The sequence below is a fragment of the Myotis myotis genome, unplaced genomic scaffold (assembly GCF_014108235.1).
Source record: "Myotis myotis isolate mMyoMyo1 unplaced genomic scaffold, mMyoMyo1.p scaffold_m19_p_3, whole genome shotgun sequence".
NCBI lineage: Eukaryota > Metazoa > Chordata > Mammalia > Chiroptera > Vespertilionidae > Myotis > Myotis myotis.
Window position 1 is genome coordinate 79,256,655 of NW_023416335.1, and position 72,089 is coordinate 79,328,743.

The 72,089-nt window shown below is 42.7% G+C and overlaps 1 protein-coding gene across 1 annotated transcript; it reads right to left on the reverse strand.

Annotated features, from left to right (window-relative positions):
* Nucleotides 1–22,713: 22,713 nt before the first annotated feature.
* OLFM4 (olfactomedin 4) lies at nucleotides 22,714–43,793 on the reverse strand. The gene is made up of 5 exons (XM_036302022.1): nucleotides 43,466–43,793; nucleotides 38,323–38,472; nucleotides 31,897–32,109; nucleotides 30,777–30,936; nucleotides 22,714–24,759 (listed from the first exon to the last, which is right to left on the reverse strand). The coding sequence occupies exons 1-5, from the start codon at nucleotides 43,730–43,732 to the stop codon at nucleotides 23,957–23,959; spliced, it is 1,593 nt and encodes a 530-aa protein (XP_036157915.1). The 5' UTR covers nucleotides 43,733–43,793; the 3' UTR covers nucleotides 22,714–23,956.
* Nucleotides 43,794–72,089: the final 28,296 nt, after the last annotated feature.

Here is a 72,089-nt window from a genome sequence, read left to right on the forward strand (position 1 = left end):
CTTACAGAACCGGACAGTGCTATTCATCAGGCATGGTGTCAGATTCCTCACATCGCCTTTCAACATCTGATGGAGTCAATGCCAAGAAGAATCACCACAGTATTGAAGGCAAAAGGTGGCCCAACGAAGTACTGATGGGGGTGGTTATAATAATCTGGCCACTCAGTGTAAAATATATCCCACGTTCAAAGGCTGTTAAATTGCGTTGTTTACCCATATCTTTTAGAAAAAATCACTTCTACTGTCATGGTAAATAACCTGATTCCCTATTTATAATGGTCTGGCCCTCTAGCAACTTCAGCACGAAATTATAGCTAATTTGCCTACAAACGTCAGGTGGTCATAATAATCTGGCCACTTGGTGCATATTAATCCAGTTAAGTCTCACAACCAACAAATGAGTTTGCTATTATTCAGTCCCCATTTTACAATAAGAAAATGAAGGCACAGAGAGGCTAAGAAACTTGCCAGGTCCACACAGCTAGTAAGTAGAAAAAGTGGGCTTTGAACCCAGGCGTTCTGACTCCACAATCCATGTTTCCAACCTCTGAACTAGTTTACCGTTCAATAACTTTTCACCACCAACAACCCTCATTTTTTAGGGAAGAATGGTGCAGAATGAGTGTGTAGTCTGGCCCCTTATGACTGCCTTCTGATCCTGCCTGCAGTCCAGTTGTGTCTGTTTATAACCAATGGATCACAGGCACCCAGAATTTGGGAAGAATTGAGGACAGAAGAGGGACAAGCTGGTCTTCAGACCTATAAAGGGGAACTAAATGCTGCTCGCTGGGGCTTTCAAACTGCTTTCCTCTACCCCAGGCTTCCATCGTGGGAGAGGGGGCAGGGTTCCAGGAGCCCCTGGCTTCCACCAGAGCATCTCCACCTTCAGCTGCCTCACACCCTCGGTGTCTGAGTAGAATTTTGGTTGAACAGAGATTCATGACTCAAAAAGGTTTGGAGACCCTCAGGGATGAAGCAATCACATAGGTGTCAGGTTCTTTAATAGCTAAGCCCTCCACATGGCTGATCTACACAGCTCTGTACTCCCTGGAGAGGAAGGCAGAGGGGTGTAGGCCAGGCCACATGCTGGAATCTGTCTGCCAGTGCCATCGCTGTAACTGCCAACTGTCCTCGCCTGGAGCAGGGAGAGCATTCCTGGGGGGCACGGACACATTAAAAAGGACCATGACTTTATTTTCTGCCCACGGCGGCAAGCCTAAACAAATGTTTAAGGGTAAATGGAAATAAGATGAATCTGTGAGAGCCCTCCAGCAAGTACAAGGTATTTGGAAATCCATTTCTTCCCTTGTCTTCCAAGTTCCTTAACTCAGTTATGCAGCGTCCACTTGTGCTCCTTATACTATTTCTCACCTGCCTGTCTAAGCCTCATGGAATACTTCAAAGGACCCACAAACAGGTGTGTGTGTGTGTGTGTGTGTTGAGTGAGTGAGTACGTACACACATGCATGTAGAGATTTAAGCCAGGCCTGCTCCAGGCACCCAGTTGGATGATCTACCCTGGGTTTATTTGTTGGCAGAGTTTCAGTAGATCAGAGAACAAATGTCCTATTCTCAATTTGCATCCCAACTCATAACATAAATCATATTCACACAGGCTTACAATTACAGACTCCAGGAAGGCCACAGAGCACAGTGGTCAATGGAAGCTGGAGCCAGATTGCCTGGACTCAGATCCCAGTTCTGTCACTTACAAGCTGTAGGTCTTCAAGGGACTTCCTAATCGAACCTCTCTGTCCCAGGTTAGCATCTGTGAAATGGGAATAACCATAGTGCCTGTTGGGAGAATTGCTCTTCTGGCATAAAGTACTTATAACAGTGCCTGGCACATGGCAAGATTTCAATAAGCATTAGCCATGTACAGCTCCAGAAGTGCCCACCAGCCCCCTAGGGCCCTACTATGTCAGCCCAGTCCAACTACCACTCTGGCTCCAGTAACAGCTCCTGGCTGCTGTCACTGCAGAATGCAGATGGCCACAGTTAAACAGGGAGGTTAGCAGTCAGCCTTGTTGGAGACAATCAGAAGTTACAAGGTTCCTGGGGGAAGATGACACTTCATTAGGCTTTCTTCCTGGCACAACTTAAAATTGAAAACGCTGCCTGAAGCATCTTGTGATCAGAACAAATACTCTTCACTCATTCACCACACATTTATTGAGCACATCTTAAGAATAACAGCCAACTGTGTATAAGTACTCCCTGTACCAATGCTGTGCTAAGAAGTGTGCTTTCCATCCATGCACAGCAATGCTATAAGGAAGGTACTATTACTTTTTCCATTTTCTCTATGAGGCTCAGAGAGGTACTGTGTGACCTGCCACAGGTCACAGAGTATATGGCAGAGCTAAACTTCCACCAGAGCCAGATCCCCATGTTTTACTACTCTGCCACTTCTCTCATGTCCTCAAGCCCATTCAGATAGGACAGGTGGCCTTGCTCTCTCATCTGTGAAATGGGAGATTGCAAATCTCAATTCCATTCTCACTAACTCAGAGGAAAATCCCCAGGCTTCTGTCTACATAGCACTCTGAAGCCCAAAGGAACAATGCTGGAATAAGCATTGCTACTTAGCCACACAAAATCTAGGCTTCAGTTTAAACTTTGCATGTAAAACCCTTCTAATCTCTCTGCCATCGCATTCAGACAGAAGGTGTGAAGATACACTTCCTTGTTTGCAAGCAATACAGATGTAACTGTGATAAAAATTGTCTTGGGTGTGCCTGTCACAGCCATAAAAAATAAAAAAATCTGAGTAGGTATTTTGGGCTGCTTCAAGCAAATAGAAACTATAGAATGTTTTTTCTAGAGAAATGAAACTCTTTGTTTACTGTAATTTTGTCAACTGAACAATAACACTAGCCCCAAAGTACAGATAATGTAATTACAGAGCATTCATAAGGTCTCTAAAAATATTCATAGTGACATCAATCAAATCATAACCACCACCCCCCACCTCACCCACTTCACGGCACACACACCACACACACACACACACACACACACACACACACATACCACCACCACCACCACCACCACACAGAATGCTAGGACACCTTGCTCCATGATTTAGCTACACAGACTCATTCAAACTCAGTGAAAGTCACATAGTTAACACCTCATGCAATGCCCTGAAATCTATAATAATAAAAGCATAATATGCAAGTTGACTAAATAACCGAACAGCAGAACAACCTTCCAAACAACCTTCTAGTCAACCACACTATGACAACTACTGGCGCCAGGCCAGCCAAGGCGGGTGCGATGCAATTGGTCAGGCCCAACCATTGCCCCACAATCTCCCTGCAGAGGGAGGCCCAGGCCACCAACTGATGGGCTGTGGAGGGTGGGCAGGGCTCCCTCTGCAGGGACGATTCATTGAGGAGCCCCAGCCTGGTGGGCAGGGCCTACCACTTCTTGGCAATCTATCATGGGGCTCCCAGACTGTGAGAGGGCACAGGCCAGGCTGAGGGATGCCCCCCTCCCTCCTCCAGTGCATGAAATTTGTGCACAGGACCTCTAGTTTTTATAATAAAAACCCATAGAGCAAATCATGTCAAGAGCATTTTTAGCACAGAGATATGGACAGGAGGCCCAGAGGGGTTCATCCCTTAAGCACAGTGCCTTTCCAGCTGGAGGTCTCCTGTGGAGTCTTGGCAGGGAGCTGCTGCCTTCCTTGGCTCAAGAGCACAGAGATCCCAGCCCTCTCCTGCCTGTTCAGAAGCCCAGCTGCTGCTGAGGTGGAGCTTTCTGGCTCCTCCGGGGGCTGCAGTTCCTGCCCTTGTTCAGCCTTCCTGGGGCCCACACTCCTTAGGTGGTTCCACCAGAAACACAAACCCTAAGACCCTCAGGAGAGGGAGCTTGGTGGGGCAAGAAGCATGCACAGTAGAAACTGGCACATCCGTTTGGGGCTGTGGCTCTGCCTTTGGTTGGGTTGGAGAGTGGGGCGTATTCCTGGACCTCTCAGAACCTCAGTTTCATCATCAATTACATGGTGACAGTAATGCTTACCCCAAAAGGTAATTGTGAGATAAGTGTTCTTGACACAAATAATAATAATAAACTAATAATACAAGGGATGAAAGAAAACTTCGGGAGGTGATGGCTAGTTGATGGTGATGGGTTCATAGATGTATATTTGTCTCTAAGCTCATTAAATGTGTACAGCTTTTTACTGTCCGTGTGCCTCAATAAAGTGGTTTTTTTAAAAACTTTATAAATATTCACTCAACTTAGGTCTTGATCATTGCCTTCCCCTTCTATGTAGTCTTTTCCTAATGAAATTACGAATTTGCTAGACACCATCTTGGCAAAAGTATCTAGCAAAATTCTGGAAAAGCTGAAACTAGAAAAATGAAATGCTGCCTACATAGAATTAGAATTCAGCTCACCTAGAGGGGAAATGCACACATAAGGAGGGCAGCCTGGGCCCTGAGGTGAGCCTGGGGGTCTTAGAGTGCTGTCCATCACCAGTCTCACTGTTCTCACCAGCCTGTACTTCTGTGTACACCAGCCCAGGCATGTGTCCTTCACCCTGTGACAAAGCAGAGACCCAGCCACACTTTGGAAGATTACACTAATGGCTAGGTCAGTGATGGCGAACCTTTTGAGCTCGGCATGTCAGCATTTTGAAAAACCCTAACTTAACTCTGGTGCCGTGTCACATATAGAAATTTTTTGATATTTGCAACCATAGTAAAACAAAGATTTATATTTTTGATATTTATTTTATGTATTTAAATGCCATTTAACAAAGAAAAATCAACCAAAAAAATGAGTTTGCCTGTCACCTCTAACACGCATGTCATAGGTTCGCCATCACTGGGCTAAGGGATCAAAAACAATGCTTTAAAAAATAGGCAACCAGATCATGTTTACACATGTAGTTTATCCATACTTAGCACATGACCCATATGGGGAAGCCTCACTGACTGGCTTTCCTGCTGCCTCCACTTGCTGGAGGTCACGTTTAGTCCCTGCCACCCTGGCAGGGTCTTGTGACTCTGCACCAAAGATGGCCAATTTGTAGCCTACGGGCTGCGTGGTTTCCCTGGGCTGCTCCTGGCAGATCACCAATCAACCACAGCACACTTCCTCATTGAGTGGAGACTTGGACTCAGTTCTCTAGGCAGCAACTACTGTCAAAGTTAAAACCACTCTTCGAAGTCCTTATCAAAGAGACCAGAGCCCTGAGAAAGCCAGAAAATTCCTTTCCCTGCCTGAATAAGGCCCACCTTCTGAATTTTGGTTTCCTGTCTGAAGATTACCTTGTCTCCAAGTTAATAATCTTCCAGGAATGACTTCACATCAGAGGAGCCCACACCTGCCTGCAGAGAGAGGTACCTTCTCAGTACCAGCTCAAAACCACACATTCATGTGAAAGTCAATAAGAGAAGGGTCTTCACAGGAGTTTCCTCTTATACTTTCCAGCTAGCCCCTGGGTTCAGAATCAAAACACCAGATGCCACGATATTGGCTGAAGATGGGCATCTTCATCATGTTGTCATTATTCACCCTGAGGTTATCCTTACTGGGGACAGAGAAAAGTAAGTGCAAGACACTCGCTGATTGAAAGGATTACTTTGCACCCCATATTTTACCTCCCTAGGTCTAATGTGACACGAAGGAGCAAGCGGTCTGCTCCATCTGCTGTTCAGAGTGGAGACCACTCTTGAGCTGGGCTTTGATGGTGGGCAGGACTTCCCCTGAGAGCAGGTGAGAGTAGTGCAGGGAGCATGTGCAAAGGCATCCAGAGAACAGAAAGTGGATCTAAATGGCTGGTTATGAAGAGTACAGAGGGGCACAGGTAGAAAATGAGGTTGGACAGGAAGGCTCGAGCATGGAGCATGGAACTTGCATGCCAGGCTAAGGAGTTTAAATGTGACCCTGTAGGAGAAGGGTTTTAAGCAGAGGCGTGACCTAACTGTGTATTTTAGAAAGATTATTCTGACAGCAGCCTGGAGGGTCGATTAAGAGGAAAGCACAGTAGGAACAGGGACTGCGGAGAGCGAGCTGTGGTAGTAATCCAGGCACGCAGGCTGCCCTAAAGTGTCAGAGAGAATTAGAGAAGAGGCATGGGCATTTAGAGAGCCACAAGTGCCTTCAGCCTAGGAGAGTAGAAAGTTCCAGGCTTGGGTGATGAATTGATGCCATTTTCCTAAACAGGGCACACAGGAGGAGGAGCAGGTTTAGGAAGAAATACACCAAGTTCTTTTTTGAACATGTGAGCCCACTCCTGCAGAAGCACATAAGGGCAGGATGTTGTAACCCTCCCTCTTATTTTCCGGTAGCAGAAGCTGGACTCTTCAACCAAGTCACTGTACTATCCACGCTTCATCTCCTCTCAGGAGGAGGAAAGCAAGTTATGATCGCCTCTTTCCTCATGGGGGTGTAGCGAGGCTTTGTTTAGCTATTTCAAGAGCTTGGCCACTTCCAGATGAAAGGAACTCTGTGAGTGAGGAGCATAAGGAGACCAAGCACAAAGAAATGTTTAAAAGGCTGCCTGAAGGGTAGGAGGCAGGCTGGCAGGGGTTCGTTCTGGCTTCATAATGAGATTTAAAAATCCAGGGATGAAAAACAAAAGATATGGCTGCAGGAGACATGGATTTGTTCTCTCTCTGGACGGATTAACGTTTGGATTTTTTTTTCCAGATGTAACTGGCCAGGATTAAAAACCCATGCTTCTTCCGCAAGCAGACAGGCAGGGAGGCAGTGGAGACCCGAGGGGCTCCTAAAGAGACAGCTGTAGCTCATCAGCTCACTATGGGGACCGCTCTCAGCAGAGGTTCAGAGACAGGGACCAGTCAGGCTTCAGGTGTGGATGCAGCCCTTCGCCAACCCAGGGAGCCATGGGTCCCTCCATACTCACAAAGCCCAAGGGGATAGCACACCAGACACCAGAGCCAGAAGCCTGGAGAAAATAAAAACAAGTTTGCTTGGTACTAGGCACCAGATGGCTTCCTTTCATATAAGATTTTTGAAGTGTCCATGGTGTCCTTTCTTCTCAGCTCACCCGAAAGGCAGCTCCCCGGACTGCACCTGCCTTCTACAAGCCACTCCTCCTCGGGGTCTCTGTGAAAATAGGTCAGACTTTGTGAGTTCTGGACAAACAACTTCTCTAGCTTACCGGTTTCTGGGAGAAGCAGCACCTTTTCTTGCCTGCATGGCTTGGCTCCTTCACACTCGCCCTTTCCCTCCACTGCCCTCACTGCCCCGGGTCTAGCACGTGAGCCGTAGCCATCCTTCAAGACTGTGACCATCACACTTCCCCCCAGAACCTTCCTGGATTCTCTCTCTCTCTCTCACCCTCTCTCTCTCTCTCTCTTTCCTCTCTCCTCTCTCCTCTGTCTCTTTGTTCTCCTGTTGCCCTTTATTTGCTCTAACCCTGAGTTAAGTCTACTTGCATTATAGTTTCTGGTTCTAAGCTTCTCTCACACTCTTGATGTTCAGCCACTGCAGAGCAGGGCTGTGCTGGGCTCTGTCTGCTAGCCTCCTGGGCCTGCCACATTGAAGCTGTTCAATCAATGTTTGTTGAATTCATTAAAATAGGTGAGTAAAAGCTGCATGTTATACTGCTGTAGTGTGGAGAGGCAGGTGTTTCCCAAATGAGTCTGTTTCTGCTAAAGCTGCCTGGATTTCATAACCTGGCATTATTGCAGCGGGATTTAGGGATGTCTGGCAAGAGCCATGGTTATAGGTCTGGGAGCATCCACGGGCCAGGCCTGCCAGCAGTTAGGAGGGGCAGCATCAAGCCCCTGGGAAGAATTCTGGCTCAACATAGTGGGTTGAATCCTGGTTTCTTCTACCAATTTTTATTCCTGGAATAACAGGAAAGTCTCTTTTTCTTCTATGATCTTCAATTTCCTACCCTTGCAGATAATTATAGAAAGATAATTGTAGATGCACAGTGCTTGCCACCAAATAGGTGTGCAATAAGTTCTCTAAATAATTCGTTCATTGATGGAGAATATTAACTAAGAGAAGGTGCAGCTTGGAAATGGGGAATCCATAGCTTGTGAACAAGAACGGTTCTTGTGATACAGGTTAGTGAAAATGTCCAGGTGTCAGTGCATCTATCATCTATCATCTGGGTTCCCTGAATTCTGAGACTTACCTGGATTCTGTCCTAGCAACTCTAGTACCCTCAGAAAATGCCAAATGACTTTTCTGAGCCTTGACTACACTGTCTCTGGTCTGTGGTTTCCATTATCTCTGTAGGGTTATCATAAGTAATAAACCACCAAAGGGCTGCTGAGCCTTTTATGAAATGCAAATATATTACATAGCCCTGCACCCAGCCCCTAGTAAGCAAGCCATAAAAAAGTTAGCTTTTATGATGATCTTTTTTCCCCTGTAGACTCTAAGCGCCATGAAGTCAGTAACTGTGTCTGTTTTGCTTTTCACTCTATACTCAGATCCTCAACACAGAACCTGACAGATAGAGGGGTCTCAATGCATATTTATAGAAAACATTCATTATGACCTGTCTGGCATTTAAAAAAAAAACAACAACTCTAAAGCATGGAGGCCATGATGATCCATAATGTTTATTTCATTCTACAACATTCAGTAGTCAGATGGGGGGATGAGTTTAAGTCAGGAAGTATTCTTGCTATTGAATCAGTGGTTGCATTGTATCATGAGTAAAAATCAAAATTTTTCTTCTCTTTTTCAATCTAGTTAGTATCTCAATTAGTGCAATAATTGGGAATTGGGAGAAATTATATGTTCTTCCTTTTAAATGTTGAACAACAAAATCGTGAATTTGAATATATGTTAATAATGACTATTGATTAATTTGATGTACAAGCTTGGACACAACTTTATGTTGGGAAATCTGAAAATTTTCTTGACCACAGCCATGGATAGCCAAAAAAAAATCTGAATCCATGACCACTGTGAACTTCTTATAAACCAAAGACCCACACTTCTGAGCCTGCCCAAACTTCTTCAGGAGTGGTAAGAAAGAGAAAATTTTCCATTTTTAATGTGCCAAGCCTTGTGCAAAGACTTTGGGTTTGTGTAGCAGTATTTTGTGCTGCCTACCAAATAAATATTTTCAGTTCTTCTTTTGAGCATACTTCCCTGCCCCCTCACAGTTGGGTTGAACCATGTGACTTGCTTTGGACAGTGCATGTGAGCAAAAGTGATGTATGTCACTTCTGGGATAGAGTTTTAAGAGCCAGCATGCTATTTTGCACACTCACTTTCCCTCTGCCATGGCAATGTGCCACATCATGAAACGTCCTTCACCCTAGGACCAAGAGTGAGGATAACTTAGAACAGAGTTCCCAGCCCATTCCCCATTAGTGAGTGACATTAGCAAGAATATTTCTTTGGAAGTTTAGGGCAAAGAAATTTGTTACTGAAGCATAACCTGAATTATCCTAACTGATACATTATGTTAGATCATTTAATCATTTTTTAAAAAGATCCACAAGGTTTTTGAGGGAGATAATTCTTCATGGGTCTCATGAATTCCTGCATGTCTTGCAAGCAAAGCAATAGCTCCCTTTGTTCCATAATATCTTCTCGAGGACATTAGCAAACAGCCTTCAAAGATAGAGATACATTTTTGCTGCCCTTTATAAATTTAGGACTCTAAGCCTGGGGTTCCTCTCCTATTACACAGCTGGCTGTGTGTATAGCCATCCATCTGAGCATTGCCGGGGGAACTTATACAAATATGATGTTCATGTTTTGCTGTTCCATGAGTAATAAAGTCTTGTATCTGACGCAAAAGTCCACATCCTCTCCCAGCAACTTTGAAACTGTGGCAGGCTAACAAGTAAGCTGGAAGTCAGGTAAAATTTAAGCTTTTCACAGTTCTTGACAATAGGTATTAGCATCACCATTTTACACATGGCAAAATTGAGCCTCAGAATAAGTTACCCAAAGTCATGCTGCTAATAATTGGAAGATACCATTTTTCCCATTGTTCCCTATTGCTTGCCATAAAAATAATATTCATTCATTCCTGTATTCCTGAATTCATTCATTCACTTATCTAATTAATGTCTAGTAAATAACTATTTTATTTCAAGCATTATGCTAGTATGCTGTTTTCTAGAGTTCTTTAAAAATTAGCATTGAATTATCCCAACATACCCAGTTTTGATGCCTAAAGTAAGACATTTGATGATGTTTTAATCTTGGTATATACTACACCATTTTCAACTGCCTTCCCCTGAGCAAGCAGATGACCAGGCGAGTGTAGCAAGGAGTCAGTTTTCCCATAATTCAATGTCAAAGAGTATATTTTGCCCCTGGATGCAGTGATAGATCTAGAAACTCTAGAGAGCTCTGGAAGAAGCCCGAGTATGTATACTGTCAAAGATCTCACCAAGGAGCAGCACACAGTAGATGCTTCACCTTTACCCTGTCCTCTCCGAGGCGCTGCCACAGGCTGGAGAGGAACCAGGGGCTTAGTATAATTAAGCTGCAATAGAATTATGCACTTCCCCCATTGAAAAACCTTAAGGTGTTAGATCTCAGGAAAAGTGAGCCAGAGGCTGATATCCAGCCCAGCCTTACATCATCCTTTTCTAGTGGGACATACTTACTGAAAACGATTTAGACCAGTAGATCTTGGTTCAATCCTTGCTCCAACTCTAATCTACTACTTAAGTGATTTGGGTATATTTTTAACCTCTCTGAGTTTCAATTTTCTCATTCATAAAGTAGGATAACAATATCTAATTTATCAGAAATGAGATTCCATATGAAAAGCACAGTGTCTAGCACATAGTAGGCTTTCAATAAGTAGCAGCAATTTTCATTACCATCATTATTTAGCTTTGACTGAGTGGACAGAACATCCCTTTAATCAAAAGAAAATTAAAGGGTAGGTATAGAACCACTGGCTGAAAGCCAAAGAGGGAAGATAAAGCATTATAATTGCCTCTCCTGGGAAAAGCAATAAATCCAGGCAGCTGTGCTGCTCCCATTCTGTGGCAGCATGAGAGGAGGGCTGTGTCTAAGAACATCTGTCTCAGAACGAGTGCCCACCATGTACAAAGCACACTCTGGGTGATGTAAGGGATACAGTGCTAGGAGGCAAGCACTGTCCTGCCTTCCAGGAGTTTATTATCTACTGAGATTGGGACAAAGGGAAGATGAAATAATAAGAGATTGATAATAAAGGTAGGTAATCTTTATTATCTACCAAGAATGTGGCAAAGGGAAGATTAGAAAATCATTGTTTTATGAGAGAAACTGAGGAAAGGGAACTAATGTGCCTTATTTTTATGGTGGGTGAGCTTTCATTCCAGTGAAGAGGCATTAAGACAAGCTTCATATATGGGTATTTAGGATTGGCACTGATAGATGAAATTTCAAAAGAGACGGGGGGCGGGGGGACAATTAAGGCAAAGGGAAACAATGACTGGCAAGGATTGGGTCCATTCAGGAAACAGCAAGTAATATGGTTTGGCTGGAAAGTGTCATGGGCCAATCAGGAGATAGTCTACACGATGGGTGGCCTTGAGAGTGTGCTTGAACTAGTCATTAGTGAAGAGTGGCAGCCCCAGAACTGTGTTTCAGGAGCGTTAATCTGGCACCTAGGACAGGTTGGAGGAGGAAGAGGTTGGCAACAAAGAGACCAATTAGATAAGTATGCAGCACTTGAGGCAGAAAGAACAGAAGCTCTGATCTTGGGGAGGGGGAAGGGGTGTGGCAGGGCAGTGAGACTAGAAAGGGTGATTCCAGAAAAGGTAAAGATTCTAGATCTAACAACATAGAGTAGCTTGAGAAGCTTAATATTTGTGCCATGTAGCAAACTTTTCCTGTGCTAAACCCAGAGAGGTACAGAGAGGGCACCCCTGTGACATGGTGGCCCACACAGTGGGGAGAGAAGACGTGCCCCTGGAGAACACTGCTTAACAAGACCAAATTGGCCAAGGATTTGGGGGGTAAACTCAAGCAGTAATTTCAAGCAAATGAGAGGCATTAGTACTACACTAAGCAAAGAACCCATGGGCCCAGCTGCTCTGAAAGCTTTTAAAGATGAGTATGATGGAAGATGCTATTTCACTGGTCAGAAGACTGAATTAGATTAGCTGAGGTCATGAGGTCAGCTCAGGTTTGGATAACTCTCCAAAAGGATCCTCAAATCAGGGACATTCCCAAGGCAATGTAGGAGTAGAAGGAGACGGAAATTGACTCTTGATTGAACAAGAACATAAGTTAACAATTTGTCTACCCTTTTCACACACAAACAAACAGAAACCCAGACTATTGGGAAATGTTGATGTGTGCAGCTTTGAAGAATGAGCTTTAAAAAGTAATCACTGCTTCTTTTTGCAAAGCAACTTGCCAGTCTGAATCAAGATTCTGACATGTTTATGTTTTGACCCAATAATTTTACTTCTAGAAATCTACCCTAAGAAAATGATGAAAAGTGCAAACAAAGATTGATATGTCAGGATGTTTAAAAAAAAAAAATGGGGAAAACAAAACTAACTTTCAACAATGGGTAAATAGGTAAATAAATTATGGTATGTCTACTTATGAAATATTTTGTAGACATTAAAAATCATGTGTTTGAAGAAGAAGGGAAGATGTTCACAAAAGAATGCTAAATGAATAAAAGCAGCCTGCTAAATTATATACCCATTATATTATGATGATTCCACAATGGGAAGAGTAGCAAATTCAGAGGAATGAAATTGAGGCAGCATTTCTTCTTCATACTTTTACGACCTTTCATATTTTTCCATAAGTATTTATAAACAATAGTAATAACAATTATCAAGGACTTACTGTACACCATATACATTATTTGGAACTTTGCATATATAGCAATCCCCTTAATCCTCATAACAACTCTACAAAATAGACACAGCCATCAAACCCATGTTGCAGCTGAGAAAACAGAGGTTTAGAGGCAGGTTCTTTGCTCAAAGGCCTTCTTCTAAGAAAGTGGGGAGGCAAGCCTTGAAGGCAGGCCCCCGAGGCTCCAGTCTCCCTACACTTACTACCAGATTAACTCCCCCCTGTGCTCAGTGAATATATAGGTGTGTGTAATGCTTTCAATTCCAAAATGTCCTTTTCCTTCTACATTTTACTTTATAAGGGAGTATAGGGTGTTTAGTAGAGAAAAGCATGACCTTCCGGAATTGGACTCTGGTTTTCTGCCAAGTAATTCACCTTTTATGCCAATGTCACCAAATCGCTGATGATTGGGACTTCTTTTCTGTGTGGGAGGAACGTGGACTATAAAAGGTCAAAGAAAACTACTTTTCATTGTTAGCAATTAGCTAGTTAAGTAAATCATGTTAAGTACTTAACACTAGAACTAGTCATTAGAGTTTACAAGTAGAGTAAGAATAAATAGGAGTGTGTTTTTCACTCTTGAATAAAATGAAATGGGGAAATATGCCCGTTTTCCCCCTTGGGAGCCCTAAGTCTGTTTCTTTGACAGGCAAAGCAATGAAGCAGAAGCACAGTCATACTCACCTGAGTGAGGACCTTGGGCGAGTCACTTGCCTTCTCTGGGTCTCAATGTCCTTATCTCTGGGATAAAAAAGTCATTTGGGGGATGTTTTGGTCCATTTCCTGCTCTGCTTGTCAATGCATCTATGACAAAATCATATAAAGTATAAACCTGTTTCTGAAAAGTCTGGTAGAACAGCAGGCACAGAAATCCAACATTTTATGTGACTTTTCTCCTTTAGAAACAGGAACCCTCCTCTTCTTTCCAGCCTGGCAGCCCCAAGGTTTAATCTAAGCTTTTCATGATAAAGCAGTCAAAGTAGGGGTGATACTAAGGAGAAAAAGGTGGGATCAGGGAGAGGGGACAACTCAGGGTGCCCTAAGGACTCTCAGATTGTGTTCCTACCCACGCTTGCTCTTTGGAGCTGCCAAGAGAGCTGCATTCTGATTCCTTTTTTGTTGTTGGTTTTGCTTGTTCCTTTTAAAGCACTATTTATGGGAATAAGAGATCATAATCCCAGGGATCCTGAGCTAATTTACAAATTGAGAAAAGGAAGTTATTTTCCGTGCATGTAGCATGACCCCCTGACAGTGCGCACACTGCGCTGGCAGGGCCTGGCTTGCTGCTTCCCCTCACCAATTGATATTCTGCTCACAGCACAGAACACAGGAGAGTCAAGGCCAAACACAGAGAATGCACAACAGAAACGGGCCAAGAGCAGGCCATTTTCCAGGGGACAGATCTTGTTACCCTCTTATCGTTTGGGGACAGCAGGGAACAGAAAGAGGAGCAGGCCCTCAGCAGTGTCTTTGAGAGACAAACTCCTATGATAAATCTCTACAGGATCTGCCTGCAGGAACCTCAAAGAACCAAAACATCATTCTGAGATCCATGGTCCCTAGCAAATGGAACACTCTCCCTGCTCCCGACCCAACTTCATCCCTTCATTCAGCAGCAGTAACAATGATTACACATATGCAAGCCAGAGGCCAGGCATAGGCTAGGCCCCTATGGCGTATATGAAGTGAGGTGAGTCAGGTCAGACCTGGATGATGCCAGTAAGGAATATAAAATCTGTAACTAAATAAAAGATTGACTGCAGGCATGCTCCCATGGCCAGAGAGTACATTCTTCTCTTCTGGGAGCCTCCCCCTGCTCAACTTAAAGGTTCTTAAAACTAGGGCTGAAGTAAGAATGAGGAAAAACTGATGACTGTCATTTATGGACTGATCATATGGGTCACACCTGAAGCTCAGGACTGGGAGATATTTTATCAATTCATCCTCACAATAACCATACTTCATAGTTGAGGAGGCTGAGACTCAGAAAGTTTAAGAAATGTGAGGGAACACAGCCAGTAAATCATGGAGCTTGGAGGATTTGAAACCAAGTTGGATTGCCCCCCAAACCAGATCTTTTTCCATTATGCCACACTAACACCTCCCATCTATATGCCATATGTCGAGTGCCTGCTATTTAGTAAATAGTATGGGTGAAAGAGTGTGTGTGTGCATGCGTGTGTGTGTGCATATGTGTGTGTGTGTGTGTGTGTGTGTGTGTGTGTGTGTGTGTGTGTGTATACAGATCTCTAAACACCCTAGGACTGGGACACAGATCAGTCCAGCAGAGCAAGCTTCCCAAGCCCCTGCTCAGCCCATCTTTCCTAATTCTAAGAACCCTTCTTCCCAGTGGAGGCAGCCAGGTTGAGTGCCAGCCTTTGCTTTATTGCTGGGGCTGGCAGCAGACGTGACTGTGACCTACCTCAGTGAGTACCTCTGTCACATGCTGCCCCCACCACATCGCCACATCATTAGCATATTGTACCCAAAAGAGTTCTGTTCACACCACTGGGTCATCAAGAGCCCAGCCCCACACGCCAGCTTCCCAAAGCTTCTCCCTGCGGCAGCTTTGGTGCTGAGCGGGGACTCCAGTGAGACTGGGACCTGAGGAGGAACCTGGGACCGATGTCCCACTGCAATCTGCATTTTTGTGCAGCTTGACTCCTTTTAGGCTTGCCTGGGTGTTTTTCCCAATCGACTCATGTTTCTCCTTGTCGCTAAATTATTGTGTGAACGTAGAAGCATGTGTCTCTTTGCTGCTCCCCCAAAACAAGAAAAAACTAAAGAGATTAAACAAGAGACAAAACAAATGGCATTTTTCTATGAGGTGCCTACAAATAGGGTGACTACATGATCGCAATTCAAAGGGGGGCCACTATGAATAATGACACCAGGACGGCAAGCATAACCCAGACTGGCCCCGGCAAACAAGATGTCACCGCTCTTTTTGGGGCAGCATGTAGCATATTAGGACTTGGTGGTAGGGGTGGTGGCTGTTTTTAATCATACCTAAGAAGAAGAAGAAGAATTAAAAAGCAAGAGCTTTTGCTAGGGGCAAGGGGTAGGGAGGGCCAGCAAAGGTAGGTAAAGTGTGTCTTCTTGCCATTGTTCCCCTTTTCCAGTCAGAGATGTCCCTCATCTACACTTAGCCCCACCTTTCTCAAATCTCTAAAATCTCGATTATTCTAACTTCTCGGGCAAGGTGAAAAAAAAACATTCTGGATACATATCTTGGCCAATGATATTTGCATTTTAACTATAAACAAATACCTAAGGCAACGGAGTGGCTCTCACCAGCCTGGCATTCTCGGGATCTTACAAGAGGTTGGCAAGGTTGACAGACTCAGCTCAGTTCTCTGGGCAGGTGAGGCCTCAGAAGGAAAAAGCACCTCCCCTTCTGCACTGTGCCAGAGGTTTGAAGGGAATAGCCTGGCACTCAAGAATATTGAATCACTAGGATTAACAGGCTCTAGGTTTTGCCGATTCAGGGTGAATGAGAGCCAGACACTAGAAATGCATGGCATGCCAGGCTGGCATTCTCGACCTCGCAGGAAAGGGCCAAGGTAAGTATCAGCTCTGAGATGCCCCATTGGTGTGGGGCCCACTTTAGAACCTCCTTTCTCCTGTTGAGAAAATGGACTTTCTCTCTCCCTCAGGCAATGATGACAGCCATGCAAATGTGAGCTCTGCTCCTGGCCAGATCTGCAGCCAAATGAGAGCAGAGCAGCACTGAGAGGGAGCTTCCAGGGTACTTCTTAATTGTGTGCACAGAATCCGGAGTCTAATGGCCACTTAAATACCAGCACCATTAGCTGCATCACTGTGCAACTGCCGACCAGATGTGTAACAACCATATTTACTGGTCTGTTTGCAGCTGGTTGTACCTTTTCTGGGCTCATGCCCCATTTGCTCAAATGACTGTTTCCCCATCTGCTTAAGTGAGAGAGCCTGCTACAGCCCCAGGACATGGTGTCCCACATGTGCCCACAGGATGCCAGGTACAAGATCAGGAGGGAGAGCAGTATAGAGGTCAAATGACTGCAATCATCTGATTTTTATTAAGCACAACATTTAAAAAGAACAATCATTCTATTGCCACCGGAGTATTTTATTTTTCTGCTGGGAGAAGAAAAGCTCTCTAAATGTTTTATTCAGCAGGAACTAGAACACTGTTATTATAAACTTTCTTTCCCAAACTAATTCCCTCAGCTGATGCTGCCAGAATTCCTCCTCTCTGGGGCAGTTCTATCTTCACTCAGTGACTTCTGAGATTTTGCTAGAAAACCTGTCACTTGGACTCCAGCAAGCAGCAGATGGTCTCCGTGGGGCCATGTGGAGCAGCCCTGCCCATGATAGCTCTGAGAGAACCAACACACTGGGTGGTATCATTGGGAAGAAAACCCAAGCTACCATTCTCACCCAGGTTTCCCTCAGAAGATCAGAGCCTGTTGAAGGCCCTGTGGTAGTCCCTCTCTGCACTATCACCTCTGGGGTTCTGGATAAAACATCACCTCCCAAACACAGCCTGTCGGCCAAAGGACCCTCTAAGAGTGCTGGGAGGGTGGGGGAGGGTGGAATATCAGCCACTATTTCAGGGATGATGAACAGAGGGAAAATGAGAGACATAGCATACTCCAAATTCTGGAAGTTTCTGGATCATTCCACAAATAGAAGAGATTTATATTCTATCCTCAGGAAGGAATTGAGGAGCCCAGGCCTGTCCTAGGACACTGGTGGGTTCCTGTGATGGATTCACTGTTGAGATATATTCCAACACCTCTGATGGAGTTGGCAGAGGAACTACAAAGCTGTAAAAGCCAGCTCCTCTGCAGAAGTTCATTCAGAGTGACTGTTAGAGGAAAAATTCTCCCACACTCTGGTGGCATCAGGCAATGCCACCAATGGGTGTAAGCATTAAAAAAAAAAAAAGTGACCAGTCACCAGGGGATGAAGGAGGTGCTGACAGAAGAGTCACCAGACACATAATGGAGCAGTAGTGATGGTGACAGCAGTGATCACCAAACGAGGCTGCTGCCAGATATTGTCTATTGGCACTGGCATTGATTTTCAACCTCTTTCCTTATATTACAGGGCAGGGAAGATTCCAACTACATTTCCCAGTCTCCTGGATAGATCCAGTTTTGGGCTAATTTTAGGTTTAGTCAATGAGAACCACTTGGCAGTATAACCCCTGAAAGGTGGGAGGCTTGCCAGGTGTGCTAGTGGGTAAGGGGAACCAGCAGAGGTGAGTGTTGGCTGCAGATGGACTCCATGTTCCAATGTCTGGTACCAGTTTGGAGGGTGTGGGGATGATACCAGTGGCAGATGCAGTTTCTTGATTTCTGGGTTGATGGCAGGGGCGTGACCTCAAAGACAAGTGTTAAATGGCAGCCTTTGGCTGCCATTCCTCCAGTCTTTCCAATGATTTGTAAGCAACTAATTCTCTGCATTAAATCCTTTCTCCTTACAACCCATTTCTTTCCTTCTGTGTACCCAGCTAGACTAAATGTTTCCCAGGTTCTTTTGCAGTTGGGTGTGGCCCTATCTTAGCGGATAGCAAGTGGGAGTGTTGGACACCCACTTCAGACCTGTACTAAACAATCTCCACCTAAGACCCTCCATGCTCTTCTCCTCTCTACTTGTCTGATGCAGACAAGCACAATGACCTTGGGAGCTATGGGTGGTAATAGTGGGGCCACAAGATGGAATGGAATGAGCCTGGGTACCTGAATAACCATTTGGAAGAGAGTCATCTTGGAAGACTAGCTCACTCCCATCATAGTGGCCCCAGACAAAACCACAGCTGGCATGTGAGGGGGAAGAAAGGTGTTGGGGATGAGGCAGATATTATAGAAGCAGCAACCAAGGGCAAAATGGTAAAAGCAGTGGTCACTGAAGTGAAGGGAAGAAACCTGCTATTTACTAAGTCACTGGCATAGTGATGTTTCTCTAATGTGGCAGCTAGCAGCAGCACCCCAGTTCAAAGCAGGTGTTTCTGTTCCTATATTGAACTCTGATGGATGACAGCCACACGTGAAAGAGTAAGTCACTGGCAATACTGACATAAGCACAATATAGAACACAACCAAAAGGAAAACATGAGCTGGTAGAATCTAACTAAAAAAGAGAGGAGATTGGAGAGCCTTGGGGTTCAGCAAAAATTTCCTGTGTGGCGGCTAAAGGACCAAATTCCTTTGATGTCATAAAAACCCTGGCCTCTGTTCATCATTCCATCCTCATCCTTCACATACACAAAACTCCAGAAAACCCACTTAGAAGTCCCCAAACACACCAAACGTTTTTGTTTGTTTGTTTTTAATATTCCCATGTCTAGTCTAGGAAACCAGGCTCACAGGTTCCAGGATGTCCAGGGGTGGCATCCAAGGAGAAGCCTCCCCTCTGGACAGGCTGAAAGCCATCTTTCTCCTCCACGGACCTTGATTCCAAGGGCTGTTCCCTTTGAATGGAATCCAGGAGCAGATGCAGATCTCAGAGACAAGTGGGCACATCCTGAGGTACAGATGTGAGGCCTGGCAACTAAACTGACAACTCAAATAGCATCTCTCATCGATGAGCCAGGCCAGCTGGTCTGTTCCCCTGGCTGGGAGCATGCCTGAGAAACGTGCCTGCCTTTTATATTTTGATGTGTCACGATTCACCCTATTGTTGTTCCAGAACATTCTGGAGCACAGGAGGCTAATCATCCTTAATGGTATGACATCTGTTTGAGATGACGGGGGCTCACACCCAGAACCTCCCTCCATCATCCTGAAGGCAGCCACGCAGTCACCCTCTCTCCAAGCATTGTCATTTCCCTTTCAGTGGCTCACAAATCAAGAAGAGAAGGAAAACACAGTCTTATGGCTGGCAGTGCAAACTAGCTTTAAAATATAAATATATGTTACTAAAAGTAGAGTACAGAAAACATACCTACGCCTGTTTAGAGAAGATTGATGTTCCATTGACCACAGCACGTAGGAGAGCACGTGCATGTGTGTAGTTCTGGGCTGAGGCTTAATGAGAGTTGGCCTTTGTTTAGGTTTTCAGTGGCTCAAAGGAAAGGTAAAGCACTTCAGTTTCTGCTGCTCATGTTGCTCTGTCCCTTGGAGTCACAACATGAAAAACATAAGCTCTGAGAATCAGTTGTGGAGTCAAAGACAGAGAGAGGGTGCTCCAGCCTTTGGAACTCTTTCATACCAGAAGGGCACCTGCTTAAAGACTCAGTAGTTGCAACAAGTCTTAAAGGGGGGAAAAATGTAAACTCTTATCCCAATTAGCTTGTATCTTGCCAGCCCAATTTAAACCTAAAGTTCAAATGAGAAAGAGGGATAATAACTCCTGTTCAGGACAGAGCATGTGCCAAAAACTGTGCTAAACACTTTATATACTGAACTAGGGGCCCAGTGCATGAATCCATGCATCTTGAAAGGAACTGTGGGCTGCGAGGCTTTGGTGGGTATTCTCCATGCCCCCTCCTAGCCCCTCTCACCGTGGCCCCCAGTCCCCTGTCTGATGGCCATGGAGTGATTGGGGCTGGTGCCAGCAGCAGGTATAAGCGGGGCCAGCACCGTCAGTCAGTGCAAGCTGTGGCTGCTGCCCAGATCGCCCCTCAGGAGCAGGGGGAGGTGAAGACGCCCTCAGGGGCGATCAGGGCTGGCAGTGGCCACTCTCACCTGCTGACAGCGCTGAGAGTTCAGGCTGGTGCTGGGCACCGGCAGGGGGGGCAAGCAGGGCCTGCGCTGGCAGCAGGTTCGAGCACTGGGCAGGACCAGGGCATGTGGGAGCAAAGAATTTTCAGTAACCACCAGAGGCTCACCCCAATGACAGTGACTGGTGCCCCATCTTGGTCTGGCGCCCCTGCTCACCTGCTCCACTATCCCACCATGTCCAACACCTGCCATGTTCCATGCTCTGCTGCCTGCTGCTGATGCCCACCATGTTTTACGTGTGCCCCCTGGTGGTCAGAGCACATCATAGCGACCAGTTGTTCAGTTGTTTGGTTATTCTGCCATTCAGTCTATTTGCATATTAGGGTTTTATATATATATAGATACTATTTAATTCACCCAATAGGACTCTGAGGTAGGTGGTTATATCCCATTATACAGAAAACAACACTGAGTACCAGAAAAATTAAAGAACCTGCCCAATACCATGTTGCTTGTAAACAGTTGAACCAAGAGTCAAATCCAGTTTGGCTTTACTCCAAATCCTACACTCTTAACCTCTGTGCATCATTAATTAGTATCAGGACTCACCTAGGCAGAGATGCTTGTGGTACTGGAGTAGAGATTGGACAAGAAACATTGAATAAAACCAGTGGCTGGGGAACTTTCAAGGTTTGGAAAGTCTCACCAGGTAGGCTTGACTGAAGCCCAGAGCTAGACAACTCCTTCCCTTGGTGATTCCAGTTCACTAGAGAACACTTATAGAGGCAAGTAGGTCACCACAGCTCTTCAAAATTCCCCAATGGCCCCCACAAATTATAAATATGTAGGAAACCCTCAGAGCCACTGGTAATGCTCAGTCACCCTCTGAGGTAATTTGAGCCCAGAGTTCCCTTTTTCAAGAGGAGACCTGAAGAAGCCAGGTTCAAAGGCTACATATTGTATGATTCCACAGAGATAGAAAATAGATCAGCGGTTGTTAGGGGCTAGGACATGAGATAGGAGTTGACCACAAAAAGGCGCAAGAAAAGTTTGGGGGGCAATAATGAAAATGTTTTATAGGCTAATTATGGTTGCCTTGAGACAACTGTATACATTTGTCAAACTCATTTGATCACACACTTAAAATTGGCAGATTTTACCACATCTCAATAAAGCTGATTTAAATATACATATATTTACATATATATACATAGTTGTTTTTTATTCCCAAAAGAAAGCTAGCTGATGAATTAGAGCTACATTTGTATTGTATAACTTTTTGTAGGAAACCGTGGAACCTGAATCCATTCAGTTGTTCAACCTTCCCAGCAGGGAGGTTTTCTGCAGGTAGCCCCTGCCGGCTGACCCACTGTGCCTAGTGGCAAGGTCCTGGAGGGAATTTTCAGGCAAATGCTTCTGTGGCAGTTTAAATAAGAGGCTGATTGCTAGAGTTACCTTGGCTTCCTGCCTCCTTTCCCGAATCTTCAGAGGTCATGCTGTGTATTCAGTAGAAACATTCATCTGGAAAATTGCCTGGGGCCAGATTAAATATAACGTCCCTGTTTTTAACTTATATCTCACATGACATACCTGTCTTTATCTTCATATCTTGCTGCATTTTGAAGGCCATGCCTGGTCTCTATGTTTAGCTTTGAATGACAGGGGAAAATCCTGCTAAAAATACTAAGTATTACAGCTACCACCTGCCTCAAAAGATTTGGCATGGATTAAAAATTAGCATTTCGGTAAGACTAACTACACCAGCCTTGTCGGTCTGTCCTTCCAGCTCTAGGTCACCCGTCCCTTCCACCTTCTCTTTGATAAAGGTACTCTCTCCCTAGTATGGCCAGTTTGTCCCTTTGCTTGCTGTGCAAGACCTCCTGTTTGAGAAAGATCTGGAGGTTCCTGACCCATGTTAATAGCTCATTTGGAAAAGGAACATAAGCCACACAAATATAGTCTAACATTGGAAATAATCAGATCAGTCATGCAAATTAATAAGTACATAAGGTCATATCCCAACAGAAAAGAGTGCAGTCTCATACAACAAAAGCTGCCAGAAAGAATGGATTTTCAAGGGAAATAAAAAGACCAGCCTGACTTTGGACTCCTTTAAAAGCTATTAATGTTATTTGCCGTCATGTATATGATCTCCCGGGCTTTGTTGTTTGGGAGGTAGCCATTCTCTGTACCTCACAGCAAAGTATGAGCTATCCTATTAAGATTTTTTTCTAATTAAATTAAAAGAGTAAATAAAAACAAAAGACAACAATTTTTTCAAAGCACTTGTTAATCATTTATTAAAAGAAGAAGTGTACAGCATTGAAGAAGCCAGTTCTAGAGAGCAGAACTCATGAACATTAGGGGAAAATATCCCAAGACCGGATGATAAAGCCTCCAAAAGCGCAGAAGCACATACACCCACAAGGTTTTCAAACTGCATTGATTGAAAAGGTACTTGCAACAAGTTCTCTATATTTCTTCCTCAAAAAAAAATTATTTTCTTACAAGTTTCAGTCTTAAACAAAGATAAAAATTGCATGAAACAACTTATATGACTTCATACAAGTCTCACATGTGCTCCAAGGGCTTTGTTATATAACCAGACATGCCGCCATTTTATCTCTGCCATCTGATTCTCTTACAGTCTTAGAGTCATGTCAGTAAACATTCATGATGAGGGGGGGAAAAGATAATTTTATCTCATATCTGTTCCATTAAAAAAAAACTGGTTAATTTTTATTTAAAAAAGAAGATGTAGGAAGATGGGAGGCAGTAATTGGTTGGCAAATCTGTTTCCAATCTTCCAAGCTATCGTTGGGTTCTACTTATTCATATAAGTAGACAATGGGGAGGGGGAGGGAATAATCCAGAGCCTCTTCTGCAGATCCATATGGGGTTGATTTTCAGTGTATGCTAAGATATACAAAAAGGCTTTTCTCCAGAAAACTCAGAGCATTTTACAGATAAAATATAAGCACGCTAAATTTACTTATCTGCTCCACACAAAACACTCTTTCAGGTTTGAGCAAGAAAAGAAAGTTAAAGATTTGGTTCTTCAAGGAGCTTCAGGTATTACTCTGCATAATTAGGCCCCAGGTTTTTGTCAGGTATGAAAGAATTATTTGGGCTACATGGAGGAGACTGGTCAGTGAGCCTCTCTGCTGTACAAAGACCCCCAGAAGCCATACAGAGTCCTCTTTAAGTTTCATCATTTCCAGATGTCACCTCACTGAAGGCTTCTTTGGGGTCCATAATGTTCCCAGACCCCTGACAACCCCACCCTGGAAGGGTCTTATTTCAGGAGGGAAATGCAAAATGCATCCAGGAGGCAGATGGCTTCCAAGAGAACTAATCAAATCAGGACAAATATCTTAAGTCTCTAGTGTGGTAGAACTATGCTCCCAAATATTAGTACTAAGCAAATATACTTTTGATCCCCTTGCAGGTATCTAAAAAAGTGGAGAATAGAATTTTTTCAACTAATATTTATTTCTCTCTTGCCCTAATACCTAAACAGTTTAGCGGGGTTCCTGGTCAAAGATAAGATCATAATTCAGAAGGTAACCATCATTATAGACAAAAAGTTTCTGTTCAAAAGGGTGATAATTAATGCTCTGCACGTTTTCCTGCATCTTCTGCATGACAATGTGTAGGTTGCCCTCTCTCCCTGTGTTTGTGTCATAGTAGTAGAAAATCTCCTCTGTTCTGGTGTTCAGAGTACGGGTGGCATACAGAACCCCACAAACCATGAAGGCGTTAGAAACAGATGGTTTATACTGCTTGGTATGCCAAGTTTCTAGCACCACAAGTGTGGTGTCATTGAGTTTACTAATCACTATGTTACCAGTGCTGGCTTCCGTTGAATAGATCACCCACAATCCATTCTCATCTACAGCCAAATCAATATCTTGCCAAGCAACGTTAGCATATGAAAAGCGGTTATTATAGGCAGCATCAGGGAGAGTTTGAGTCACAGCAACTGTGTTGGTAGTCAGGTTAACTTTGGCAATGTTGCGGGTGCTGTACCAGTTGATATACATGTTGTTTTTGTAAACTGCTGTACCACTACCTTGACCATACTGAATCCGGTACTCTCGGGCATTTGCATACAATAGCAGATCGTCCAGTGTGTTATAGAGTCTGTAATATTCCAAGTATCTACCATCTGTATTCAAAGGTGCCACCCAATACAGCCCTTTGTCTGGATTCTGGGGAGAATAATCCCGGCCCCAGGCACCATACTTGTAGGCAAACCCTCTCCAGTTGAGCTGAACTATAACAGGCCTGCTGATGTTCACCACACCACCGTGAGCACATGTTCCTATACAAACAAGAAAACAAAAGGGTATTCTTAGAGAAAATGAAAGACAAGATACAAACAGTTCAATATCCTAAGAACTAAAGGAAGGCATAAATAGTTGTCTTATTGAGATTCAATGACAACAGTGGTTCTAATGGAGAAGAGCCAAAACCTTCTGTTGGTTTCAGCCTCAGTGCAAACCTGCTATCAGCTCCACAGAGAACTTACCTTTCATTTCCATGAATTGGCTCTCAATCTGGAAAATGGGGATAATGAAACTGCCAAGGTTAGAGGGACGGCCCAAAGACAGAAACAGGGGATTGGGGGAATTTAATATATCTTCTTCTATCAGGGAGCATTTTGCAAATAGTATTTTATTTCCTTTTTCTTATAGAAAAATCAAGATAGCAGGATCATCCCATAATCTTACTCTTTCCCATAAAGTCAGAAGGTGCCAGGGTCAGGAAGTATGTGATGAAGGAGAAGATTGTCCCAGGCAGCTCTCCTTTCCCTTCACCTTTCTCCCTTTGCCTGGGACCCCAAGTGCATATCCACACCCAGTACCAAGGCTGCCCTAAGCTAATCTTAATCAAAGAAGTTTTAAATGTGATATTTTAAAGATACAGAAAGATGGTTCTATAATGGTGGGATTTCAGCCTTGAGAAGCCATGGGAGTTATTTTAGAGCAACACTGCCTGCTCTGTGCCCAAAGCATAGTCCATCACATAGATCACTTGGTGATTATCTTGCTGCAGAGTTATAAGGAAGGTCTTGCTATTTGTCACCTGTGTTCTACTACACCAGCGGACCACTGGTAGTCCATGAGGTCCAAAAGGTTGGCAACCACTGTACTACACCACAGAATGACAGGCAAGTGCCTCATCATTCCCATTATATACTGTCGTTGTCACAATGTATACAGTCAAATGGGACCAGACTCACTGTCCACTGAATTGATATCCCCTGTAACACTTGGGTGAATGACTCAAGCTGAGTCAATGGCCCTTCACCTTGCATTTCCTCTAAAATGCCTGTGAGCCCAAACTGTTTTTACAACCCTTACAACCGAACAACTGGAATGACTGGTCAACCGGTTGCTATGATACACACTGACCACCAGGGGGCAGACTCTCAATGCAGGAGCTGCCCCCTGGTGGTCAGTGCACTCCCACAGCGGGAGCACTGCTCAGCCGAGTGAGTGGCAGCAGCAGGAACTGTGCCCAGCCCTGGCTGGGGCTCCTCCCTGGCCGCCTGCTGCTTCATCACTGCTAAATCCCCTGATGGGGCCCCGATTGAGAGGGGGCACGGGCCAGGCTGAGGGACCCCACCTGAGCACGAATCCGTCCATATTTTTATAATAATATTCAAAGAGTGGAACACACATTTTTCTGGGCTCTTAATAAATACCCTTAAAAATGGGTGAGATTGTTTCTTGGATAACACAAAAAAATAATACAACTTCAAGTACGTTTTAGGACATTTTGCCTCATCCTGCTAACTGGAACAGAGCAGGTGAGAGAGGACGGAGCAGAGCCAGAATTGCTGGCTCTGGCTTTAAATGCTTGGAGAAAATCGGGGAGCTTTGGAGAGCATATGAAGTGAGCTGGAGCCAAAAGCAGAGCTCCAAAGAATTGCCTGAGGTTAGCATTGGGGGGGGGGGGGGATGCAAAACTTTGCCTCTGAGTCTCTGCTCCAGACCCATTCTCCTCCTTGCTAAATGTCTCTCCCTCTCCCCACCTCACTCAAGGACTGCTCAGAGGTGAAACCATTACTAGAAATCCTGCTTTTGTTTTTCCAATCTGCTGGTGTTTTTTGGTCCCAGAATTAAATACGTGCTCCTTAAATGCTCTCATAAATCTGCAGTTGGTGGGAAAGCCAGCCAACCATACAACAGGTAGAGAAATGAAACCACTCTTACCCAACCTCAAATAATTTTGCATATCATTAAGCAGAACACAGTCGTGGGTTTATTTTAATAATGCATGCCCCATTTCATAAATAAAAAAGCAACATGTGTTCAGCCAAGAGACTGCTCCCACTAAAGAAATAATAAATAAAATTATAAATTATTATTTCTTCTCCTAAAAGTGATCTCTCAGATGAATGCTTGTTTGCTTTTGTTTATGAAACAATGTATAAATTATTAAAATAAAGTTAGCGGTGTGTTCAGTTTAATGATAACAAAAAGTATTCGAGTTTTCATATGCTACAAACTGAATTTTCTAGTTAAAATATCTTTCTAAGAACTTATTTATTCAACTACCTTTCGCCCTGAGGAAATGAAAGAAAGTCACTTTTTTCTTGCAGGTTAGAAGACTTAGGAAAGGAACTGTTTGCTTAATTGAATCGTGCCTTCCTGGAAAGGAAATATCCCAAGCCAATAGCCACAAAATATTTAAAGAAAATTTATGATGCATATAATTAATTCAATCATCACCATGGGGTTAAAGATAATAAACTACTCTGTCCTAGATGTGGAAATCCTTATATATGAAGGAACCAAAATAATCTTTTCTTAAAAATCACTACCACTACTACTAGCACTAATAATAGTAATGGTTCATCACTTCACATGTTGGCCAGGAAATTGAAATTGTACCTGGTATAAATATTAAAACTGTATGAACTTAAATCTCTTTTCCTCACCTCCCAAGCATTCCTAAATAATCTCCTGTTTGTTATTTTTGTTTTGTTTTGTTTGTTATCTTTACTTTATCCTCTATCTCCTTTGAGCCATTTTTATGATGCTGGCTCTGGTAAACAGTGAATGCAGGGGAAAAACTAGTCATTGTTGCCAATACTACAGATGTGGCTATAGCCGTGCAAAGCTATGGCGGACTTCCCTGGGTCCTGGCAGCAAACATTCTTGGAAACAATGCTGAAACTGACAGCCAGTACCCACTGCTCATCCAGCCCAGCCAGAGTCCCCAACCCTGCCCCCACCTACTCACCTACCCTAAGCTTCTCCCCATCCCCCCTATACTGACCCTCCTCCGGGTCTCTTCCTTCATTTCAGGAGTATGTTTGAGATACTCCATTCCCTTCCTTACCCAACCACCCCAACTTTACCCTGCTACTGGCATAACAACCCACAGCCCAGCCGTGACACAAGAACTGTGAAAAAACAATGAATCATTTTGCATTTTCTGGTGGAAGAGAATACAGGATAGAACTGAGAGCAAAAGTGCCCCTTTAGCTCCTCCACAAGCAAGGAAGCGAAGGTAATTTGGTATTAATCTGGTTGGTGAGTAGCTGGAGCTTTCTTGTCATTCCAGGAGTCACAGGTCTCTCTCTATTCGAGCATCTATGGAAGGCAGCCTGGTACAATGAAAATATTACCAGGCAGATTCCAATTCAGTCCTGACTCCAATACTTACTAGTTGTGTATCCTTGAGCAAGTTACTTAACCTCTAAGAAAAATACTAATACCAACTCTGCAGGACTGTTCGGAGAAATAGAGAAAAGGTAGGTACATGTAACTCAATGAATGGTAACTATCATGTTACTACTGAAGGTCTATGTGACTGTCTCCCTTCCTGGATAGTGGTTTTATACCATCCTGGTAACCCCAGTACTCAGAACAGGGCCAGCCCTACAGTGTTTGCGGAATAAGGGAATAAATCACCAATCAAATCTCTCAAAACCAGTTTATCTACCCTTATTTATAAAATATCAGCCCTCTCCCCTGCTATATATCTGAATTTTTTGAAGACCCTGGTGTTCACTTCCTAGAACATCATACAAGGAACCTCTACACAATGGTAGCCTTTATTGGCAATATCTTCACCATGTAATTCATTAGCTATTGCCATGGCATTCTGAAAATATCCTGGGGAGCCACATGATGAAACTTTAAATTCTATAACTTGGCTTTTATAAAGTATCATGGTTAGCACTTTTCTTTAAAGCTCAAGATTATATACCTGCAGAGGAAATTTAATCTTAGATCTATCAATATGCTCTCTCACCTGGACAAAGTGAACTTTGAGCCAAAAGGAGAATATAATTGACTTGTAAAAAGTAGGCAATCAAAATGGTAATAATTATAAAATAATTAAAACTAAATTGACTCTGAATTATTGGATATATGCTAGCCAACACTCTGCTCTTCCCCTAGGCTTGTGATTTTGGCAGGTCACCCCAAATCTTTCACATCCTAGTCAGTCACCAACCATTACTGAGCACCTTCCTGTGTCAGCACAGAGCCTAGCATTTCTGAGCACAATGGTGATCAACCCCTGAACGTTTCCATCACATTTTGCCTATGCAGTCATTTAGATTCAGGAGGAAACAGAGCAACAGAGTCAGTTGTTTTCAGGAAAAAAGTTAATGAGCACAAGGCCAATTATTTTAGATTAGGAAGTTCTATGAAATGAAGCAGAAAAAGATGCCATTTGCAGCATAAAGCAAATGCAAAGTGCACTTTATTGAACCCTCACTGCATGTCCTGGTTCTAAGATCAAGCTGACCACGGGGATAGCAAGCCACAGCTGCAAGGGAGGGGCCAAGAGGGCACAGAATGACTTCAGAGCTGAGACTTGCATGCAAGTTCTTTTGTTCAGTGCAACTCTGCAGTCCAAACAGCAGAGAGGCCAGATTTTAAAGTCCCACAATAGCGAGGAACTTTAATTAAAGTCTCCACAGGCTCACAACTTGGTGGAGCCTGGGGATTTTTCAATTCTGCATTATCAACCAATCCAAACAGAAAGAGAGCAAGTGAAAGAAATTGATTTAAAAGCATGACAAAAAGTCAGTTTAATATAAACATCATAAATATAATATGAACAAAGCTGGAGGAGGGCCAAGTGGCTTGGCTGGGATCCAGGAACAGCCAAAGTTGTAGGAAAGTGAGAGGAAATCTGGGTCCAATTTGCTTAAACAACACAGCTGGGCTGGGATGGCTGACACAAGTCTAAGTGTGAGGACCTACGGGAAAGTTCTGGGAGAAAGTATTCTAACGAAAATAATCCAACAGACTCACTCATTTTCCTCCTTAGATACTAATCAGTGTTCTTTCTCCCGCATCACTGCCCTTGAGTTATTGATGCCTGACATTGTAGGTCCTGAGATGACCAGGAAGGGAAGGCCTTGCATTTCAGCCTCAGCTCTGTCACCACCTATGTGGCCTCGGGAAAAGCAGTGTCTTCACCATCTAAGTCCCCTCCTCTGAGAAATGATGGGCTTGGGGCTAGGTGACCTTGAATGTTCCTTGCTGCTCCACAATGTCCTCAATCTAAGGGATGCATAGGAAACTGTGCCAGAAAAATCTATTCCCTGAGCAAGATTTGCTGAGGTTAAAAAAAGAAAGAGAAGAAAAAAGGAAGAAAGTCTTCCTCAGGTATTATCAGAGGGTGTCATTGCTTCGACTCTTGCTCTCAAGGAGCCCTTGGTTGCCTAGCACAAGGAGCTCTCATTTACAATGTATGTTGACACCACTGATCCCAGACCCAATTGAGCCTCACTTTGTTACAGAGGCCAGAACATGGCCTTTGTCTTAAACCTCCTCTGAATGTCACACTGCTACAGATTCCCAACAGCAGAAGGAACAGGACCAAGAGGCTTAAAACTATGGCAGCATCTAATTAAAGCCTTAAAGAAGCCAGCCACACTGACAAGGATCCAGAAACTCAAACTCGGGGCCTAAAAGGAAACAGGTTTAACATCAGGAATTAATGAAAATGGCAAAAGCTGGCCATTTGATGAAAAGATACAGTCCTCATTCAGATGGAGATGCCCAGGGCCTGTAGCAATTGTTTCCTTGTGACAAGGTGTCTCTAAAGGACGGGCTGACTGCTGCAGCAGAGGCTGGCTTCTGTTCGCCAGAGGGAAGTGCTGAAGCGCACAAGGACCTGGCCCTGCCTTTGTTCGCAGCAAGGTTTTCATTTCGATGATCCTCGTTAGTAATAATAACAACTGCCGGAGTATCAGTGCCGATCATAGAGCTCTGAGCTCCTCAAGCGTTGTTTCATTAACCCTAACAGCAACCCTGCAAGGCCCCTGGGGGCCTGGCTCCAGTGGTAGAAATGCAACATGCTTACCTGGAGCGGGAGGAGGGGGTCCGACAGGGGTGTTTTCACCTTTAGAGGCTTCACATTCCTTTAGCTTGTTCTTCAGCACCACGATTTCTCGGCGAATGCTAAGGACATTGTTTTTGTCTAGTGTCTCGAGCTTCTCTACCAGGAGAGTCATATTCCTTATCTAAGAAAATAAAAATTCAGAGTGACTTTATATTACTGTGCAATTTCTTTCATAAACATTCTGAGGCTGAATTTGTCACTTAGTGAAACATCGCTAGAGAATACACCCGAGATTCTTCTGAATGGTTTCATTTGGAAGAATACATTTTATGGTTTTGCGTGAATGCCTGTCAGATCTCAGGCAGATGTGTGTGACGAGAAGAAAATGGCCAAGATTTTAACAGCTTCAATAATAGAGCACAGGCTCAGTCTTAAGCATCCACAAATGTCCATTAATGTTCATTTCTAATAACCTTCTTCTGTAAACGCGTGTTTACTCCTGTTGTATCATAATTAAGTTTTTAATGAGTGGTGAGAGCCAGAAAAAAACTTAAATTCTAAAATATGTGACTAGAATTCTCAATTATAGCCTATATCATGACTGTGCTAGTAAATTCTCGTTGATATAAATTACTCAACCATGGTCTTTATCCACAGAGTTTAAAAGGCTTCACTAAAACATGCTCAGAAGAACCTCCTTTAAAACGGGTTGCCAGTATTTAGAAAGAAATTCCAAGAGGGATCAAGGATTACATGATCATCCAAAAGGAGAAACAGATCTAGTGAGTCCAAAATCAGGTAAATTGTGGCTTTTAGTCCCATGAGGATAAATCCAGAACAGAGAAGACACTTGATCTATGTTGTCCACAAAGTTGTTTTATATCATCTCCTTTCTAGAGACATGTAAATGCCATTTGGCTCTGGGGCAGGACCCTGATCATTAGCTGGCACCTGCTCCTCAGTCAGTGTGTCCCCCTTGTCCTTAACTTACCATCTACAGCAGAACACTGGAATATGTCACATGATCACGAGAGAGTGCAGAATTAGAAGTCGGAAGAAAGAGATCTGTACATCCTCACCCTACCACTGATAACTGAGGACATTTATTATTAATACACTGAGAAGTGAATTCGCCCCTTACCTCTACTTCTAGCTGGTCAACAATTACTGAGCTTCCACCAAAAGTGTCCTTCAGCCGGATGATCAGCTTCTCCATCTCCTTCACTTCTATCTTGATCAGTTCAAAGTCCAATTCCGTGTAAGAAATAGAATCCTTTTCCATGATCTCTACTCGGACAGTTAGGTTTGAGAGTCTCTTTTCATAGACACTGATTAACTGGACATACTCTTTGACCTAAAATGGAATAAAAAAAACCTCAAGTCAGTTCTCAGAGTGGGATCATACAGTCTTCCTCCACTACCACACCCTTGGAGGCAATTTGATTGCTGTTAAGCATTAAAGAAATGGATCAAAAATATATTTCACAATATATGTTTTTATCTAGCCAAATAAAAAAAAAATTACTACAATTGGGGAGGTTTATTTTGCACTTATATAGACTAAAAATAATTTTGTTTCAGAATCATCTTTTGCCAGTACATTTTTATCTCTGAATTAGTATTTGAAGATATAAGCTCTCCAAACTAAACTGTTTGAATCAACTCTCCCTTCAAAGCACATGCTCTAAATCAGGGTTTCCTAACCTCAGCACTATTGACATTTGGGGCTAGATCATTCTTTCTTGTGGAAGGCTTTCTTGTGTATTACAGGATGTTTAGCAGCATCCCTGGTCTCCAAATGTCAAAGGCACCCACCCATCCCCCAGGTGTGACAACCAAAAATGTCTCAGAGATGGCTAAGTGTTCCCTGGGGGCAAATTCACCTTCATCGCCACTACCACCACCCTCTCTCCATTTAGAACCACTGCTCTAGAAGGAGAAATACACTAAGTACAATTCTTTTCTTGGTCACCATATGCAATGAGTTTTAAGCCCCTCTGCCTTTTAGAAAATGACATAAAGACTCAACTTACTACATAGTATGTAAGTGTATGTGCACCTGCACTGGTAAAGTGCACATTTCATTAAATGTACCCATATTTATTCCAAGAATGATAATTGCAATCAGACCTTAAAATTACACATTTGTTGCATATATTTAAATGTCTGATCATTAAAATACTTCCAAAAATTCCCTTGGTATTTTAATGTATAATTGGAATCGCCAAATGGATATTTCAATAAACACAGTTGGTTCTTTCTGTGTCTGATCTCTAAAAGAAATGCCATGGCTTCGGGTTTTTTTAAGGATCTGCTCATTATAAGTTGCTGGTTTTACATTCTTTTTAGAAATTTGAACATAAGTGATACTTTTCCCCAAACCATGCTAATGTCAAGTAGCTGATCCACCGTGCCTGGATGAATTCAGGGCCAGATGTTGGCCTCTAATCCTTCTAATACTAAAGGCAGCCCTAACTTCTGTCATTTTAGCCCTTCCACTTAACCTCACTGTGCAAATTAGTATGGACTCATAGGGCGCAGACCTAAAGAGCCAGGGCTTCGGGCAAAGAGGATTTTAATGAAAGTTGAAAATGCAGCCCTTGGCGCTGCTCATGTATCTCCTCGGGCAACTGATGCTCATGGCCATCAGATGTGCCATCACCCAGAGGATGATCAGGCTGGTGATATTTTGGCAGATAAGAAGGTTAAATATATACACATATATATGTATGAAACCTAATAAGCGACCCTCCAAAGTACAAACACAGATATAACGTAACCAGGTTTCAATTTCTAAAATAAAAAAATTCTGCATAAAACCTTGCCTATGGTAAAATAATAATAATAAAGTGCCAATCCATTGCAGAAATAAAAGTTTGTGAAATGAGTATTCCCGTTGGCATTTGGCCTTGCCAGCTCTTAGAACAAATGAAACACCCTCTGCTTTCCTGGAACATTTTGGTGGCACGTCGCAGCTGTTGTTCTACAAAAATGAGTGACTCAACTGTCATCTGTGCTAAATGAAATGCGGCTCTCTCTGAAAACCAAGGCATAACTTGGAGTTTGTTTCCTATGAGAATGTGTGGTGTGCCGGCACTAGTTCGGCTACTAAATGAAAGGTCTCTGAAGATCTGTCTGGGGAAGGTTTAGGTTCTTTTAGCTGAGAGTGAAGGGAAAGCTCAGTGGTGTTCAGGAAAACTGGAATCATCCATGGAGCTCTGGAAGACAGGGGAGAATTTGAGGATAAACCAGAAAAACTTCACCGTCTGAACTTTACTAATCAAGTGGATTGTTAGTATAAACCTTTCACATGTACAAATCTTTAATGCTGAGATGGCATGGAAAATTCTGAGAACATCCCAGCTCTCTGGAAGCTGCAGTCTTAGCTGAGGCAGCCCAACTTGCCCTAGGATGTGTGGCAAGAATGCAGGTCTAGCCTTAAGGAGATATATCCCTGTGTCAATATCTCTACCCTAGACTCCTCCTCATCACTACAAGTTTGAGCTTTAGAAGATTCATCTATGCTGGCCTTCAATTCACAGCCTAACATTCAGAGCATCCATGCTTATATTTGTTGTATACATATTATGTCATCGATGGGTTCTAAGAATCAAAGTTTGTTTAGGGATTTGTTCTGGAATGTTTGTTGTTGTTCTGTACAATAAATGAGGTCCTGCAATAAATAAGGATGCAATACAGCAGGCTATTAAACTAAAGAATTAGTCTGGCTCGTGTTTCTACCAGTTCTTCAAAATCTGTGACCATAACTATGGCCAGGTTATTTGAAATAAGTAAATGTACTTTGCAGCATACTCTTATTTTAATACGGGGGGGGGGGGGGGGGTCCTCAGCCCAGCCTGCACCCTCTCGCAGTCCGGGATCCCTTGGGGATGTCCTTAGCACTGCCACAGAGGCGGTAGAGGCTCCTGCCACCGCAGCTGCTCTCACCAGCCATGAGCCCGGCTTCTGGCTGAGTGGCACTCCTCCCTATGGGAGCGCATTGACCACTGGGAGGCAGCTCCTGCATTGAGCATCTGCCCCCCTGGTGGTCAGTGCATGTCATAGCAACCGGTCGTTTTGCCATTTGGTTGATTTGCATATTAGGGTTTTATTATATACTAGAGGCCCAGTGCACAAAATTTGTGCATGGGTGGGGTCCTGGCCAGCGATCAGGGCCAATCAGGTTCCCTGCCTCCCTGCCTCCCTGCCTCCCTGCCTCCCTGCCTCCCCCCCTCCTCCTTCCCTCGCTGCCTGCGTCTGCTGCCACCCACCCCGATTCCCTGTCCCAGCCCAGGGCTCAGCCTCAATGGGGTGATCAGGACCTGCCAGCCAGGGGGAGGGACCAGGAGGTTGGCCGACAGGCCCCATCGGCAATTGGGGCCTAAGGGCTGGAGGCAGCTCTTGTGTTGAGCATCTGCCCCCTGGTGATCAGTGCACGTCATAGCGACTGGTCATTCCAGTCATTCCAGTTGTTTAGGCATATATATATATATATATATATATATATATATATATATATATATATATATATAAAATATCTTTCAAAATAATGCAATGAGATTAAATGAGCTTGAATTGACCACCACAACATATGAAGCACCTCAGAGTTACACCCACATGAACTCTAATCTGACCAAATCACTTAATTTGTCTAAGCTTTAGTTTCTTCCTATAAATTGGGGATAAAGGTATCAAGATATAAGATTATTGTGAAGACTAGAGATAATATGTATTAAGTGTCTGACATAACGGATGCCCAATAAATTATAGCAATTATTAGAGAAACAGTGATTTTGGTTTTTTTCAATCTGACCTTTAAATTTATTATATTTCACTATACAAAACATTGCTCAATCAATGTTGCTTGTTTATGAGTTGCCTAAATGTCTTGCAGGCTGCCTCAACCTTCTCATGCATGAAGAGCTATTAGCAAATGCTTGGTATTAAATAACTTGACCCAAAAAACATAACCTTCCAGAGAAATAAAATCCAGAGCTGCCTTTTGTGTCGTCCCCTTCCTTAGTCACAAGAGGACATATCATAAACAACAGAAAAGTATAAAACGCTTTCAGCATCTTAGACAGAGACATAAGTCTTCTCTGTGTACTGGCAGATAATGAATCAATGAAAGGCAGTGAAAACCCTTTTCTACTGGCCTGCCCAAATGGGCACTCCCCCAGGCCTCAAGATAAATGGTGATTTCCAAGGCAACCTAGGGACAGCTATAATAATTCACCTGGAAATTCAAAAGCCCTCAGCTGAAGAGATAACTTTGGGTTTGAAGGCATTAGTGACCCTCTCTTCTTGGGTCTGCACTGGAGGATGGTAGCAGTATGGCTGAGAGGAAAGAGAACTGGGATTAACCAGCCCAGAGAGCAATGACCTTTACTCTTATGTCTCTTTACCTTTATGAATCTCAGATTTTCCTCCCTAAAATGGGAAGGAAAACATGGGCCTATCTGTCTTGAGAGTAGAATAGAAAAAGCATTTAGAAAAGCACAAACATAACATGTTAACATTATTTTTATTATCAACTGTCACACCTATCTAATATGCAAATCTCAACAGGCAGGACTATTTCTTTCTTAGGCCTTAATCACAAATATTTTTAGGTCAAGTTACTGACATTTTCAGAACTAAAAGTTTTCCCATCTACTCCGAACTCCCTCCCTGCCAATTATTAGCAAGGCAGATGCCACCTGCCCCTCTCACAGAATTGGAATTAAATGCCCCATATTCACAAACTGGCAAGTTACATGCTCTCTGGAGCAGCATGGGGCTTCACACTGCCTTCACACTCCTGCCAGCAGAGGAGACATACAAATCAGGAGCTTGCACCATTTCAAAGCAAATGACTCTGACTGAAGAGATCTTTACCTAGGATTTTCCTCCACTTGTTATGTTTTTATGCATAACTTCTTATCTGCACTTGATTATGCTGGAATAAGGCTATGAATATTAATGGTTGGAATTTATAATTTAGTGCTATGCCTTTTCTGCTGATTAATTCAAGGACATTTTATTTCTTAAAAAGCTAGGTTCCTGGAGTTGTCAAACACATTTTCCTGGACACTCATTTAAATTTAGAATATTTATCTACCAATTCAGGCTGAAAGCAGGATGTCAGATTCACCATAATTTTTGTCTTAAAGGATAACTATGTTGGATATTGTGGTAGCTAAACTTAAATGTCTCAGGAAAACTTATTTTGAATCTTGCAGGTAGGCCAGAGCTCCTTGTAAATTAATGGATTTGTAATTAATAATGCATAATGTGATAATAGCCTAGCGTGAACTTCTCCTGTGCAGAAAATGGGAGCCTTTCTAATTGATTTTTTAAGTTGGCTAAAAAGGTAGAAAGGGTCAAAACTGGAATGCCAAGTCCCATTGCTCCAGCCAGTTCAGAGGAAGGCAGGCCCTGCAGGACAACCTCCTCCCCTAGAGGAAAGGGCTAATCAGGGGGTGGGGTCAAGGTCTCTACCGAGGCCGAGTGACCTTTTAGTCTTGATTCAGATTCCCAGGGAAGCCTTAATTTTCAGTCTAATGCTGGACATGTCTAATGTACTGTTCCCACTGAGACAATAAATGATAACCACAAAAAGGAGGAGAGAGGAAAAAAAGTAAATTGAAAAGAGGAAATAAGAAGATAAAGAAAAAGATTAAGAAAGGAAGGAGTATAAGAGGCAGTTGATTTGGGGGAGTGGAGGAGGAGAAGGAAGAGGAACAAGAAGAGAAAGAGAAGGGTCTTCCAAAAAGTAAGAGAAAACCAAAAAGAGATTTAAAAAAATTAAAGAAAGGGAAAGAAAGATTAGGGGGAATGGACAAGAGAAAGGACTGAGGCAGAGAGAGAATTTTTTTTTTTTTAAAGGGAAGGAGTAAAGGAATAGGAAGAAAAAGTGAAAGAAAGGAAGATAAAATAAAACATAAAGAGGATAGAGGAGAGGAAATAAAAGAAAGCAAAGTTGGAGGGAAGACCAAGAAGAAGACCAAAAGGAATTAAACGCAATGAAACAAAAACAATTGTAGGCTTGGGGTTTGCAGGGAGAGCTCCAGGCCTCTTTCCAGTGGCATGAGCACCGCAATATGGACGTTAGTGTATCCATGGCGTGAAGAATCCCCATCCCATGTCTTCCTTGCCCTCATTTCTCCTGCCGTAAAGAACTCCACAGGTGTGCTGTAAATGAACGCTAAAGCCTCCAGAGATGCAAACATGCTGTCTGTGATACCGTGAAGAACAGCTGCTTAGAAAGTCCTGAATAAAAGTGTTTTGAGAACTAACAACAAAAGCAAACTCAGAGATACAGACAACAGAATGGTGGTTCCAGAAGAGAAAGGGGGTGGGTGGAGGTTGAAGTGGGTAAAGGGGGTCAAATATACGGCAGTGGAAGGAAACCAGGCTTCAGGTAGTGAACATGCCATAGAGTACACAGATGTTGAATTATAATGTACACCTGAAAATTACATAAGGGTGCTAACCAATGTTACCCCAATAAATTTAATTTTTAAAGTTTTCTGTTTTGTTTGTTTGTTCTTATTAAGATATTGTTAGGAGAGGGGAAAATGCTTACTTTAGAAAGCTCCTTCTCGAACTTCTGGGAGAGGATGCGTGCTGTGATTTCCAAGTGTTCCATTCTTTCCACGGGAAATGTGGTGTCTGGCAGGGCAACAGAGCACAGGCAGTTCCCGCGGTCATCCTTGGAGCCGGTGAAATTGGAAAACTATAAATAAAAATAAGTTCAACATCAGTAATAAGCTGAGAAATTAGCTTTTTGGCAACTGGAGTGACAGAAATTGGCTTGTCAAAAGAGTGCTTAGAGCAGTGGTTCTCAACTTTGGCTGCACATTACAATTACCTGGGAATCTTTTTAAAATCCTGACTTCTGGGCCTCATCCTCTGAGTATTTTAAAAAGATCCCCAGGTGATTCTAATGTGCAGCCAAGGTTGAGAACCACTGGCTTAGAGGCAAGCAAGTGGCGTCCAATACATAAATGAATAGAATCATAGAAACAAGCTACAACTGCCATGAGTCACGGGCAGTAACTACTCTTAGCATTTTAGCCACATTCCCCACCTGTTGGGCTAAACCACTGTGTTAGCCACCTTCATCTAAAAGAAGATTCTCCTTTTTTGAGGAGCCTTAAAGAAAACTATTACTGTCTCTATGTAAGGAAAGGGAAATAAAGAATGAATGAGAGTCCTAAATTTAAATTCCAATTCTACCACTTATCTGACAGACTATGGGACAACATAATCCTTAATGGTCATTGTAAGCTTCCCTACACAGGAGAACAAGAGACCAGGAAAAAAGCTTGCTGGACACCAGGAGTCAGACCAGACAAGGCATGGACACTGTCCTGAAGGCACCTGAAGGCATCTGCACTCCATCTGCATTCCAATCCCGCCCCCCATCCAGCCCCCAAACCCACAGACGACAGAAGTTTCCCACCAATGACTGCATATAAGGATGAAACTCCAGCTCCTGGGTGCTGCCACCATTGACCCAATGTCCCCTTGGCTCGGTGCTGTGCAGCCCTTGCCTTGGATATCCCATTCCTCACCCCCTTTCCCTAAATAAATTCAGTTTTTCTTTAGTCACCACCTGAGATGGCTATTTAGCCTACCGCACCTGTCACTTCCCTCTTTAAGTCTCGGTTTCCTTATCTGCAAATAGAGATGACCTACTTCCCAGGTTGCTCTTCAAATTAACTGTGTGATGTAAACCAATTCCAGGGCACAGGGTAGGCGATCAGTACATGTTACTTTCCTTTTCCTTCTACTTACTCATTTTCTTTTCCTCACCTTCACCCAAACCCCAACCCAATCCCCACCCCCCCAACCATAGGAATGAGGAAAACATCAAGGATATGTGTTACAGTGAAAATACACAATGCAAATTCATATCCTCTCTTCACCTGGGAAATGATATAATTAGCATCCTTCAAAGTGAAAACAAACCAGCCATTTGTTAAAAAAATTGAACAATGTATGAGTTTGAAGGTTTTGTGCAAATTTTTAAAGTTTTCCAACTTACCACTTTCAGAAAAGCCATTTTAAAATATCTGATGTTTCTTTAAAATATTCAGGCTCACACTTCCTCGCCACTGCATATTTTAAAATGACAGGTTTGAAAGATATGGTTTTTCCTTTGTCCCCTTTGAACTTCCCCAATGGGATCCTGCCACAATTAACATTTTTTATTACTGCTATTGCTTTGCAGAGTAACTCTTGGCAGCCACCTGGCTATTCCTTTCACTGATCACATCTGCCCGCCAGCCCAAAGCTCACCTGTGGACCTCAACCCAAAGTATCTGTTTCTGAAACTATCAAGAGGAGAGCAATGGTTTGCAGAGTGTGAAATAAATCCAGGCTACTCCTCTCAAAGTTTAGGAGGTCAGCTGGCTGAAGCTAAGATTCTGAGTTCTGTGCATTAATGTCCACCAACCTCCATGATTCCAAAGCAAGCTGTACCTAGATGCTTTTATTCCATCAGTGACCTCTGGCTTTTGCAAATATATATATAAATGTGTACCCCAAACTGCTACACCAAGTCAATCCTGACAATCTCTCAATTTATTTTTCCCAATCACACCCAGGCCTACAAAAGCTGCAGAATAAGGAGGAGGGACAAGCAGGTTTATGCTGAACACCAGGGCTAGGAGAGGGGGAGTTGAAGGTCTTTGCCAGGATGAATAAGGACTGGACAAGCCACACTGGGAACCTGTCACAGAGGCCAGCTTCCCTTGGAACCAGCTTTATAATTCCCTCTGAAGAAAGACTCCAGCTCAAGCATGCCAAGCCTTTTACAGAAGGACCAATATATCATGGGCTTTTGAAGAAATAGCTTATTATAATAACTGTGCAAAAAAAAAAAAAGTCTTACATTGCATTTTGACAAGGGAAGGTTAATTAGCTGCACAAGGCAGGGTTGGACCATTCTTCGAGTTCTGTGAAAAGCTCTGTCAACTCAAAAAACACTGCCGGTCATCAAGCAGTCTCAAACAATCAACTAGAAACCTCTAGCTAACAACTTTTAATCCTGAAGTTCACCTGAAAGGCAGGCAAATAATTATGAGCCCTGCTGACAGTCATTCCACCGGCTTCTATTGAACATCTCTGTCCCAGTGCTGCGGACTCCCCAGCTGCCATCCTGCTTATCATCAGCCCAGCGTGCTCAGCTGACATCAAAATGGTCCATAAGTTTGATCAGTGTCTCCCATTAGAGATATTTTTGCTCCTCGCATTCAAAGACAATGAAGCTAATGGTGATGGGTCTCTCTCTGTGGTGAATGCTTAAACTCTATGTGTGTGTAATGTGGGGAATGGATGACTAAGGCAAGTGCTTGTCCTTTAGTTATTGGGAAGGTATGTGATGCCCCTTGTGGAGGGCAAATAGGACCCTGAATGCCCCACAAGACACCTTCTACTGGTAGATCCTAACTCAGCATGTGTTCAGTTAACATTTACTGGTGTCTACAATGTGCCAGGCTCTGTGTTAGAGAGATAGACAAGTGAATTAGGCTCATGTTCATGGTGAAAGCCTCCGTTTTTTCAACAGCCCCTTAGCCTGATGGCAAAAGTACATTTCTCACTCCAGTTCCGACTCTGCCAGTTACTGTGTGGAGCAAAGCATGGAGCCTTTTCTCATCTGTGAAATGAGGACCCTGATGGCGGCCCCTTCATTGGAGGGTGGCACCTGAGGCATGTAGAGTCCTCTGAGCACTACAGCAGAAGGTGCGCCTCACATTTGTGATTTGAGGTTGCAATCGGCTCTAATTAGCAGCTAAGTCTAAGTGCCTGTGAAGATTCAAGGCATAAAATAACGGCACTCAACATTTTCAAAGTACTGAAAATGATACATTTGGAATTTGCTCAATGACAGTTATGAAGGGGTTTTCCACCATTTTCCAAAGAGCTCATCAAGCTGACAGCCAGCCCTAGAAAACTGGGTTTACAGTGGAAGTAACACCTTGCTATCTGCTGTAAAAAAGAAGTTGGTGTTATAATACTGACTCACCAGAGGAAGATAAGCAAACTAGGAAAGAAATTAAAACCTCTAACCACAATTTAACTACCATTTCTTATCTACTTTTAGATATTCATCTCCTTATCAGATAATAGGTATTTTGGATTTCTCTGTTTCTTGACCTATATTTTATTTTCTGTTATTTTAGCTAATCACCTTACTCAAATATTGGTTTCTGATTGGTGGTGAAGTTTCAAAATAAATTATTATTATTGTCTCATTTAAAAAATGTTAAATTATAATTATCTCCATGAAAATCATTTAGTTAAATGAAATAAAATGATGCATCTGATTTCTGGCTACAAAGAATCTTTGTGCATAATCCTGATTCCCAAAGCATCTGCCTCTTAAAAATAAGTAGTTTTCATCTATATGCCTTGAAAATACAGAAAGCCACATAGAGAGAGATGGTGAGGAGCATGGGCATTTGAGCTACAGAACTTGCTTGCTTAGTGACCTTAGCCAATGGTTTCACCTCTATAAGCTTCGTTTTCACATCTCTACAATGGGAACATTAATTTTATATACCTCTTGGGGTTAAATAAGATAATATATAATATGTACTTAACATAGTTCTGGCATTTATTAGGCACCCAATGAACACCATTCCTGCCATTTCTATCTGGGTCCTATCCAAACAATTTTTTAATCAATAAATTTGTATTGCTTATATTAGCCCAGGTGGTAAAACAAAAACAACAAACAAAAGTCTTTTCCTCCCCTTTCCCATTGGCCCTTCCATTCAGACATAATCACATAAGACCTGACCTGTGAGTAAAGATCATAGAAATGCAGAATGGGCTTTGGGGGGGTTAAGGCTCTTCCACCCCAATTCACACCTGAGCATGGAAAGCCTAGGTTTTGCAGAGCAAAGCTCCTACTGAAAGGCTCAGAGATGAGAGGAATTGCTTCTTGCCCTCTCATCTCTCACCCCACCATGCCTCTTTCTATTTCTTTAAAGGAGGTCCATAGGCCTCATTCCCCAAAGAACTGGGCTCACTGTGCGTTCTGGTGATGTAGCCTCCAGCTGGACCAGTTTCTTTCTAGTACATGGTTTGCCTTGTTGCTACTTCCGTTGTTTTGAACTAAAAATGGCTCTAAAAATTCCCTATAAGGAAGAGAACTATTACTCCTCTGGGAAAATATCTATGTGTAATAATAACACTTTCCTAGAGGCCAATGTCTCCTCCCCCTACTTCTGTTGCCCATCTCCTTTACAAACCAGGCTCCAATGAGAGCACTGTGGCTCACACTCCCCCCAGGGCTCTCCTTCACCCTCTGCAGGGGCCCTGCTGGGCGGTAAATTAATTGGACAACTTTTCTGGAGCTAGCCCAGGCGGGGCCCCTTCCCTAGCAGTTCTCACAGAGGATAGAGCCTGGGCATCTCTGCTTTTGGAGCGCCCCTCCCCCCTCCTCCCACTCTAAAGTGCAGCCAGGTTAGAGACCCTCTTTAAAGCTTAGATTGTTTCCTGAAAGTCTGCTGGAGAACCCAGATGACATCTCTCTTGCTAACAATTTAATTATTTCACCCAGGTTTTAATTCATTTCCATGGCGCCTACAGTTAACAAAGGGAGTCGTAAATCTTTTAGAGTGCTCAGGTCTAGCCATCCATGAAATTATATCCAGGTCCCCAAAAAGCGAGAGGAAGGGAATGAATGCAGCTCTCAGACTCTGGAGCCTACTCACCCGGGACACAGAGCCAGAGCCAGAGCTGAAGCCTCTGCCGGAACTGTAGCTACCGCCGGAACTGTAGCTACCGCCGGAGCTACCCCTGGACCTACCCCTGGAGCTGGAGGCACCAAAGCTGCTGCTGGAGCCGGAGCCAGAAATAACGTTAGAGGTGAAGTCAGTGAGGGGCAAGGAGCTGGGGCTGGGGCCAGGGGTCCACAAATCCCCTGCAGCTGGGCCGAGGAGGAACAGAAGTGCTTCTAGGAAGGGGAGGCCGGGCTTCATCTTGTGCTGTTGGCTGGAGCAGCTGGCTTCTGCACCAAGTCCAGGACCTTCTTATAGTGCCCAGTGGGGATTTCCCCAGGGCCAGTTTGTGGGGAAAGAGGAAGCCACCAGCAAGCACGTGACAGCCCTGAGAGGGTCAGGACACCCAGGAACCTGAGTCACCTCCACACCTGTCTCTGAGCCCAGCTCTGTCAGCCGCCCCTTGATCTGGTTATCTCCTTCCCAATATTAATTCAAATGTGCTTTTTCAAGCCTAATATCTCATTCCAACATGCCACTTCCTTGAAAGAGGCCGTATCAAAGTAGTCTTTGTGGATGAGACAGAGCTGGAAGGTCCCAGGAGGGAAAGGCAACCCTCAGTCCTTTGCCCAGAAGCCACTTCAGTGGCCCATTTCACTGAATGATGCTCTCCAGAGACAGGGTGGCAGGGGGGAACTCGGTGAGAAACTGTGACTCTCCCCAGGATGTGATTCCCTCTTCAGTTGCTGCTGCCCGGGTTCTCTGACTTCTCCTTTGCAGTGTCTGCTTCTAGCCCAAGTTCTCTCAACAACCCACACTGAGGCAGGGACCAGCAATGTTCCGCTCCCTGGAAACTCAGCTGGGGCTCTGCACATGAAGCACTCACCACTGTGGCTCCATTCAGGAGAAAGAACCCCAAGAGGAGGCTGCCCCAGACCCAGGCAAGGAAGCTCGCATTGAGCAGTTACTCTCTCTCGAGGACTCTGTCTGAGCTCTGTTGTCCCAGACCCTCCTGTGAGCTGGCCAGGTGGTCAAGGGCTCAGTGCTTACTCATCATGAAACTGAGAGACAGGAATGGTCTGTAGGATCCATTTGTACCTCTCCAACATTTCACACATCTCTGTGTCCTCTGCCTTCCTCCCTGCAGAGAAAGGTGCTGGCCTGAATATTAAAAACTAGCTCTGTCACTCAGTGGCCTTTGCAAGTCCTTTAGCCCCTCTAGTGTTGTAACAATTTTAAATTGTTAGAATTAAAGAAAATATTATATGGGGAGTTGCTCATAAGCTTTGAAGTGTTATACAAATGTCAGATTTTTGTGCTCCTTTGTTATTGTTTTGTTCTTAATTTTCTAAAGCCTGGTTCAGTATGTGAGATTGTTGGGTTCAAAACAGAGAAAGAAAGTCCCTGCCCACTTCATCTTCGCCCTCCCCAGGAACATTTGGAAGACCTGGTTTGAAGGGTTCTTTCTCTTCATGGGCTCTACAAGCTCTCACAATAAACACTGCTAATGTGAGAAACAGTCTTAAATCCTTGGTAAACTTTTCAGATACTAAAGGAAGGGAACAAGCAGGAAAATAAGAATGATGAAAGGGTGAGAAGAAGAGATAGAGAGGAAAGGGGTGGGAAGGACAAGTCTCTCCTTTGGGTGTACCCAAGGTGCATTTGGGCTGCATCTCTCTTTATGTGCCCCACTCTTCCCCCTGACCCACCTTAATCATTCTCCCCAACCTTTTTTAAAGTATATATTTTATTGATTTTTTACAGAGAGGAAGGGAGAGGGAGAGAGTGTTAGAAACATCAATGACAGAGAAACATAAATCAGCTGCCTCCTACACACCTCCTACTGGGGATGTACCAGCAAACAAGGTACATGCCCTTGACCAGAATCGAACTTGGGACCTTTCAGTCCGCGGGCTGACACTCTATCCACTGAGCCAAACCGGTCAGGGCAATTCTCCCCCACTTTAAGGTCCACACTTTCCCAACCATCGAGGCTGTTATTGCTGCCTCGACATTAAAACATACCTCCAAACCCCACGGGATATCTTCTCATACCAGTCTTACACCCATTTTCAGGTGGGTGTGGTCATTAGAGGTGGTAAGAGTAAACCCAAGAAAGACAGGAGCACTCTTCCAGAAGCTTTCTGGAAACAACAGGGTCTACCTACATGTCCGCTCCAAAGTTAATCTGTGGTGAAGACTGAGGTCAAGGACAGGTAATGCATGGACAGCTCTTATAAGGCAGGAGGAGTATTTTGAGGCCCATCTCTCATATTCTGCCCTAAGTAGGGTTACCAGATTTAGCAAATGAAAATACAGGACAACCAGTCCAATTTGAATTTCAGATAAATTACAAATCATCTTTTTAGTATATGTCCCATGCAATATTTGTAACATATGTGCTATACTTGGGCAGAGCCTCCTGGGGCAGGATGTGAGCCGTGAAATTCATTGTTCCCTATGGGAACAGATTCAGCCTTGGCCTCTGTGGTTGAATGTTCTAGCCACTTAGACGGTCAGTCCAAGACAGGAAACGCATGCGTGAGAATGAAATATGGGTATACTGCATCTGCCATCCTGCAATTGATTGCTATGAATATGGATACGGGGAGGAGAGCGCTTCTCTCCCTCCCATCACAGTTCCCCTTCTTCCTCTTGATTCTCAGCAAAGCAAAGCAAACGGCAAAACCTCATCTCATTTGTTAGTAGCCTCTGTCTGTGCTATAATGAATTTTCCTTGTCCATTTTTTCCAGGAGCATGTCAGTGCCCTTATCAGAAAAAAAATCTCATTAACAATGGTAGCCCACAGTTACCTTTAGGAGACCCCTGAAGGGGCTGCATTCCTGCAGAATGAGGCAGCAGTTCTCCCAAACACAAGTGTGCCCCAGCCAGGAAAGAACCAGTCTCCCACCCCTTGCTCATAAGCTTCTTTGTTCCTGTATGCCTCCATCATTTTCAGAATAAAATTTAAATCTATTTGGTAGCCTCAAATGCACAAAAGCACTGGTGATGCCTCAGTAATGAGATTAATAATAATAATAATAGTTTGATTAGTTTCTCTGCAAATACCTTTGTCCTAAGAAACAATAAGCTTCCTGGTTATTTGACAGCCTCAAAGACAGGAGGAAATTATCAGCATGGCAAAGCAAACAGTATATTATCTATAAAAATTTGTTCCCACACTAGGCTCCCTCTAGAGTAAGGGGGTCACTGAAATTCACTTGAGTAACAGCATTTCACTGACAGTTTGAAGGAAAGTTACTGTTTATGCACTTCATTAGGGGAATTCCCTAATGCTGTACTTCTTGAACAGTTGCAACACAGAGAAAAGATACCCAGATAGATGGAGCCTTCATTTAACGCTGCTGTCGTTAGAAACCAATGCCAAACATACTGTGATACTTTGAGAAGGAAGTGTCTTAAGGTATCTGATGAATAAATGGACAATAGAGGCTGTGTTTAGTTTATAGATGACTTAAAGAGGTTGTGTTGGTGACCCTTTTCATGTCTGTTGAGCCTGTCTCCCAAACCCTTCCAATGCCTATTCACAATACCAGTAACCATGTGTAAAAAATAATTATCAATTGACAACATTCACACACCCTGGAAAGAAGGAACATTAGTTAAGTGTTATTGGGCCCCATTCTCTGCAAAATATCAGGATCTACAAAGAGTTATACTAGTAAAGAGAGAAAGAAGAAAGCATATTATTTACTAATAAAAATGTCTAGTCACTCAGGGGTGGCAGGCCACTTCAGAGAATATACTAGGAATGAAAACAACAAATTGAATACAAACCAATTACATGAATATTAAAGAATGACTGGACAGACTATGCTGGCCCAATCCGGGTGGGTTGATGTGAGAATTCTCTAAGTAATGAGCTTCTTGGGGATGGAGATGAAGGCCTTACTGGTTTTGAATCTCCAGCACCTAGCTCAGTGTTTGGCACTTGGTACCCAATAAACATTTGCATGCTGAAGAAATATATTTAATAAATGTATAAGTGAATGAATGAGTTGATTAGATAAGAATTGTTAAGAAAATTCTTAAACAAGTATTGGAGAAAATACTAACTTTTTAAATTAGCATTGCATGAAAAGAAGTAAGTTCCAAGCAAGAGAAATTACATGAGTAAAAGCCCTCAATCAACCTGAATTCTCTCCAGGGTCATGATGATGCCCATGCTCCTACAATGTCATGTAGCCAACACTAGCAACTCATCCTTGGATCACAGTTCCTAAGGTTATTCCTCAGCCTGACCCAACCCTAAATCAACATTCCAATTCCCTAGGCATATTCTATATCCAGAGCTACCTAGACTTAGCCATCCCATTATGGTCTAGCAGATTCAAACCCTAAAACACAGAATTTTCTACCAAATACTTCTGTTTTTTAACCTTCAGCAAATAATCAACACTGTCAAGATGCAGAACCAAGCTAATGAAGAGCACAAAACCAGTGAAAAGTTCTGAGCAAATGCTGAAAAACACAATGACAAAAAAGTGTTGCATGGTAACATATACTGATTTTTTAGAAAAAAAATAGAAAAAGCTTTACCTATTCTAAGGTAAAATTTGGACTAATGAAACACAAAGAGCTCAGAAATATTTCCTCATGGCTTTCAGTGTGGAATCAGGAGACACCGCCACCACTAGAGGGACTCGGGAGACACCAGACTGCAGGCTTATCTCTGGACCCCACCAGAGAGAGTCTCTGCCAAGAGACCTAACAACACAGGCTGCCCCTAAATTTCTCTTGCTCTCTCCTGACCACTACATTGAGGCACACCCTCACTGCATCCCCACCACACACTTAAGTTTTCCACATCTACTGGATTTTGTAAATCACCCAGTCCTCCCTCAAAGCCCAGTTGAGTTGGCTTCTGCAACCAAAGGTGAAGATGCTTCTTCTTCATTCTTACCTGCCCCGTTGCAGAAGCTCTGCTTGCCTCCCATTCACACCAGTTGTCAGTGTTCTTGGCTGGGCCTGTTTTCCCCTAGTTACTTGTACATGTCCAGCCTCATACATCTCTCACTGTGAAAAAGAGGCAAACTTTTTCTGTATCTGTGAGAAGTTGTCACCTGAAAATTCTAAATATGATCACTGTAACTATTGTAGCATTTTCAGATTTAGTTGCATCTTCTATCTTTCTGTTTCCATTACTTCTCAGCATGAATCTTCTCAAACCTTGCAAATGCCAAGTTCAAGCTAGGGACAAGTCAATGTAGTGAGAAGGGCAAAGAGGCCAAAATACTGAGAAAAACTATTGAATCTACCAAATTCCTGTGTAACATTAGGTATGTAAGCACAGCAGAACATATCAAACCTGAGTTTTCCAATATGGTAGCTACTAGCCATGTGTGCCTATTGAGCAGTTGGAATGTGACTTTGACTTCTTCACACCAAAATGTGGTATAAGTATAAAATACATAACAGATTTCAAAGACTTAGTATGAAAGAAAAGAATGTATTAGTAATTTTTATATTGACCATTTGTTTGAATGGTAATATTTTAGTCTTATTGAAATAAAATATTTTATTAGAATTAATTTCACCTATCTTTTTTATTGATTTTTTTTTGAGAGAGAGAGAAAGAGAAACATCAATGTGAAAGTGAAATGTTGATCAGCTGCCTCTTGCATGCCCCCTACTGGGGATTGAGCCCAGAATTTGGGCATGCACCACCAGGAATCTAACCAATGATCTCTATGTGCGTGGGATGCCACTCAACTAATTGATCCAAAGCTGTCTTTTCTTTTTAATGGAGCTTCTAGAAAAATTTTAATTACATGTGTGGCTTACATTATATTTCTATTTTACAATGCTATAGTGAAGCATGCAACATTATTAGCTATGAAGCAGAATATTCTTGAGTTTACTGGCACAGGAAATTGTACAAAATTGTTCTTCCCACTGACAGGAGATTAGCTAACCAGGTGGGTTGCTGTCAATGGATTTCAAATTTAACATTTCTTCATAAATGTTAATGTTAAATGTTACAGAAATTCTCTTTATGAAATTATAGATAATTTTTTCTTTATCTTGAAAAGCTTATCATATAAGAGAAAGGAAAACTATTTCAGAGCTATATGGAACAAAGTGAAGGGATCATAGTAAAAATTACCTCTACAAGAGGGATCATACGGTGTTTTATTTGAGCCTACATTTTTAAAAATCAAGAGATTTCACAAAAATTTCTGTTTGGAATTTCTTTGGAGACAAAAAAAAAAAAAAAATCTGGTAACAACAGACCTACATTCCCATATCAATGAGCTAGACCTGGGAAGCAGCTGCCCTTTTAAACCACATACCTACTCCCTAGTCAGCCTCATCCTTATCATTCATACCTAGTCTCTTTTCTTTATGTATTTGACCTGTCTAGTTTTTATAGGCCTTTTGGATGTACAATTACTGTTCTAACGATTTAAAATTCGAAAAGCCAGCTTTTCAGAGGCAAGAAAAGTTTGCTAAAAAAAAAAAAAAAGAATATAGCAATTTGGATATTGCATTTCCCCTATTGTGTTTCACCTATTTCATCAGACGAACAGTATAGTGTTAACACTTATTACCAAGGATTGCATAACATACCACTAAACTTACACTTATGAGTTTTGGAAAACAATCAGAACACAATGAAACAAATTTTAAAACTGCTATTTAAATTTTTAACAAAACAAAATTTTGTTAAAACAAAATTTACTTATTTTTAAAATTTTAAATCTTTATTGTTGAAAGTATTACATATGCCCCCTTTCCTTCCCCTCACCCCATTGACCCCTTCAAGCTTGCCCCTGCGCATCTCCCTAGGCCTTCACTACCCTGTGACCATGGGTTATGCATATATGCATATAAGTTCTTTGGTGAATCATAAAATGAAGCAATAGCTAAACATGTGCAGGAAACTTATGCAAATATGATCAAAAAAGTGTCAAATAACTCAACCTTATCTATGATCATCCTATCTAATAAAGAGGGAATATGCTAATTGACCCTCACACCATCGCAAAGATGGTGGCGCCCACAGCCAACAAGGAGGGAATCTGCTAATTGACTGACCCGCCCTCAAAGATGGTGGCACCCACAGCCACAAGATGGCAGAGCCCAGTCCCCTCAGCCCCACTGGGGCGGCAGGCGTGCGGCATGCCTGAAGGAGTCACCCAATCCCTTCAGGCCCCCAGCCGCCCAGAGCCAGCCCCAGGCACAGGCAAGCCTCAGATGGTGGCTGTCCAGCTACCCAGGGCCACCCAAGGCTCAGGTAACAAGGCCAGCTGAGGCTTTTGCTGCCAGCAGTGGCAGCAGCAGAGGTGTGATGGGGTGTTGTCTTCCCCTGATTGCCGGGTCACCTCCCACCCCTGAGAGCTCCTGGACTGTGAAAGGGAGCAGACCAGGCTGAGGGACCCCCCTCCAGTGCATGAGTTTTTATTCACCGGGCCTCTAGTTTAAATATAATTGAAGTTGGGTTGGGATTCAAGATAGCAGCAGAGTAGGTGGGTATTACACTCACCTCCTCATTTTTTGAAATTACAACTAAAATATAGAGTAAGCAACCTGAATAACCAACAGATCACTAGCTGAACAGAAGTCTTATAACCAAGAATTTACAGAAGCAGCCACATTGAAACTGGTAGGAGGGGCAGAGACAGAAAAAGGACTGGTCCCTCTTCCAAGACAGGTGGCAACTGAGACTCCAGAGGGATATCTCAGCTGCAAAGGTTCCCTTTGAAACGTGGGGGTCTCAATCTCATGTCAGGCTCCCCAGCCTAGAGCACCAGAGCTGGGAAGAGGAGCACATATAACATCTGGCTGTGAAAATCAGCAGGGATTCTGTCTGCCAGATAGAGACACAAATCTTCTAGATTCACAGGCATCCTCTTAAAGGTGTAACTCACAAAATCTCACTCACAGACACTCACCTAGGCTCTGGCCAGGGAGGGCAGAATGGACTAGTGTTACATGAGGAAAAACTGGAGTTTGTGGCTCTGGAGAGAGAGAGAGATGAAAGGATAGCCATGAGTATCCCTGTGCTGAGTCACATTCCCACACTGAGATGTCATCTTTCCTAGGTGGAGCACTCCCCTATATATGGCATCAGCCTGGGGGAAAGCAATAGCCCCACCCTCTGGATTGCTTCTCATACCACCCTGCAGAGCTTTCTCCCTGCTGAGGAGTTACTACCTGTACCCGGGTGTAGAGATCTGGGCAGGCTCAGGGGGTATCAGTGACTGAGTTGTATGGCTTTGAGGAAGGGCCATTTCCTTCACTTTCCCTCATGGGAGACCTAGTAGCTCCACTCTCCAAGCTTCCATGGCCTCACCTTCCTGACTCCTGATGGGTCCACTCTGCCAAGATCTGGGAAGATTCTGGAACAGACTGAGTTGTGTGGCTCTGGGGCAGGGGCCACTCCCCTCACCTTCTCCCAAGCCTGACTGGAAGCTCCCCTTCATGAAAGATCCACTAGCCCCATCCTTATCACTCCCAGCAGCCCTGCTCTGCTGAGATCAGGCTCCTGGCAAAATCTGGGACACATTGAAATGTGTGTCTTTAGGACATATTTTCCTCACACACTTGACCAGTGCAAAACACCTTCCTTCACACAGCCAAATCTTGATCTGTTTAAGCCTAATAACCTCTGCTGACCTTACTCTGACAACTCCCTGAGATCCGACACCACCACAAAGCACCCACCAGTGGCAGCTATACTTGGTATACCCTGGACATTTGTTGAGTGGCCTCAGACACAGATTGGTACCAAGTTTGAAACTATATCAATCTGTGGAACACTACTCACCCCCAACTGCTGACTCACTGAGAGCCTACCTCATGCAACTCAGAAAACCCTAAAAACTCTACCAGAAAACTGCTAGACTTAATAAATGAATTTGGCAAGGCAGCAGGATACAACATTAACATCCAGGAATTGATGCAATTTTTATACACTAATAATGAACTCTCAGAAAGAGAAACTTAAAAAATAATCCCATTTACCATTGTAACAACAAAAAATAAAATACCTAGGAATAAACTTAATTAAGGGGGTAAAAGACATGTACTTAGAAAACTATAGGACATTAAAAAAAAGTAGAAGATACAAACAAATGGAAGAATATACCATGTTCATGGATTAGAAGAATTAACATCATTAAAAGGTCCATACTACCCAAAGCAATCTACAGATTAAATGCAATCCGTATTAAAATACCAACAGCATACTTCACAGAACTTGAACATATATTCCAAAAATGTATATGGAACCATAAAAGACCCCAAATAGCTGCAGCAATCCTGAGAAAAAAGAACAAAGTTGGAGGGATCATAATACTAGATATCAAACTATACTACAAAGCCACTATAATCATAACAGCCTGGCACTGGCACAAGAACAGACACATAGATCAATGGAACAGAACAGAGACCCCAGAGATCGACCCAAACATTACACTCAATTAATATTTGACAAAAGAGGCAAGAACATACAATGGAGTATAAACAGTCTCTTTAACAAATGGTGTTGGGAAAACTGGACAGACAAGTAAAAAGATGAAACTAGATCACCAATTTACAAGATAAACAAGAAAAAAAAAACTCAAAATGGATAAAAGACTTAAATGTAAGCCATGAAACCACAAAAATCCTAGAAGAAAACATAGGCAGTAAAATCTCAGACATCTCACGTAGTAGAATGTTTGCCAATACACCTCCTACAGCAAGAGAAACAAAGGAAAAAAAAATCAACAAATAGGACTACATCAAAATAAAAAACTTCTGCACAGCAAAAGAAACCACAATCACAATGAAAAGGGAACCCACTATATGGGAGAACATATTTGCAAATGATACATCTGATAAGGGGTTAATCTCCAAAAATATATAAAGTACTCATACAACTCCACAAAAAGAAAACCACCAATCCAATTTAAAAATGGGCAGAGGACCTAAATAGACAAGTCTCCAAAGAGGACATACCAATGGCCAAGAGACATAAAAAAATGCTATAAGTCACTGATCATCAGAGAGATGCAAATGAAAATGACAATGTGGTATCATCTCAGATCTGTCAGAATGACTACCATCAACAAATGACAAGTGCTGTTGAGGATGTGGAGAAAAGGGAACACTAGTTCACTGATGGTGGGAATGCAGATTGGTGCAGCCACTATGGAAAAGAGTATAGAGTTCCCTCAATGTGGGGATAAGGACACATATGTAATAACTTAATCAATAAAGAAATAAAAAAAAAATTAAAAATGTAACTGACATTTTAAGTAGTGATCCCATTTCTGGGAATATATCCTAGAAATCCTGAAACACCAATCAGAAAGAATATATGCACCCCTAATGTTCATAGTAGTATTATTTACAATAGCTAAGATTTGGAAAGAGCACAAGTGCCCATCAGTAGATGAGTGGATAAAAAACCTGTGAGACATTTACACACTGGAATACTATGCAGCTGTAAAAAAGAAAGATTTCTTACCCTTTGGGACAGCATTTATGGACCTGGAGACTATTATGCTAAGTGAAATAAGCCAATCTGAGAAAGACAAATATCACATGATCTCACTTATTTGTGGAATCTAATGAGGAAAACAAATTGACCAACAAGACTCAAAGCATGGAGGCATGGAACAGACTCATACCTTCATGTGGGGGTGGGGGTAACGAGGAGAGATAAACCAAAGAACTTATATGCATAGCCCATGGACATGAACAGTAGAGTGGTGAAGACCTAGGGTGATTGGCAGGGGCTAGCTAGGTGGAGGGGGGTAAAGAGAGTGGCTGGGAGACATCTGTAATATGATCAACAACAAAAAATTTTAATGTACCAAATAAATACAAAGACCAAATGAGATACTGTGTCTGGCCGGCTTTGAAAATTATGAAAGCATTATGTAAATGAGAACCTAAATCTGTTGTGGTCTAAGAAAATGGCTTTCAAAATGTCAGCCAGGCTCAAGAATTTCTGTGCCCAACTAATGCTTTTGTATCTTAGGAGACTGTGTCCTCACTACACTGATATCTGTTCCAAGCAAAGAGTAAATCTTCAAAAAATTAAAGTTCAAAGACTAATCAGTGATAAGCATGGGCTATTAAACTACACTTCCTAACTTGGTTTTACAATCAGTCCACAAATTACAGGATGAGGAGAAAAGCCGAAGTTCTACACACAAAGAAAAGCTAGTTACTCTTTTAAAAATGGGTTCTTTGTTCTTCAGGGTTACAGAGCCTTGGAAAATTCCCAAGTCAATCAATATGTCTTGCTTGTTTACAGTATCAAGATACAGTAAAATGAGAAATTTCCAGTAAAAGTGCTTTCAGCAACTGTTACTGAGAATGAATGCCCCAATGGTATCAAAGAGTGTTACAGTTATTCAAAATGAGTGTCTGTCCTGTTCCCAATTCAGGATGTCAAGTTAATATTTTCTTCCTAGAATGTGCACAATGTGCTGCAGGACTGGGTCCATGGGCTTAAGGCAGGGTCCTCCAACCCAAATGGCTCTATCCCTTGAGGACTCAGGCCCACAGACCACTGAGAGCACGGCTACCCAGCACAGCATGAAAGGGCCATGGGTCACACCTGGAGCAAGGCTGGCACCTAAAGCAACATTAGCTGAGGCTGAGGTGGGAAACCAGTCCACTCCCTAAACTACACATCTATCTACCAGTTCATTTGTTCAATAGATGTGCCAGGCAGTACACTGTTGGCCAGCACACTCCAACAAAGATATGATGTGAGCCACACTGCTTTAATTTTCTAGTTACCACATTAAAAAGAGTAAAAAGAAATAGGTGAAATTAATATCATTGATATATTTTGTTTATCCAAATATAAGACTAAAACTTATCATTCCAACACTTATCATTCCAACAAGTAATCAATATAAAAAACTATTAATGAGAATATAAAATGAGTTTGCATTTTTTTTTGTTTTAAGTCCTTGAAATCCAATGTGTAATTGACACTTCCAGCACATCTCAATTCAGAGTAGCCACATTTCAAGGACTCAGTTGCCACCTATGGCTAGTGGCTACCATAGGTCAGTACAGCTCTGGACACTGAAGATTCCACAGTGAACAAATCACATGTTTCCTTTAAAATGTCTATAGACTATTAGGGATAGACTGGACTCAGACAAGTAGGAGGCTCTTAGATTCATGCCAAAATAGAGATAAAAGCAGTGTGATAGTGGCCTGTAAGAAAGGAGCAACTAACCAGATCTGAGGGGTCAGGGTCAGAAAGATTACTTCAGGAAGGGAAGTTTTAGCTGAGTCCCCAAAGTAAGAATCAAGGAGAGAGAGGGGTAGGAAAGGACACAGGAAATACGGTGAAGACTGAGGAGCATCATCTGCCAAGTCCTGAGAATAAGAGAGAATATGGCATGTCCTTGGAGCTGCCAGTCACTCATTATTGCCAAGTCTGAGGAGGAGAGTGAGGACAAAGCCCGCAGGGTAAAGAACCAGATGATGAAAGGCTTTGTGAGCCACAGTGAGGAGGGTGGGCTTCCTCCTGAGGGTGACAGGAGTCCTTAAAACCTTCTCAGCAGGGATTCTAGGTGGCCCCAATTTCTAAGTCCATCTACTTTAAACCCCTCTTTTTAATTCAGGAATGAATAGCCCATAGAGGTGAGGAAAGCTGCTTAGAGTTCCCAGATGGTTGGTAGCAGAGCTGAGACCAGAACCCTGATTGTGACCCAACCCCACTCCCACTGCTCAGATGTGTCTGAGCAGAAGGGTAAATGTCATTGCTTCACACAACAGACAGGTAACACTGCTGATCACACCAGAGGTGGGGGGGGGGGGGGGGCAAGAAGGCCAGGAACTAACCCCAGGGGAAGAAGAGGGAGCTGGGTGATTTCCAGGAAGGGAAGTGGTGACCAGCTCCAGTTCTGCTCACTTGCCTGAGCCCGGGGTCTGGGTAAAGGAAGAAGTCCCATCTGATGAGAAGGGAAAGTGCAAATGAGAGCAAGGCCAGCAGCCTTGGAACCTGCTATCTGTAACTCCACGACACTCAAGTAACAGGGGTGAGAGCTGACCCGGCCCAGAAATTCAGCAAGTGAGACAGTGAGTCTGGAATGTGCCCATTTGGTTTTAATATAGAAACAGCATTGTAAAGGGACACTGAGTAGCTGAGCTAACCAGGACCTAGACTTGGGAATCCTTACCCTCAGTGTGGCACACTGTGGGGTTAATGTAGCACATCTTCCAGTTGTGTTTATTTTAAATATTATTTTTATATAAAACAAAAATACATTCTTTTCTGGCTTCTAAAGGCTACCGGCATTGCTTGGCTTGTGGCCACTTGCTCCATCTTTAAAGCCAACAATGTGTCATCAAGTCTTTCCCACTTCACAGCATTCAGACACTGACTCTTTTCTTGCCACCTTCTTCCAGTTTTAATGACCTTTGTGATTATATTGGGTCCATGTGGATAATCCAAGATCATCTCTTCATCTAAGGTGAGCTAATTAGCAAGCTCAATTCCTCTTCACATGTAACATAAAAAATTCATAGGTTCCAGGGGATTAGGACATGGACATCCTTGGAGGGGAGAGGGGCATTATTCTGTCAACCACATGGAGGTTAAACATTCAGATATGAAATTAATTCTAACACAAGACAAGAGCCACACAGATCATAAGTTCAGGAAGGGAAAGATCACTTTCCACTGGGATCTTCGGGAAAGGCTTTTCAAGCCGAGGGCCTGTGCAGTGTGCAGGAGGTGCCTGGTAGCCCGTGAGATCAGGGGCTTGGTCGCTATGATCCTGCTCAGCCATCCAGTGCTGAAGTATTATGTTCCACAGCAGCAGCAGCAACAAGAGCAGCAGGAGTGGAAAGGGCTGAGAAGGCTCCTGGGGAAATCACAGGGTCTCTGATGAGATGAGTTTCTGGGGACAGGTCATAGAAGACTGGGATGCCCAACCAACAAGTGGGGCTTTGTCCCAGAGGCACTGAGCAGCTATCAAAGGCTGACTGAAAAACACAACTGATGATACAGGGAATAGAGAGATGGAGAGTGATGAGGCGGGAAGGGCAGCATTTTTAACAAGCCACACATAAGTAAAAAGGGAGAGAATGAGGGTGGTGGCAAGGGAACTGAAAAAGCATCACAGGCACATGGGCACCTTGCAGGCAGAATGAAGAGGATCAGTGAGCTGTGGACAGTTGGGCAAGGAGAACAGCATGGTAATGTTGGGGGAGAGAGGGAGGACCTTTTAGGAGCAGGAGTCTGAGGCATGGGCAAGATCCCCAAGAGGAAATGGTTCGGTGGGCAGTGGAAATGCAAGCTGAGGTCTGGGGAGATGCCAGGGGTGCTTAGAGGTGTGGCAGGAACTGGTAACTATGATGAAGAGCATGGTAATAAAGAGAAGGGCATGAGGGTACAACCTTGGGTAACATCCTATTTAAGGGTCTCTAGGAAGAAAGAAGTCACTGAAGAAGATGGGAGGGGAGCAAATAAACCCCGTGGGTTGCCCCACTGAGGCACAACTGCTTGGTGTTTTATGGCATTATTAAGATACAAACACCTTATCAGAGGGGTTGTGCAGTAAATCCTTATCAACCACAGGGCTTATCAGCAATTAGTCCATCAGAAAACCACAGAGAATTGCGAGGGCCCTGAGAAGCTAGAACAGGTGGGTCCTCAGTGACAGAATGTTCCAGCCTGGGCTCTGCCAGGAAGGAAAAGTTCAAGACAGTGCCATTTCTCCACAGGGCAAATCAGAAGTGCTTCCCTCATGGGTCCCAGTGAGAGGACACTAAGGGCTCAAGCCACTTCTGAGATTGCTGGGCCCCTTCCTGGTTTCCCCACAAAGCCCCCAGGTTGCTGTTCTGTAACATCTCTTGGGCAACTGTGTGTGCCCACAGTCTCTGGCACAACATCCCATGTGTAATGAACCAGCCATGTTTGTGATTGCAAGGACAGTGGGAAGGAGGGGACAGAGCCACTCAGAGTATTTCCCATCATGATATTTTTCCACACAAAGCTATGCTATGATGAAAGAAGATACTGGGTTGTCCCAGTACATAAAGGGAAAACTAATGTGTGGTGCTAGAGGCCAAGATAGAGGTAACCCTTGGAGCTGGGGAGTAGTGACAGGGTGGCAACATGAGGCAGGCTTTTGCTTCTTTCTCTGGGGCCCATTACATAATAAGGCTCCCTTGGTGAAAATCCGTCAAGCTGTCGTCTTATGATATGTGCATTTTTCTGTATGTATATTACATGTACATGAAATAGTTTGCTTTTTAAAAATTCTATTGTGGAAGAGGGCCCTGTGCTCCTGAGTAGGAGTTAGGAGACCTGGGACAGGAAGAGGGGAAGTGATGCCAAGGAGAGGAGGAGGAGCACAGAAAGAAACCATGGCCATTCTACAAGGACCACACTTAGCTTTTCTCCAAATGAGGGACTCTAGTAGATGGAGGAAGCTGCCAACTGGGCAAGCCCACCAGGCACGGTCAGGGTGAGAAGCAGCTCTAGAGTTCACTGTTTGTCATGTGAAGAAGACACTACAGACTCCCCTGTCGACATGACCCTTGGTTTTTGTGATGGTCAATTTTATATGTCAACTTAGCTAGGCTATGGGGCCTAGTCGTTGGCTCAAACACTAGTCTAACCATAACTGGGAAGGTCTTTTTTAGAGGTAACATTTACAATCAGTTGACTCAGGTAAAGCAGATTACCCTCCATAATATGGGTGGGCCTCATCCAATATATTGAAGGGCTTAAGAGCAAAGACTTAAGGCTTCCCAAAAGCAAGGAATTCTGCCTCTAGACTACAACATAGACATTCTGCCTGAGTTTCCAATCTTCAGATTCAAGACTACAACATCAATTCTTACCAGAATTTCCTCCTTGCCCTACAAATTGTGGACTCAATAGCCCAACAATCATGTAAGCCACTATGTAGAAATAGGTCATATCGGTTCATCGTGTTGGTTCAGTTTCTCTGGAAAGCCCTGACTAATACAGTTTCCAATAGGCTGTTCTCCAGGATCCCAAAGCATCTTTCTCAGGCCTCCCCTAAGGGCAGACAAGGCAAGGGCAGCATTTCTAATAAAAAAAGAAATCCACGGTCAGAATGAGGATCTAAATGCTGGCTTTGTCCTCTTTACTCTTAAATCAGCGAATGTCACCAGGCACGTTCGTTCTGCTAGCACTGAAAAAGAGGAAGTGCTGTGGGAAGGAAATATTGAGAGAAACCTGCATGTTTTCAGCTTTTCCTGCTAGGGTTACATTTGTGACTTTTTCAGAGGGTGGTCAGAAACTCCAAATGAACAGCCACCTTCCTGAAGGTGTTTCCAAACCCACCCTCACTCTGACCCAATTAGATACAATACAGAAGCTGGGCGAAACAAACACAAAATCTTTGCAGGGATTTAATCTTCTCCAAACACTGAAATATTGTTGAAATGTTTTATCTTCTATTGCACATGGAGGAGATTAAAAAACCGTGATAAATGGTGTGCTCTCTGGGAGGGAATGCCATATATAGGGCAATACATAATTTCCTGCTTCTGGTTTCTTTCAGGATAATTGTCCTGGTAACATGAAAACAGGAGGGATATTAATTTAAGATTAAAGCACAATTATAAGCCCTGTCATACTGTTAATTTCTTTTGAATGTTCTTCTGAATAATTCTACCTTTGCAAGATGGAATAAGCACACAATTAAAAACTGCATTAAATAAATGAATAACTAATTAATGAATAAAAAGAACTCTGAAAATAAAATAGGCCATGTAAATTCTAAACAATAATTTTAACAGCAAGCCAGATCTTAATCCTTCAGATCTTTGAAGGAACCACATTTGGGTGCTTATAGATAGTATCTCCCTCTAGATTTAGCTCTCAAATAGCTGTGTTCTTGGTTCATGCCCTGCCAAGTGATAGCTTTGTAGGTGAAGGCAGTTTAGGCAAGGGGCATAATTGACCACTATCAGCACCATCCTACTTTTCCAACCTTAACACCATTGCCTCCTTCATAATGCTTGAAATTCTATACTTTCCTTTGCTCTCTAGCCAGAAATTCTACCTGGGTGATTCTGGCATTGATTAGGAATTCTGATAGAAAATGCAAATGGTTCCTGTAAAGCTTAATGATGGATCATTCATGAGCACATTGACATGAATCAATTTAATCAGATTGCTTTCTCCCAATACCTAATTGAGGCCTACCTTTTGGGGAAGTGGGATGAGGGAGAGAGAAGTGGTATTTTGCACCAAAGGGTAATATAAGAGTAGGCTGACAAAGGTAGACTGCCCAGGGGAGGAGTGTTCTGGAAGCCCAGGGAAGGTGAAAGAATAAGACTCCATAATGAGCCTTCATTACATGCCTGCAAGGGAGCTAACACTTTAAGGATGAGCCTTATGGATGAGGCAGGAAGGGAGGGAGGGTTTTACCATGTAAGCTTGCCTTCTGTGTGCTTAATGAAGGTCAGTATGATTATATGCATTTTTCCAGTTGAGGAAACTGAGACTTAAAAATAACCCAAGACCACACAGTAATGTGGTAAATGGGGGAGAAGAAATTAAAACCTTCCTCCAAAATCCACACTCTTTCAACTACATCACATTTCTTTACAGCAATTCATGAGTTAGATATGATTTCCCCCATCTTTAAAATGAGCAAATCAAAGCTTTTGGAGACTAAAGAAGAAGTGGAATCCTTCAGTAGTTCCAGGTATAAAAACATTGGGCATGTTGAGTAACTTCAAATACTCTGAGTGTTGTACTGCAAGTTGGAATGGCAGAAGGCAAGGCTGAAATGTTGCACGTCAGATTGCGGAAACCAGGAAAAACCACTAATGCTGCCAATGAATATATGAGTCAAGTTTAAATCCTAGCGCCCAGGCTCCAACAGGATGTTCTGACCTTGAACTAAGTCAAGTTGCCAAACAAGGGAAAGAATCCAAGTTACACCTGAAAGCATTGTTTTCACGTCAAACTGTCTTGCCCTAACAGCCATTGATAAGAGCTGCAATTAGCAGCTCTGTTATCAGCGGTGAATTACCAACATAAAACCTTGCAATTATCAAAATTATCACCTAGTCTTTGAAAGGATTGTGAGATAGCCCTTTTCACCTGGTGCCAGGAAAGAATGGGAGAACCCTGGGCTTGGGAAAAGGCCTGTAACTCATGCACAGGAATGTTTTCATGAGGCCCACTACAGGCATCAGAGTCCAGTACCGCCTGGGTCTCCTGGCCTCTGTGGCTCTCTGCTTGCCTAGAAGGACCCCTTGGGAAGCTCTCCTAGGCTGGGAGCCTGCTACAGCCCAGCTCTGTGCCCACCTGGCAGACACTTCTCAGCTGGCCGCCATCAGCCCCACCGGGTCCCCAGAGCTATCCTGACACTCTCTTTGACCTAGTTGGTTCTCCCGGTTCCAGCTCTCTCCCAGCTCCCCCTGCTCACTGACATCTTCCTTCCCATCTACCACCCAAGCTTCCCAAACCCAGCAGGATCCCCTATTTATTCATCAATCCCTAACCCCTCACTCTCCCTTCATCAGTGTCAATCTCCCCAATCTCTTCTCCCTTCTAGAGCTAATTTGATAAACTCATTCATAGACCGGCTACACCTTACTTTGAGCATTGTCATGCATGCCAGGGGTTGTGGGGGTGCGTGTCTCCCATCTGCTTAAGTTCCCATTATGTCCCTAGTACTGTGAGGTGCCAGATACCCAGTGGTGAACAAAAAGGCACCACCTTGGCCCTTGTTGTCAAACGCCTCTGAAGACAAGGTCAAGTTGTATTTATCTATGTAATTTCAGCCCCTAGACAGATACCTATACATAGTAGGTAGTCAAATAGAAATATTAAAGCTAAAAGGTATAATTATAGTTTACCAAGGTTTTTGCTACTATTAACATTTAAAATGTTTACATGTTAATAGCCAAAACAGAATCAATAGGTTTTCTATAGCAGATAACATATTTACATCTTAATAAGAACCATTAATCCCTTAATCATTGCTGCTCCTCCCCTCCCCAACTCCTCATACCCCAACGGTTAGGACTTCAGTTTCTGGAAGTCCAGTAGGGACATATTTGAAGAAGAAGCCCTTTCAAACTACACTAAATCATCACTCTTCCTCTATACTGGAAACATAAAAATAGGCCTTGGTTATCCCATCTGGACTTCCTACACAACAGCTGATAAATTGCCCTACCTTACATTTTTCAGAAATCTGAAACTTGTGGCTAAAGTCAAATTGAGCCCACAGATATTTTGTCAGGCTCTACATGGTTTCATAAAATTGAGTTTTACAGAACGCATGTCTCAATGTGCCAGAGGCCTCACCACTCTCTATTATTTTACATCTGGCCTTAATCAATAGATTTATGTAATTTGCCTAGTCCCCAGCCAAGCCCAGATGCATTTGGATGCTTGACTCTTCAGTAATATATAACACTTTAAAAATAATTTGATGCCCACAATAACCCTTTAGCTAACTAGAGGGTGTTATTATGATTCCCATTTTCTGATTGAGGAACCTGAACTTCAAGGAAGAAGTAAATGACTTCTCCATTTTTAATATTTTTTTGTGGTCTAGTCAGTTTGGTTTGTGGGGTTTTGGTAGGCTAGGTCAACAGCAATCACCAGTGGCTGCCTCTAAGGCAGTAATGACCTTTAAGGTCCAGCTTCTTGCAGAGATTCTGGCCTCCATATACCCCTGGAGGTTCTAGAGATGAAATGTAAGGGTTCCATCAGCTCTCTAAAATAGTACACAATTTTGGTGGACATGCATACACTGAGGGAAATTACTGTAGCTTTCATAAGCTCTCACGGAATGTGTCACAGGAGTGGGAGGCGACCACCTGGTTGGCAATCATTTCCTGGAGAAGAACTGTCTCCTACTCATAATGTGCAAAGCCATCTGGCAGGGCCTGAGATGTCCCTGGAGGTTTTACAGTTAACCAAGTAAAAGAATCATTATTTGCTCTTGCCATTGGTCCCCTGGATTATCTCGATAGCCGAAGGGTAAGAGGGTAGCAGAGTAGAGGGCTCTAGCTGGCCCTTATGAATGTCTCACCTGGAAGGAGTCCAGGCCTTTCTGCCACTAACAGCAACATAAAATACTGCCCAGGAGCAGAGGAAGGAAGATACAGTGTCTCTGCAAAATTTACCGAAACCAACAGGAAGTTAAGGTAGAAAGTGTCCTGAAGATAATGAGGGGGGCAAGCTACAAAGCAAAAATGATTATGCAATACAAATCCATAGGCGTCAGCAAGACTGCCATCCAAGGCCCTCCCCTCCTGCTAAGGCTTTTCCCTAGACCTTGTTCCATTTCCCACTCTCAGGATCCAGCCTCTTTTCCTCCATCCATCCAAATGTGGGGCTTAATAATATCCTACTGGCTTAGCTCCTGTTTTATAGATAATGAAATATTAAGTCCAATGAGCAATTTCTAATATCAATCCCCCACGGGGCTGGAGTGAGACATATCTGTTGCCTTTGTGAGCACATCAGGACAGCCATGAAAAAGGACAGGCAAATACAGAAGACCTGGGCCTGGGTCAAGAGAACAATTAAATTGCTTACATGTTGGGCTTTTTGTAAGTTTCCACTTAAAGAAATAATTCCTTGTCTTTTAAAAGCAGAGAAAGTTAAACCCTTTGGTTTAGATAGCTCTAAGATCCTTTAAATATTAAAATTTCTAAAGAAAAAAATGAATGAAACTAAGAGCTGGTTTTTCAAAATATAAGCAAAATAGATAAACATTTTCTTGGGATTACCAAGAAAAAAAGTGGATATTTAAATGAATAAAATTAAATTGAAAGAGGAGACAGTACAACTGATACCACACAAATCCTATATAATAAAACCCTAATATGCAAATTGACCAAACGGCAGAACGATCAGTAAGTATGAAGTACACTGACCACCAGGGGGCAGATGGTGAATGCAGGAGCTGCCCCCTGGTGGTCAGTGCACTCCCACAGGGGGAGTGCCGCTCAGCCAGAAGCCAGGCTCACAGCTGGCGAGTACAGCAGCGGTGGCAGGAGCCTCTCCTGCCTCCACTGCAGGCAGGCAGTAAGGAACAAGGGGTCCCGGACTGTGAGAGGGTGCAGACTGGGCTGAGCCCCCCTTCCCAATGCATGATTTTTATGCACTGGGCCTCTAGTACAGTCATAAGGAATCTCAAAAGAGACTACCATGAACAATTATAATCCAATAAACTGGACAACCATACAAGTTACCAACACAGAATCATGAAGAAATAGAAAATCTGAATAGACCAATTACTTGTAAGGAGATTGAATCAGTAATTAAAAACCTCCCAACAAAGGAAAGTCTAGGTCCAAATGGTTTCCCTGGTAAATTCTACCAAACATTTAAAGAAGAATTAATGCCTATCTTTCCCAAACTATTCGGGGAAAAAAAAAAAAAATAGAAGAGGAAGGAACATTTCCAAAATCATTTTATAAAACCTCCATTACCCAGATAAGAAAACCAAACCAGGACACCACGAGAAAAGAAAATTACGGGCCAACATCCCTGATGTGCATAGATGCAAAAATACTCAACAATATAATAGCAAAATGAATTCAACAGTGCATTAAAAGAATTATAGACCATGATTAAGTGGAATTTATTCCAGAGTGCAAGGATGTTTCAACATCTGTGAGTCAATTAATATAACACACTACATTAATAAAATGAAGGATACAAATAATACGTATAATGTGATGGTTTAATATATGTATACATTGTGGAAGGATGCAGAAAAATCATTTAACAAAATTAGAAATTCAGTGGTAATCACTTAACACACTGGGTATAAAGGAAATGTACCTCAAAATAATAAAGGCCATATATGAGAAACCTACAACTAACATTATACTCAACATTGAAAAGCTGAAAGCTTTTCTCTAAGATCAGGAACAAGACAAGGATGCCCATTCTCACTGCTGTTATTTAACATAGTACTAAAAGTCCTATCCAAAGCAAGTTGGCAAGAAAAATATATAAAAGGCATTCAAACTGAAAAATAAGTAACATTGTCTCTATTTGTTGATGGCATGGTATTATATATAGAAGACTAAAGAGTCTAACAAAAAAAAAAAACTATTAGAACTAATGAACAAATTCAGTAAAGTTGTAGAATACAAAACTAACATACAAAAATTAGTTGCATTTCTTTTTTTTGTGTGTCTTAAAAAATGACATCTTTATTAAGATATAATTCACACACCACACAGTTCACTCATTTAAAGTGTATAGTTCAGTAGTTTTTAGTATCTTCACAGTAGTGTAACCATCACCACAATCAATTTTAGAACATTTTCATCACCCCAAAAAGAAACCCCACAACCATTAACTCCCCATTCCCTCCCAACTCTCTCAACCTTAGGCGACTGCTAACCTACTTTCTGTTTTTTGGGTTTGCCGATTCCGGACATTTCATATACTAGTAAGTAGAAACATGCAGTACATACCTTTAGTGCCTGGCTTTGGCTTCTCTTATTTATTTATAAATAATTTTCTGAAAAATTTAAATAAGTCCTCACCTAAGGATATTTTTCCATTGATTTTTTTTTTTTTTTTTTTTTTTTAGAGACAGTGGAAGGGAGGGGAGAGACAGAGAGAGGGAAACATTGATGTGAGAGACACATCGATTGGTTGACCCCTGTGTGTCTCTCGTGGGGAACTGAGGTATGTGACCTTGACTGAATCAAACCTGGGACCCTTCAGTTTGGGGGCTGATGCTCTATCCACTGAGCAAAACTGGCTAAGGCTGGCTTCTTCATTTAGAATAATGTGTTTGAAGTTCATCCATGTTGTAGCATGTGCCAGTACTCTTCCCCATTTTATTCTTTTTTTTTATTAATTAAATCTTTATTGTTCAGATTATTACATTTGTTCCTCTTTTTCCCCCCATAACTCCCCTCCACCCAGTTCCCACCCCACTCTCCACCCTCAGTCCCCACCCACTGTCCTCATCCATAGGTGCACGATTTTTGTCCAGTCTCCTCCCGCATCCCCCACACCCCTTCCCCCCTCAAGAATAGTCAGTCCATTCCCTTTCTATGCTCCTGATTCTATTATAATCACCAGTTCATTCTGTTCATCAGATTATTCACTTGATTTTCAGATTCACTTGTTGATAGATGTGTATTTGTTGTTCATAATTTGTATCTTTACCTTTTTCTTCTTCTTCCTCTTCTTAAAGGATACCTTTCAGCATTTCATATAATACTGGTTTGGTGGTGATGAACTCCTTTAGCTTTTTATCTGTGAAGCTCTTTATCTGACCTTCAATTCTGAATGATAGCTTTGCTGGATAAAGTAATCTTGGTTGTAGGTTCTTGGCATTCATCACTTTGAATATTTCTTGCCAATCCCTTCTGGCCTGCAAAGTTTCTGTTGAAAAATCAGCTGACAGTCATATGGGTACTCCCTTGTAGATAACTGACTTTCTTTCTCTTGCTGCTTTTAAGATTCTCTCTTTGTCTTTTGCTCTTGGCATTTTAATTATGATGTGTCTTGGTGTGGTCCTCTTTGGATTCCTTTTGTTTGGGGTTCTCCACGCTTCTTGGACCTGTAAGTCCATTTCTTTCACCAGGTAGGGGAAGTTTTCTGTCATTATTTCTTCAAATAGGTTTTCAATATCTTGCTCTCTCTCTTCTTCTGGCACCCCTATAGTTCGGATGTTGGTACGCTTGAAGCTGTCCCAGAGGCTCCTTACACTATCTTCGTGTTTTTGGATTCTTTTTTCATTTTGCTTTTCTGGTTGGGTGTTTTTTGCTTCTTCATATTTCAAATCGTTGACTTGATTCTTGCATTCCTCTAGTCTGCTGTTGGGAGTCTGTATAATATTCTTTATTTCAGTCACTGTATGCTTAATTTCTAGTTGGTCCTTTATCACAACCTCAAGGGTCTCATTAGATTTCTTGTAGATCTCATTAAGTTTATCAGCAGTTTCTAGAAAATTCTTGAAAAACCTTAAAAGTGTGGTTTTGAACTCTTTATCCAGTCATTTGCTTTCCTCCATTTCTGTCATGTGTCCTTTTTCTTTGTCTCCGCATTATTTATGCTTCCCTGTGTTGATAAAGTGGTTTTCTGTGCTGAGTGTCCTCTAGAGCTCAGTGGTTTAGCCTCCCCAATTACCTGAGGAGGACACTCATGGTGCACCCCCTTGTGGTCTTTGTGCACAGTCTTGTTGTAGTTAAGCCTTGATTGCTGTAGTTATCACTGGGAGGAATTGACCTCCAGGCCAATTGGCTGTGAGAATCATCTGTGTCTACAGTGGGAGAACTTCTGTGCTGGAGACACCCCTCTGGGGCAAGACTTGCTTCAATGGGGCTTTGGTGCTCACTGAGTCTGCCCCCTGAGTGTGTCCTTTATGGTTCCACGGAGCTGCAAACTGGATGGTCCCACTCTGACCTCTGGGCTTCCTAGCTCCTGGATCTCTAGGGAGGTGCTAATCTAGCCTTTGCCTGAGGCTATCCAGCAAAAGCCTCCCTGCAGGGCTTGGGCGGGGCAGGTCCCACGGGATCAACAGGGCGGGGCTAGCAGTTATGGCTGCTCTCAGGCCTGTCCCCAGAGGCTCTGCCTCTCAGTGTCCCAGCAACCGCTGCAAGTACCTCGGAGAGAAAGCTGCCCTCGAGTTCCTACCGATGCCAGACCATCCCACTTCTCCCGTATGAGTCTGGGTCCCTAGAGACTTGCCCAGAACTGGAGCTCAGAGCCTGAGACTCCCTCCGGATTGAAAATGATAACCGTGCCCTCAGCTGCCAGCCCGCTCTGCATGCACCTCCGCACCTTAGTATTTTACTTCTGAACTGCGCCTCCTCTGAGTCTCGGTATGCTTTTCTCTTTCCTTCTAGTTGTAGAATTTCCACTCAGCCAGTCTTCCTGAGGTTCTAGATGATGACCGTTCCGTTTTTTAGTTGTATTTTTAAAGTGGTTGTTTGAGGCAGCAAACTCCGGTGTTTACCTATGCCGCCATCTTGGTTTCTGCCCCAAAATTAGTTGCATTTCTTTACAGTAATAATAAACTATCAGAAGAAGAAATTAGAAAACAATCCCACTTATAATTATAGCAAAAATAATAAAATACCTAATAATAACTTTAACTAAGGAAGTGAAAGATTTGGACAATAAACTATAAGACATTGATAAAAGAAATCGAAGAATATACAGATAAATGAAAAGATATCCCAGGATCATTGATTGAAATAATTAATATTGTTAAAATATCCATTATTGCCCAAAGCAATCTACAGATTTGAGACAATTCCTATCAAAATTCTAATGGCATTTTTCACAGAAATAAAAAAGGACTTAAAATTTGTATAGAACCACAAAAGACCCCAAATAGCCAAAGCAATCTTGAGAAAGAAGAACAAAGTAGGAGGCATCACACTTCCTGATTTCAAACTATATTACAAACCTATAGTAATCAGCAGAGTATATACTGACATAAAAATAGGCATAGATGCCAATACATAGAAAGCCCAGAAATAAACCCATATATGTATAGTCAATAAATTTATGACAAAGGTGCCAAGAATATGCAGTGAAGAAAGTATTGTCTCTTTATTATACAGTTTTGAAAAACTGATCAGTCATATACAAAAGAATGAAACTGGACCCCTTACAACATACACAAACATCAACTCAAAATAGATTAAAGAATTGAATGCAAAACCTGAAACCATAGGATGTAGTCTCCTTGACATCAGTCTTGACAGTGATTTTTTTTTATTTGACAAAAACAAAGGCAACAGAAATAATAATCAACAAGTGAAACTACATCATACTAAAAATCTTCTGCACAACAAAGGAAATCATCAACAAAATGAAAAGGTAACCTACAGAATAAAATAAAATACTTTTAAGTCACATATCTAGTAAGGGGTTAGTATCCAAAAAATATAAAGAACTCATACTACTCAATAACAAAAATAAACCATAACCAATTAAAAACTGGAACAGCCATTATGGAAAACAGTATGGAGTTTCCTCAAAAAATTAAATATGGAACTGCCATTTGACTCAGTGATCTCACTTCTAGGACTATATCCTAAGAAACCTGAAACACCAATCAGAAAGGATATATGCACCCCTATGTTCATAGTAGCACAATTTACAGTAGCTAAGATCTGGAAACAGCCCAAGTGCCCATCAGCAGCTGAGTGGATAAAAAAGATGTGGTACATTTACACCATGGAATACTATGCAGCAGTAAAACCGAAGGACCTCTTACCCTTTGAGACAGCATGGAGGGACCTGGAGAGTATTATGCTAAGCAAAATAAGCCAGTAAAAGAAAGTCAAGTATCATCTCATTCATATATGGAATCTAATGAACAAAATAAACTGATGAACAAAATAGATCCAGAGACATAGAAGCATGGAACAGACTGACAGATAGAGGGAAGGCTGAAGTGGGTGGGAAGAGATCAGTCAAACAACCTGTATGCATATATGCATAATCCATGGACACACAGACAATAGTGTGGTGAAGGGCTGGGGTGGGGGTGTGGGGGGGGGGAGAAAGACAGACTAGAAGGGGTCAATGGAGGGGGGAGTAGACATATGTAATATTTTCAACAATAAAGATTTTTTTTAAAAAAACTGGGCAGAGGAACTGAATAGACATTTTTTCCCAAGATGACATACAAATGGCCAATGGTACATGAAAAAATGCTCAGCATCACTAATCATTTACAAATGTAAATCAAAACCACCATGAGATAGCAGATATCACCTCACACCTGTTAGAATGGCTGTTATCAATACGATAAGAGGTAAGTGTTGGCAAGGATGTGGAGAAAAGCTAACCCTTGTGTACTGTTGGTGGAAATTAAATTGGTACAGCCACTATATAAAACAGTATGGTAGCCCTGGCTGGCTGGCTTGGTTGGTTGGAACATTGTCCCATACACCAAAAGGTTGCAGGTTAGATTCCCAGTTAGGGCACATACCTAGGCTGTGGGTTTAATCACCAGTCGGGGCACATGCAGGGAGGCAACCAGTTAATGTTTCTCTCTCACATTGATGTTTCTCTCTCTCTCTCTCTCTCTCTCTCTCTTTGCCTTTCCATTGCTTCTCTCTCTAAAATCAATAAAAGATATCCTTGAGTGAGAAAAAATAATGGTGTGGTGGTTCTTCAAAAAATAAAAATCAAACTACCATATGATCCAACAATCCCACTTCTGAATATATATCCAAAGGAAATGAAAACAGAATCTGGGAGGGGTATCAGTACTCCCTAGTGCAAAGCAGCATTAGTCATAATAGGCAAGATATGGGAACAACCTTAATGTCTATCAATGGGCAATGGATTTAAAAAATGAGATCTATATCCGTGTGTGTGTGTGTGTGTGTGTGTGTGTGTGTGTGTGTGTGTATACAATTCAGCCACAAGAAAGAAGAAAATCCTGTCTTTTGCAACAACATGGATAAACCGGGCAAGTATTATGCTAAGTGAAATAAACCAGACAGAGGAAGACAAATATCACATGGTATCACTTATATATGGAATCTAATGGGAAAAAAAAAAAAAAGTCAAACTCAGAGAAACAGAGAAGAAAAGTGGTTGCCAGGTACTGATGGTGGGGCAAATAGGAAGAGATTGGTAAAAGGTACAAACTTTCAGCTATAAGATGAATAAGGTCTGAGGATCTAATGTCAAACATGGTGACTGTAATTGATAACACTGTATTGTATAATTGAAATTTGCTAAGAGTAGAACTTACTTTTCTCACAAAAATAAACAAGCAAACAAACAAAGTGATAGATGTGTCAATGAATTAGATGAGAGGAATCCTTTCACAGTGCACATCAACAAATCCCACTGGTTCTGCCTCCAAAATGCCTCTGGGACCCGACCTCTTCCCACCACATGCATGACTATCTGCCTAGGGCAAGGCATCACTACCTCTGATCTGGACCACCAAATCAGCTCCTAACTATTTTCCCTGACTCTAGTCTCTCCCCCTTACTATCTTTCTCCTCCAGCACTCCAGTGGTCTTCTGAAAATGTAAACAACATTGCATATTCCCTGTGCTTAAAACCCATTGCTCTGATCCAAATTCTTACCGAAGCCTGCAAGACCTACATCTTACAGCTCTTACTTACTTCTCCGTCTTGATCTCCCACCTATATACCACCAATTCATGTCCTTCATTGTACTTACCACTACCTGAAATTATCTTTTTCATTTCATTCAGCAGGTACTTATTGAGCACCTAAAATCTAGCTTTCAGGGCCAAAACTAGCTGCTATGAATACAGCAATAAACAAAACAGATTTAAAAAGGAAACCCTGCCCTTGTAGAGCTTACATTCTGGTGGAGACAACTGGAGGATTTGTTTTACTGGTGTACTGACTATCTCTCCTGCTAGAATACAAGTTCCTTGGTAACAGAGACCTTGACTATCTTGATCACAGCTGTATCCCTAATACTTAGAACTATGACTAATAGTAGATGCCCAATAAATGTTTAAATGAATAAATGAGAGAAATATTCTTGATTCAAGACTTTGTCCTCCGTTCAGAACATATGTGATTATGCCCTACTCTGGAAGTGTGGAAGATCATCTGAGGAGGAACTCATGCTAAGAGCCTTCTCACAAGGCCTCACCACACACTGGGATACTATGAGCTATAGT

Bases quoted from the DNA above. Each gene is read 5' to 3' on its own strand.
- OLFM4 (XM_036302022.1), bottom strand. From the start codon at position 43,732: ATGAAGCCCGGCCTCCCCTTCCTAGAAGCACTTCTGTTCCTCCTCGGC. The intron at 38,473-43,465 runs GTGAGTAGGCTC...TTTTATTTATAG, and splicing joins GCTCTGGCTCTGTGTCCCGG to TTTTCCAATTTCACCGGCTC. The intron at 30,937-31,896 runs GTAAGGGGCGAA...TTATTTTCTTAG, and splicing joins TTGACCAGCTAGAAGTAGAG to ATAAGGAATATGACTCTCCT.